The sequence below is a fragment of the Spinacia oleracea genome, chromosome 1 (genome assembly GCF_020520425.1).
Source record: "Spinacia oleracea cultivar Varoflay chromosome 1, BTI_SOV_V1, whole genome shotgun sequence".
NCBI classification, from domain to species: Eukaryota; Viridiplantae; Streptophyta; class Magnoliopsida; order Caryophyllales; family Amaranthaceae; genus Spinacia; species Spinacia oleracea.
In genome coordinates this window covers 93,398,277-93,459,369 of record NC_079487.1, presented here as the reverse complement: position 1 = coordinate 93,459,369, position 61,093 = coordinate 93,398,277, and the positions used below count along the sequence as shown (strand labels likewise).

The following is a 61,093-nucleotide window of genomic DNA, read 5'->3' as shown; positions in this document are numbered from 1 at the left end:
TAGTATCGGACAAGACCTATGAAACTTTACTGTAAGAGATGAAAATCTGTCATAAGTAAATTTCATTAAAATTATTAGACACTAAATCCTCAATACCTGAGTGATTTGAGATTACTTGTTTGAGAACTGGTTGCTTTGACGTTGACCAACCGTCGCACCGTAAAAGGAGGCTATAAAGGCAACGCTCAGGTAATCACCTATCAAACGAAGTCTAATCTCAAGATCGCAAGATTGGGATTGTCCTCCCATAAATCGGGATGAGATGCTTAAAAGTTGTACAAGGCCACTCGGAGAGCTAGAAACTGTGAAATGCATGGCCGTGCTCGGATGAATCATAGGCTATTATTATCTGTTTATTTGATCAGTTGAACTCTGAAACCGAGGAACACCTCTGGACATAATAAGGATGACAACTCTTACCTTATGTTCAAGAGCAAGCATCGAACGACAAAGGAATTAGGAAATGCACACTTGTCCCTAAGGACAAGTGGGAGACTGAAGGAAATAATGCCCTTGGTCCAAGTATGCATTCAATGTTAAGTCTAATAAATGCGGTTCAGTATTAATTAACAAGTTAATAATTCAGTGAGATCAAGTGAGCTGAATGCCTAGCTAGAGGCCGCTTCAGTTCAAGTGGAATTAATGATATTAATCCACAGCTTACTCTTGACTAAACCCGTAGGGTCACACAAATAGTACGTAAACGGATCAAGTATTTAATGGCATTAAATACTCCATCTATGGATATTCGGAATCGACGGATCTTGGTTTCAGTGGGAGCTGAGATCGTCACAGGCAAGAAATGAATACTCCGGAAACAATGATATTGCCGGAAACGGAAATATGGATCGTATCGGAAATATAAATATTATCCAAGTCGTAGATATTGCCAGAAACGGAAACATGGTACGTATCGGAAAATATTATCGGAAATGGAAATATTGCCGGAATCGGAAATATTGCCGGAAACGGAAATATTGTCAGAATCGGAAATATTATCGGAATCGGAAAATAATTCCGGAAACGGAAATATTAAATATTTGTTCGAAACGAAAATTGATTCCGGAATCGAAAATGTTGAATATTGTTCGTATCGGAAATGAATTCCGGAATCGGGAAATTAATCGGAAGCGTATCGTACGAATTAGCATCGGACGAGGCCTGCCAGACGAAGGCCCAGCACGAAGCCAGGCCATCGCCCAGCAAGCCAGCGCGCCACAAACGCACCAGCCAAGGCTGCGCAAGGCCCACCGCAAGGCAGGCCCAGCGCGCGCCAAGGCTACGACAGCGTGTGGGCTTGCGGCAGTGGGCTGCGAGCTCGCGGGCTGCGCGCGCGCGCATGGCGCCCCTCGTGGGCTGCTGTGCGTGCGTGTGTGTTTGTGTGCTACTCGAATCCTAAAGCTACCGGGATTTGTCATATGATTAAATCTAATCCTAAAAGATTTAGTTTATTTAATTAGAGTCCTAGTAGGATTATAATTAAATAAATTAGTATCCTAATAGGATTCCAAATCCTTTTCCATAACTCTATAAATAGGTGCCTGGGGTCACATATTTACATCGAGCATTCAAGTATTCAAAGTGAGTTTTTGAGAGCAAAATTCAGTCATACAATTGCCTATAAAGTGCCGAAAATTCAGAGTACCTTGAGGGCGATTCTAGTTGGTCAATCTTAAGGCGGATCCGGACGTGCTGTGGACTATCTACGGAGGGACGACACTTGGAGTCCTAAAGACTTGTTCTTGTTCGGTTCGGGCGCAGCTAGGGAAGGCACGCAACAAAGAGTATGCATCTAAACTATGCTAAATGATTATGTGTAAATAATATGTTTTCCTGGCTTAATGGTTTTTTCCGCATGATTTATGAATTGTCATATGTATCATAACCTAACACGAACCGAATGAACCCGAAAACCGTTAATGACCCGATTTATTTCAACCCGAACCGTTTCAACCCAGGGAAAACCCGTTCACAACCCGAACTGTTTCTACCCGAACCGTTAACAACCCGAACCGTTTCAACCCGGACCGTTTACAACCCGAACTGTTTCAACCCGAACCGTTTACAACCCAAACTGTTTACAACCCGTAACCCGTTTATAACCCGTTTAATTCAAATCGTTTATAACCCGCAATATCAAATATGATACAAACATAAGTGTTTCAAGGTTTGACTTTCATATACGTATTTATTTATAGTTGAATAACAAAACTGTCAAAAAACCATATGTAAATATGCCATTTCAAATTATAAGTTGTCATTTGTTTACTTTTAATTGGACACTCGATTAATCTATACTCGATGTGATTCGTCATAAATTATATGAACTATTTTAAATTCGAATATTAAAGATTTCAATTCCTACACGTTCTTTTAATTCTAATAATACGGAGTATTGTATTTATGTTAGAAAATAAATACTTTACAATATTATTTTACGACGAGTCTATTATCTCATCGTGAATAGTTATATTTGCGACCAAAATACTCGTCGTAATTATCATTTTGTTAATTATCTAAATTTATATTTGCAACCAGATTTATTATGCGTAGACTATTCGAGGCGTATGCGTTATTTAAATTAAAGGAGTATGCGTTATTTAAATTAAAGGCGTATGCGTTATTTTTTAATTTTGTATTATGTATTTCTCTTCAAGGATTATAGACATGGATAATAATCTATTACGAAATGAAACAATTCTAAAAAGACGAACGGAAATTATACCATAATACAACTTTTGAAACTTAATTTGTAAATTTCCTTCTTCTTTATTGAAATATGTGTTCATTACAAATATCAAAAATCATCCTAGTAAAATAAAAGGTAACAATACAGAACTTTCTCAACCAAAAAAAAAAATAACTCAATGAGGTTCCAATGAGGTTCGAAAACATAAGAGTGATTACTGTCGAAAATCTGTTGGTATGCATAACACTTCAAATTACACTTGATTAAAAGGCCGTGCAGCCTAAAGGAAGTCTAAACCCAAAATGGTTTGTCTGAACCCATGTGAGCTATCAACTAAACAGAAAGCCAATGAACGTCCTATTACAAATTGGCATTACAAGGAGCAAACAACAAAAAAAAAGCTCCCACATTACAGCGCAGGTCAGCATATGGCTCTTCTCCAGTAAGAAGCTTCTACATTACAATACCAAAAGAGAACACATCAACCTAGGAAAAAGACAAAGAAAGAATTTCAGCACTAAAATTAGAAAAATCGAAATTAGACCTTAAAAGACATTATTATAAAGAAAAATGACAAACCTTCTCAGAGACCACAGATCCAACTTACTTAATTCGTGGTTGTTCTGTGCTATAGGCCGGATTGGTATAATTCCCTTCTTCTTTACCTATTCTATTTCAATTTCGTATTTTAAATTATATTATTATTATTGTTTTGAATAATTAAAATGTTGGGAATCGGTTGTGAACACCGTATTTTGAGGATTTATATGTTTTAATTCACGAGGCGTATTTTAATTATTAAAGTATGAATTTTCAGATTTGTTTATGTAATAAAGAATTGATTTTTATGATGTTAAATTGGTTTTATTGAGATTTTCAAGTTAGGGTTTTAACCTAGACCTAATGGGTCAATTGATTAGCATAAATAGGTGATTAATTTAATTATGATAATCAATTATATTTTCAGATTTATAAAATAGTTTAAAGTGTTGATTTTTATTGATTTTAAGGATGGAAAAAGTATGTTTTCATACTAGGGACTAGTTTTACAAATTGAGACGACTATTTTATTAAAGAACGATTGAATTCTAATTATTAACAAGGTTTTATATTTTATAAAGTTGCTGAAAATTTAATGAACATGGAAATAATTAAGGTTTCAATATTTTGATGATAGGAGGTGATTTCTAAGTGAGTGATCGTATTTGCAAAGTGGCCCCTACGCTTAGATATTCAAGGTACGTACGAGTTTAGGGCGACCACATTATTTGTCAAGGGACATTACATGATTGTTATTGATGTGAATTATATTATGTGAACTTGGTGGATTCATATTTGTTTTGGTGAACGATCATGTGAATTATTATATTGGAATTATTGATTTATTGGTTGAACAAGCATGTTGGGACTATTGTGAGTATGGATTTCATTGTCAATCATGTTGTTCAATATTTATGCATGTATGGTTTGTTTCACATGCAAGGGATGAATTATTTGTTGATGCTATTGTACGGGATGTCTAGCATACTTTTGAGCCAATTATTCGTACCTCGTTGTACTATTTATTTTACCACATGTGAAGGGTTAGCTCACGTACGCCACCGCACATGTAGGGTTCAATTGGGAATATTTTTATATGCAATGAATTAGGATTTGTCGTGCAAGGGCACACCCCTCATGTTAATAGGCATGATGTGGAATCTCACCTTTTGCGAGAAGGAACTTGGTAGTAATTTCACTACGTCTTGATTTATTGATCACAAGTCCTAAAGGATTAAAATGAGATTGTTTTGGTTGTCGTTTATTAAATGTATGTATGTATGTATGTTTGTTGAGTCTCGAGTTCGCCATTAATAAAATATTAATAAACGTAAAGTGTAGGGGAATACAGTTAAACATAATAACATGTGCGGAACAATCCCCAAAGCCAGGAAACATGTATAAAGCACAGATTAAGCAAACTTACATTCGAAGCGTGTTTTCCACAATAATCTGTCAACGAACACGAACAAAGAACTCCACTTGTCGTTCCTCTACTTGGTTCACCGACACGATCAGATCCGTCTTGATTATCGTAGCTTAGACAATTGATCAAGATACTTTGCCTTTTGGGATGAACACACTATGGAGACACAAAGAGAATTAGGGTTCTCTGTTTTCTCCTAGGGTTGTGTGTATTGTGTTATGATTGTACTAAGTTGGAAAATAGGTTGTAAGGTTATTTACATAACCTTACTAACCGACCAAGCCAAGAGGCAAGGCCGACTAGCAAGCCCGCAAGCCAAACACACGGACACGCACAGCCAGTGGGTCGTGGGTCGCGCTGCTGCTGTGTCGTGGTCTCGGCCCTCATGCACGCGCATAGCTCCGCGCCACAAGGGCCTCGCTGCTGCTGCGTTGCTTTGCTTGCTCGCCTAGTCGTGTGCGCGCCCATGGGCCTCGAGTGCTTCGTGCACTCGGCTCGTGGGCCGCTCCTCGTATTCGCGATTGAATATATTTCCGATATATTATTTATCGTTTCGTATACGACGAATCACCGTCGTACGATACGATTTATTCGTCTCGCCTAGCTTACGAATATTCGCGATACGATATACGATTCCGATGCAAGGTCGTATCGTATAATACGTTTCCAACTTAAATCCCGAAAAGCTATTAAATGAATTTCCGATTCATTTAATCCGGTGATCTGTTACGTGTCATTGGTGTGACCTTGTAGGTTCAGTCAAGAGTAAGTTGTGAGTTCAATATCCATTAAAACTCACTGATCGGAAGCATTGCTCCAGCTAGCTGTTCCGATCACTTGATCTCACTGAATTAATTGTTCGCAATTAATCTGAACCTTGGTATTAGACTTAATGCACCTTGGGTGAAGGACATATTTCCTTCAATCTCCCACTTGTCATTCAGACAAGTGTGCATCCACATTCCTTTGTCACTTAGTGTTACTTACTGAACATAAAGTAAGATCCAAGCCATCCTTATTAGGTCCAGAAGTGTTTCTCGGATTACAGAGTTCAACTGTCAAACTTTTGCAGAAGGTTAAGCCTAACCATTCTGAGCACGGCCATGCATTTTACAGTATCTAACTCTCCGAGAGGCCTTGTTACACAACAACACCATATCCTATCAAAGATAGGAGGACAATCCATTCTTGCAATCTATGAACACTCACTTTGATTCATAGTACGCCCAATAACTGCTTTTATAGCCTCCTTTTACGGTGCGACGTTTAGCTAGTATCAAAGCGAACTAATTCTCAAACGAGCATACATAATCGCTCATGTTCTGAGGAACGGTTTCTAATCACCATTAATGAGAACTAACTATGACATGACTTTAATCTCTTAAAGTGTTCTCATGGTCAATCCGATACAAGATCCAATAAGTATCTATGCAAAAGATTCTGACATCCAGTCACTCTAGTTCAAGAAACAGAACTAAGTAATCTACTTGCAATCTAATATTCATTAGTCATTGGTCGTCCACCTTTCAATGACCTAGATTAGGGATCCTTTGTGACTTCAATATTCAAGTTCACTTATGGGTGTTTCTTTGTCAAAGAATCCATCTTGACATCCCATTTGAATGATTTGAATCACATGGACTTATCATTTAATTCTAAACCATAATTAAATGAATATGAAATAAATAAATTTCATAAATATGAAATGGTTAAACCAATTGTTTTAAACATAGATCTAACAGATTTTCTAAAATAATACTTAGAAAATCAAAGCCATTCTCCAACATGCTTGATTCCCATAGTTGCTACATGTGCGTTGTGTTTCACTTGTGGCAACGGTTTAGTCAATGGATCCGCGACGTTGTCGTCAGTTCCAACCTTGCAAATCTCGATTTCCTTTCTTTCAATGATCTCTCGAAGTATATGAAATTGCCGCAGTACGTGCTTGGACTTCTGGTGGCTCCTAGGCTCCTTTGCCTGGGCAATGGCTCCGCTATTGTTGCAATACAAAGCCACTGGTCCTTTAATGGAGGGGACAACACCAAGTTCTTCGATGAACTTCCGAATCCAAACAGCTTCCTTTGCTGCTTCTGAGGCAGCAATGTACTCGGCTTCAGTTGTAGAATCCGCAATAGTGCTTTGCTTAGCACTTTTCCAGCTTACTGCTCCGCCGTTGAGGCAGAACACAAACCCAGACTGTGATCTGAAATCATCTCTGTCGGTTTGAAAGCTTGCGTCCGTATAGCCCTTAACAATCAACTCATCTGTACCACCATAAACCAGAAACTGATCCTCAGTCCTTTTCAGGTACTTTAGGATGTTCTTGGCAGCAGTCCAATGGGCCTCACCTGGTTCTGACTGGTACCTGCTCGTTGCACTGAGTGCGAACGAAACATCCGACCTTGTACAAATCATAGCATACATGATGGATCCAATAGCCGAAGCGTATGGAATTCCACTCATCTTTCTACGCTCATCAGATGTTTTGGGACACTGATTCTTGCTTAGATATATGCCATGTGACATGGGTAGATGGCCTCTCTTGGCTTACATCATATTGAACCTAGCTAGCACTTTGTCAATGTAAGTGCTTTGGCTTAGTCCAATCATCCTCTTAGATCTATCCCTATAGATCTTGATGCCCAATATGTACTGTGCCACTCCTAAGTCCTTCATTGAGAAACACTTCCCGAGCCAAGTCTTTACAGACTCCAACATAGGAATGTCGTTTCCAATAAGTAGTATGTCATCAACATACAAGACTAGGAATGCAATTTTACTCCCACTGACCTTCTTGTATACACAAGATTCGTCCTGATTCTTGATGAAGCCAAACTTATTGACTGCTTCATCAAATCGTTTATTCCAACTCCTTGATGCCCGCTTTAGCCCGTAGATGGACTTCTTAAGCTTGCATACCTTTCCTTGGTTCTTTTGATCGACAAAACCCTCCGGCTGCGTCATGAACACAGTCTCTTCAAGAACACCATTCAAGAACGCAGTTTTGACATCCATTTGCCATATTTCATAGTCATGAAAAGCGGCAATCGCAAGGATTATCCGAATAGACTTAAGCATCGCGACTGGAGAAAAGGTTTCATCGTAGTCAACGCCGTGAACTTGCCTGTAACCTTTTGCTACCAATCTAGCCTTGTATATGTATACAATTCCATCTTTGTCTTTCTTCAATTTGAACACCCATTTGCATCCGATAGGTGTGAACCCATCCGACAAATCAACCAAATCCCAGACTTGATTTTCAGACATGGAGTCTATTTCAGATTGCATGGCCTCTAACCATTTAGTGGAGCTTGGGCTCGTCATAGCTTGCTTGTAAGTCATAGGTTCATCACTATCCAATATGAGAACGTCTAAGTTTTCAGTCAAGAGGACGCCTGTCCATCTGTCCGGCTGAAAAATAGTTCTATTTGACCTACGAGGGGCAACAACGTTTTGAGGAACTACTCCCACTGGCTCTTCTAAAGACCTTGGAGGTTCATCAACCTGAACTGCTTCTAAAGAGTTCTGAGTTCGTTGTTCGTCTCGAATCTCTTCGAGGTCTATTATTCTCCCACTTGTCAATTTGGAAATATGATTTCTTTCCAAAAAGACACCGTCACGAGCAACGAATACCTTGTTGTCTGACTTGTTGTAGAAATAATACCCCATAGTTTCTTTTGGATACCCAACGAAGAAACATTTGTCAGATTTAGGTTGTAGCTTGTCCGAAATTAATCGCTTGACATATGCTTCGCAACCCCAAATCTTCATAAAAGACAACTTTGGAAGTTTCCCAGTCCATAATTCGTATGGAGTCTTTTCAACAGCTTTTGACAGAGCACGATTCAGTGTGAGTGCTGCAGTTTGCAACGCATGTCCCCAGAACTGTAAAGGAAGTTCGGCCTGACCCATCATTGACCTGACCATATCGAGTAAGGTCCTGTTTCTCCGTTCCGACACTCCATTCCATTGAGGTGTCCCCGGAGCAGTCAATTCAGAAAGAATACCGCATTCTTTTAGATGGTCATCAAACTTGTGGCTAAGATATTCACCTCCTCGATCCGATCTTAGAGCTTTGATTTTCTTGCCATGTTGATTCTCTACTTCATTTTGAAACTCTCTGAATTTCTCAAACGATTCAGACTTGTGCTTCATTAAGTAAATATAGCCATATCTACTGAAGTCGTCCGTAAACGTTATGAAATAGCTGAACTCTGAAGGAAATAATGCCCTTGGTCCAAGTATGCATTCTATGTTAAGTCTAATAAATGCGGTTCAGTATTAATTAACAAGTTAATAATTCAGTGAGATCAAGTGAGCTGAATGCCTAGCTAGAGGCCGCTTCAGTTCAAGTGGAATTAATGATATTAATCCACAGCTTACTCTTGACTGAACCCGTAGGGTCACACAAATAGTACGTAAACGGATCAAGTATTTAATGGCATTAAATACTCCATCTATGAATATTCGGAACCAACGGATCTTGGTTTCAGTGGGAGCTAAGATCGTCACAGGCAAGAAATGAATACTCCGGAAACGATGATATTGCCGGAAACGGAAATATGGATCGTATCGGAAATATAAATATTATCCAAGTCGTAGATGTTGCCGGAAACGGAAACATGGTACGTATCGGAAAATATTATCGGAAATGGAAATATTGCCAGAATCGGAAATATTGCCGGAAACGGAAATATTGTCAGAATCGGAAATATTACCGGAATCGGAAAATAATTTCGGAAACGGAAATATTAAATATTTGTTCGAAACGGAAATTAATTCCGGAATCGGAAATATTAAATATTGTTCGTATCGGAAATGAATTCCGGAATCGGAAAATTTAATCGGAAGCGCATCGTACGAATAAGCATCGGACGAGGCCTGCCGGACGAGGCCCAGCACGAAGCCAGGCCATCGCCCAGCAAGCCAAGCGCGCCGCACAAACAGCCTCGCCAGGCCCAGCGCAAGGCCAGGCCCAGCAGGCTGCGCAGCGCGCACAGCGCGCACAACACGCGCAGCGCGCAGCGCGCGCGGGCGCTACGTGGGCTGCTGCTCGCGCGCACGCATGGGGGCCCATCGTGGCTACCGTGCGTGTGTGTGCAAGTGTTTGTGTTCGTGCACGTTTCCTAAAACATGCAGAGTTCGGTTAATGATTAAATTCCTAATTCTATTTGATAAATTAATTAAATTAGAGTTCTTGTAGGATTCTAGGTTTAATTAATTTGTATCTGAGTAGGATTTCGATTCCCTTTCCATACCCCTATAAATATGAGGCTAGGGCTCACAATTTATAACAAGTTTCAAAGTATTCAAAGTGAGTTTTTGAGAGAAAAATTCAGTCACACATTTGCCTATAAAGTGCCGAAAATAATAGTACCTTAAGGGCGATTCTAGTTGGTCAATCTTAAGGCGGATCCGGACGTGCTGTGGACTATCTACGGAGGGACGACACTTGGAGTCCTAAAGACTTGTTCTTGTTCGGTTCGGGCGCAGCTAGGGAAGGCACGCAACAAAGAGTATGCATCTAAACTATGCTAAATGATTATTTGTAAATAATATGTTTTCATGGCTTTATGGTTTTTCCGCATGATTTATGAATTGTCATATGTATCATAACCTAACAGTGGTATCACGAGCCCCTTATTATTTTCATAATCTAAATTGCATGAACATGGTTAAATATTACAAATTTGCAAGAATTAAAAGGGGTGATTAATTTTCGTAATTGTTAATTAATTGCAAATTGCGTTTATTTAATTATACGTACGCAGTTTTTCGGCAGTTTCTTCGTTACTCATCCGAATTGAGTGATTTTTGTGTCAATTCCGCATGTAAAAGGCATTCTCAAATTCGAAGCCTAACTATGACTTTTCGAAGGTTTTAGTTCTTCGAATGCGAAATTTCGTAAATTTAAGATGTTAAATTAAATATTTGCGATTCTTGTTGATAAATCTTGAATTTTTGATTGACCTACTGCATATGTTTAACAAGTTTGAATGCCTAGTCTTGTTAATTATGCAATCTAATTTGTAATTATGATTAATTTGTTGAAAATTAGAATAATTTAGAATTAATTTGATTTTCATAATTAATTGTAATTTAATTAGAAACCTATGATTAAAAACCACCATAAAAATTGTAAATTTATGATAAATTTTAAATTTTTATGACCTAAACTTGAATCCATAACAATCGGAAATCAATTGGATAATAAATTTTCGATTTTTTCGCCCTAAAATTATGAAATTAATAATATTTATTAATTTGTCATTAATTTTATAAATTTTAAATTTTTTATGCGATTCGTTCATATAACTTGCACGCACAAAGCAATGGACGCTTCGTGTTACCCTTAAGGGGTGTTGTATAATGCGGGCATGCGACGACGAGCAAGGGAGCTCGTCGCCCGTGCGGCACGAATGCAATGAGCAAGGGCGTAGTGCACGAGCACAAGGCAGCAGCCCTGCCTTGTGTCGTGTGCCACGAGCAATGGACGAATGGGCATGGGCGAAGGGCGAGCCAAGGCAGTCGCGTGTGGGCAGCAAGCGAGCTGCGCCACAACGCGCGCTGCCTCGCACAAGAGCGCGCAGCCTCGCGCGCAGCGAGCGCAAGCTCGCGTGCCACGAGCGCTGCGCCCAGCATTGCTCGCGCGCACAGCGAGCGATGTCGCCCGCCCAGCGAGCGATGTCGCGCGCCCAGCGAGCGATGGCTCGCGCGCCCAGCGAGCGATGTCGCGCGCCCAGCGAGCGATGGCTCGCGCGCCCAGCGAGCGATGTCGCGCGCCCAGCGAGCGATGGCTCGCGCGCCCAGCGAGCGATGTCGCGCGCCCAGCGAGCGATGTCGCGCGCCCAGCGAGCGATGTCGCGCGCGCACTGCGAGCGATAGCTCGCGTGCGATGAGCGCTGGCGCGCGCAGCGAGCACCAATGCGTGCGGAGGCTTGCGATGGGGATGCAGCAGCTATGCGACGAGCGCATGGGCTGCGCGCACATGGCCAGCAATGGCTGTGTGCGTGCGGCCCATGGGCGTGCAACGCGTAGGGTGTTTGCGTTACGATTAAAGATCGTTTTGAATGTTTAATTTGAAAATTCCAGTTCACGTAATTTTAATTAATTTTAAAATTAATAATTTAAATTATTTTCTTGGATTTTAATTTTGAATATTGTAATTATAATAAATTTTATTTATTCTAATTATTTTACTAAAATTAAAATCATGAATTAATTTAAATACGACTGAAATTAAATTAAACTTTTTGGATTCAATTATAAGTTTATATGAGCTTCAAATTTTAATTAAATTTGTATGTTTCCGGTTAGACTAGAAATACATTTTTATGTTTAAAATTAGTAAAGCATATGAATTTATTGGTTTAAGTGGGAGCGTATTTTAGTCATAAACTCTTGATTAGGTCTACAAATCCTTAAGGTTAAAACAACTTGATTAGAATTAATAAGGACTGGATAATTGGTAGATTATTGGTGCCCTTGATTAATTGCTGCAAATGTTTACGTGATGCATAATGTGTTTTACTAACCAGCTATGTGGGCCATTCATGATAATGAATGGGTGAATGGTATATATTGTATATGTACTGTTTTGCAGGTTATGAAGTGACTAGTATGGCCCAAATAGGATAGAAAATATGGTCTGCGTACCATTAATTTGAATGTAATTGGTCTAAAGTACCAAAGTTATTTTTCAATTCAAATATGGTCTGCGAACCATCAAATAGTTGTAATTAGTTATAGCTTATCCTATTTGAAGAAAATGGTGCCTCCCACGGAGATTTTCAAGACGGACTTTGAAGTCAAAGCTTCAAGATGAAGTCGGGCCATACTAGATCACAAATATCTGATGCATGTTTTAAGTTATTTATTGTTTTAAATATGTCTTAAAATGCATGAGATCAAAAGCTTGATTATGTTGCATGATTAAGGATTTTAGTTCACTTAAAATCTAACCAACATAGTAAGAGCCTTAAGTTCCAAACTTAAAAATTGAGTTAAAAGGTGCCATGCCAAAATATACACTTGCTTGGATATCCTTTACATCAATCTAGTAATAGTTTTCGCTCAGCGAGGTGTTACTTATTGGTCCTAAAGGGGCAAGGTACACAAATAATTGTGAGTACATGTTAGTTTTGGTGAAACTCAACGATATAAGTAAGGAGTCCTTTTATGTCGTGGCAAATTCGATAGGTTTACCTAATAAGTTCTTAGACGTACCTATCAACCAAGAATAGTTTCTAGACTATTAGCAAAAGGCTTTTGCTTACCTAAGATGTTCTAGGATTAAGTCGACAAACTGTGCTTAGTTCTTCAATGATTTTAGGATCTTGGAATCATTTTATTCACACCTGCCGGAACACATAATTTGAATAAAATGCTTAATAAACATTGAATTATGCATGTATGCTAGAATTTAAGTTTATTAAGAGAAACTGTGAATGGTTATTTATTTGTTTATTCTTTTCAATTGTAGTTTTAATATGGCAAACAACAATCAAAACATCATCATGGGTTCTGAGCTTATGGTCAAGCTGAACCTGGCAAATTTTCTTGAATGGGAAGCTAAGCTAGTTGAAATAGTCAAACTCAATCGACTTGAGTATGTACTGTCTCATCCCATGCCAAGCTACTATGCCAGAGACATGACCCCTGAGAGATTTTACGCCTGGGATGCGGATCTCAAAAAGGTTATGAGTCTCATGCTGAACAATATCCCTGATGATTGGGCTAAAAGGTTTGTAGCCTATGAACCTTTTACGCTCATCAAGAATCTGAGGGATATCTGTCGTGGAAGTACGGAGGACAGGGACCTGAACGTCCAGAGTTGATTGAATCAATGTCTGGTCTAAAGGTTAGTTCTCCCAACAGGTGTTATAGGATGGAGGTCCAAGAAACACATGTTCAGCTCCTTCGCACTAAACAGAGGGTAGGCGTCCCACTGAGGTTCCATGTGGATCTTATGTGTTCATATTTTGATCGCCTAAGTCTACTAGGAACACCAATAAGCGAAAGGATGGCAGTCTCTGTCTTGCTCAATTCACTACACAGTGGGTTTGGTCGCTTCAAGCAACTATACCTAAGTGAACCAAGAGAAGAAACAGTTGCAGAATTTATTCACCTTGTCAGAAAGGCTGAAATAGTACTGGACTGTGAAGCCAAAGATTTACTCAAGGCTAGAAAGAGACCATTCAAGAAAGGTGGAAAGTCCAAGGGCAATGCTAAATCAAAGCAGGACAAGTCCACATCAAGCTGTCTTTATTGTGATGGAATAGGCCATTACAAAAGAGAATGTCCAAAGCTAAAGGAAGATCAGAAGAACGGAACAGTCGTTCCATCTTCAGGTATTTTCGTTATAGACTGTATACTTGCTAATTCAACTTCTTGGGTATTAGATACAGGTTGTGGCTCACACTTATGTTCCAATCCACAGGGACTAAGAAGAAGTAGAAAGTTAAGCAAGGGTGAAGTCGACCTACGAGTGGGAAATGGAGCACGGATTGCTGCATTAGCCGTAGGAACTTACTATTTGTCGTTGCCCTCCGGGCTAGTTTTGGAACTGGAAGAATGTTTCCATGTTCCAAGTCTTACTAAAAACATCATTTCAGTTTCTTGCTTAGATGCTAAGGGATTTTCCTTTTTAATAAAAGACAATAGTTGTTCGTTTTATTTTAAAGAGATGTTTTATGGATCTGCTAGATTAGTCAATGGACTTTATTTATTAGATCACGACAAGCAAGTATATAACATATATACCAAAAAGGCCAAAAAGGATGATTCAGATCTCACCTATCTGTGGCATTGTCGATTAGGCCATATAAACTTTAAACGCTTAGAAAGACTTCAAAGAGAAGGAATTCTAGAACCATTTGACTTAGAGGATTATGGTAAATGCGAATCATGTTTACTTGGCAAAATGACAAAGCAACCTTTCTCTAAAGTTGGAGAAAGAGCAAATGAACTATTGGGTTTAATCCATACAGATGTATGTGGACCAATGAGTACAAATGCTAGAGGTGGTTTCAGCTACTTTATCACTTTCACTGATGACTTCAGTAGGTATGGTTATGTCTACCTAATGAAGCATAAGTCTGAATCCTTTGACAAATTCAAGGAATTTCAGAGTGAAGTAGAGAATCAATTAGGCAAGAAGATTAAGGCACTGCGGTCTGATAGAGGCGGTGAATATCTGAGCTATGAATTTGATGACCATCTGAAAGAATGTGGAATTCTATCAGAATTGACTCCTCCTGGAACACCACAATGGAACGGTGTGTCGGAACGGAGGAACAGAACCTTGCTAGACATGGTCAGGTCAATGATGGGTCAGGCCGAACTTCCATTAGAATTTTGGGGACATGCACTAAATACAGCTGCACTCACTATAAATAGAGCTCCGTCTAAAGCTGTGGAAAAGACTCCATACGAATTATGGTTTGGAAAGCCTCCAAATGTGTCTTTTCTTAAGATTTGGGGATGTGAAGTATACGTCAAACGATTAATTTCAGACAAACTTCATCCAAAATCTGACAAATGTATCCTTGTGGGCTATCCAAAGGAAACAAAGGGGTATTACTTCTACAATACATCTGAGAACAAAGTGTTTGTTGCTCGAGATGGTGTCTTTTTGGAGAAGGATCACATTTCCAAAATGACAAGTGGGAGAAAAGTAGACCTCGAAGAAATTCGAGTCGAACAACAAACTCTAGAGAATGCTCAAGATGACATTCAGGATGAAACTCAGAGATCTTTAGAAGAATCTGGTGAGAATCATGGTCAATCTAGAAATGTTACCCCGCGTAGATCGCAAAGATATAGATCTCAACCGGAAAGATACTTAGGTATTTTGACGAACGAGAGCTATGACGTTCTATTACTTGAAAGTGATGAACCTGCAACTTACAAGCAAGCTATGACGAGCCCTAGCTCCAAGCAGTGGCAAGAAGCCATGCAATCTGAATTAGACTCCATGTCTGAAAACCAAGTATGGGATTTGGTCGATTTGCCAGATGGCTACCAAGCCATTGGAAGCAAATGGGTTTTCAAACTGAAAAAGGACAAGGATGGGAAACTTGAAGTTTTCAAAGCTAGATTGGTCGCAAAAGGTTACAGGCAAGTCCACGGTGTGGATTACGATGAAACCTTTTCACCAGTTGCAATGCTAAAGTCTATTCGGATAATGTTAGCAATCGCTGCATATTACGATTACGAAATATGGTAGATGGATGTCAAAACTGCTTTCTTAAACGGCGTTTTAACAGAAACTGTGTTTATGACACAGCCTGAAGGTTTTGAGGATCCAAAGAATGCTAAAAAGGTATGCAAGCTAAAGAAGTCAATCTACGGATTGAAGCAGGCATCCAGGAGCTGGAATATACGTTTTGATGAAGCAGTCAGTGACTTTGGTTTCATCAAGAACGCGGACGAATCTTGTGTATACAAGAAGGTCAGTGGGAGTAAAATTGCTTTCCTAGTATTATATGTCGACGACATATTGCTTATCGGAAATGACATTCCTATGTTGAACTCTGTCAAGATTTGGCTTGGGAAATGTTTTTCGATGAAGGATCTAGGAGAAGCACAGTACATATTGGGCATCAATATTTACAGAGATAGATCTAAAAAGATGATTGGACTTAGTCAAAGCACTTATATCAATAAGGTGCTTGATAGGTTCAAGATGGCGGACTCCAAGCGAGGCTACCTACCCATGTCTCATGGAATGACTCTAAGCAAGACTCAGTGCCCAAAAACACTTGATGAGTGTAAACGAATGAATGGGATTCCATATGCATCATTGATTGGTTCAATAATGTATGCTATGATATGTACACGCCCGGATGTTGCGTACGCACTCAGTGCTACGAGCAGATACCAGTCAGACCCAGGAGAGGCGCATTTGACTGCTGCCAAGAATATTCTGAAGTACCTGAAAAGGCACAAAGATGACTTCCTGGTCTATGGTGGAGATGATGAATTAATTGTTAAAGGCTATACGGACGCAAGTTTCCAAACCGACAAAGATGATTTTAGATCACAGTCTGGGTTTGTCTTCTGCCTCAACGTAGGAGCAGTAAGCTGGAAAAGTGCTAAGCAAAGCACCATTGCGGATTCTACAACTGAAGCGGAGTACATTGCTGCACATGAAGCAGCAAAGGAAGCTATATGGCTAAGGAAGTTCATAGGAGAACTTGGTGTAGTCCCCTCCATTAAAGGACCAATAGCCCTGTATTGTGATAATAACGGAGCTATTGCACAGGCAAAAGAGCCTAGACACCACCAGAGAGTCAAGCATGTACTTCGTAGATTTCACCTTCTACGAGAGTTCGTTGAAAGAAAAGAAGTCGAGATAAGCAAAATTGGAACTGATGACAACATATCAGATCCATTAACTAAAACTCTGCCGCAGGCGAAGCACAACTCGCACACTGCAGCTATGGGAATCAAGCATATTGGAGAATGGCTTTGATGTCTCTGTTTAATGTTTTAAATTTTTAGAGTTTAAATCTTTGTAAAACATTATTGGTTAATCATTCACAATAAATGAAATGAATTCATTTTTCCATTTAATTTATGGTTTATTAAATGATGAGTCCCTTCAATTTGACGATATATTCAAGATAGACTGTCATGACCAGTCCTGTGACTAAGAAATGTCTATCAAGTGAACTTGAATGTCAAAGGTTGAAAATGGTCCCTAATCGGAGTTTTCTATAAAATTGGACGCATAGAAAACGTTAGACGATTAGAATGCAAGATGACTAGTAGTTCTGTTTCTTGAACTATGTGGACATGGCAATGTCATAATCATTTGCATAGATACTTACTTTGGGAAGACTAGTATCGGACAAGACCTATGAAACTTTACTGTAAGAGATGAAAATCTGTCATAAGTAAATTTCATTAAATTATTAGACACTAAATCCTCAATACCTGAGTGATTTGAGATTACTTGTTTGAGAACTGGTTGCTTTGACGTTGACCAACCGTCGCACCGTAAAGGGAGGCTATAAAGGCAACGCTCAGGTAATCACCTATCAAACGAAGTCTAATCTCAAGATCGCAAGATTGGGATTGTCCTCCCATAAATCGGGATGAGATGCTTAAAAGTTGTACAAGGCCACTCGGAGAGCTAGAAACTGTGAAATGCATGGCCGTGCTCGGATGAATCATAGGCTATGATTATCTGTTTATTTGATCAGTTGAACTCTGAAACCGAGGAACACCTCTGGACATAATAAGGATGACAACTCTTACCTTATGTTCAAGAGCAAGCATCGAGCGACAAAGGAATTAGGAAATGCACACTTGTCCCTAAGGACAAGTGGGAGACTGAAGGAAATAATGCCCTTGGTCCAAGTATGCATTCTATGTTAAGTCTAATAAATGCGGTTCAGTATTAATTAACAAGTTAATAATTCAGTGAGATCAAGTGAGCTGAATGCCTAGCTAGAGGCCGCTTCAGTTCAAGTGGAATTAATGATATTAATCCACAGCTTACTCTTGACTGAACCCGTAGGGTCACACAAATAGTACGTAAACGGATCAAGTATTTAATGGCATTAAATACTCCATCTATGAATATTCGGAACCAACGGATCTTGGTTTCAGTGGGAGCTAAGATCGTCACAGGCAAGAAATGAATACTCCGGAAACGATGATATTGCCGGAAACGGAAATATGGATCGTATCGGAAATATAAATATTATCCAAGTCGTAGATGTTGCCGGAAACGGAAACATGGTACGTATCGGAAAATATTATCGTAAATGGAAATATTGCCAGAATCGGAAATATTGCCGGAAACGGAAATATTGTCAGAATCGGAAATATTACCGGAATCGGAAAATAATTCCGGAAACGGAAATATTAAATATTTGTTCGAAACGGAAATTAATTCCGGAATCGGAAATATTAAATATTGTTCGTATCGGAAATGAATTCCGGAATCGGAAAATTTAATCGGAAGCGCATCATACGAATAAGCATCGGACGAGGCCTGCCGGACGAGGCCCAGCACGAAGCCAGGCCATCGCCCAGCAAGCCAAGCGCGCCGCACAAACAGCCTCGCCAGGCCCAGCGCAAGGCCAGGCCCAGCAGGCTGCGCAGCGCGCACAGCGCGCACAACACGCGCAGCGCGCAGCGCGCGCGGGCGCTGCGTGGGCTGCTGCTCGCGCGCACGCATGGGGGCCCATCGTGGCTATCGTGCGTGTGTGTGCAAGTGTTTGTGTTCGTGCACGTTTCCTAAAACATGCAGAGTTCGGTTAATGATTAAATTCCTAATTCTATTTGATAAATTAATTAAATTAGAGTTCTTGTAGGATTCTAGGTTTAATTAATTTGTATCTGAGTAGGATTTCGATTCCCTTTCCATACCCCTATAAATATGAGGCTAGGGCTCACAATTTATAACAAGTTTCAAAGTATTCAAAGTGAGTTTTTGAGAGAAAAATTCAGTCACACATTTGCCTATAAAGTGCCGAAAATAATAGTACCTTAAGGGCGATTCTAGTTGGTCAATCTTAAGGCGGATCCGGACGTGCTGTGGACTATCTACGGAGGGACGACACTTGGAGTCCTAAAGACTTGTTCTTGTTCGGTTCGGGCGCAGCTAGGGAAGGCACGCAACAAAGAGTATGCATCTAAACTATGCTAAATGATTATGTGTAAATAATATGTTTTCATGGCTTTATGGTTTTTCCGCATGATTTATGAATTGTCATATGTATCATAACCTAACAAACTCACCTCTAGCTTTCGTACTCATAGGCCCACATACGTCCGTATGTATTAGCCCTAGTAGTTCGCTTGCTCTTTCTCCCACCTTTGAGAAATGTTGCTTTGTCATTTTGCCAAGTAAACAAGATTCGCATTGATCAATCTTCTCTAAGTCGAATGATTCTAGAATTCCTTTCCGTTGAAGTAATTCCATACGCTTTATGTTTATATGGCCTAATCGACAATGCCACAGAAATGTGAGATCCGAATCACCAGTTTTAGCCTTTTGGTATTTATGTTATAAATGTGTTTGCTCGTATCTAGCACATAAAGACCGTTTTCTTGTTGTGCTGAACCATAAAACATTCCATTCAAAGAAAAATAACAACTATTGTCTTTAAATTGAAAACTAAAACCTTTAGAATCCAAACTTGAAACGGAAATAATGTTTCTGGTGATACTAGGAACATAGTAACAATTTTCTAGTTCCAAAACAAACCCACTAGGCAAAGAAATAAAATAAGATCCTACGGCTAATGCAGCAATCCGTGCTCCATTTCCCACGCGTAGATCCATCTCGCCTTTATCAAGCTTTCTAATTTTCCTTAGTCCCTGTGAATTGGAACATAAGTGTGAGCCACAACCAGTATCTAATACCCAAGAAGTAGAATTAGCAAGATTACAATGTATAACATACATACCTGAAGGAGAAGCAACGTTTCCGTCCTTCTTCTCTTCCTTTAGTTTGGGGCAATCTCGCTTGTAATGACCAATTTCATTACAATTGAAGCATTGCGATGTAGATAGAGAACGATCCTTCTTCATCTTCTTCTTGGATGGCGCCACTTGCCTTCCTGAAGTAGATGGAGATGCACCCTTGCTTTGGATCTTCCCCGGAACCTTTTTCTTGATTTTCTTACTCTTTACTTTTAGCGATGCTTGCTTATCACTTACAAAGTCCAATTCGTACTGATGAAGCAAGTAAATTAGTTCACTAAGAGTACTCTCCCTTTTCTTGGAGAAATAGAGTAGTTTGAATTTCCTATAACCAGGGTGAAGAGAATTCAAAAGTATTCCCGTAGCTGCAGAATCTGGGAATGGATCACCAAGTAACTCAAGCCGGTTGAGAAGCCCAACCATTTTCTTTGTATGAGTTCTGATTGGCGTCCGTTCTGTCATTTCAAGATCAATGACCCTTTCCCTTGCTTTTTGTCTTTCGACGTCAAAGCAACAACCCAGTGGAGCGTTAAGCTTTAGATCCTCAAATGAATTTACCAATTCAAAAACATTTTGGTCGACATGTTGACCACCATGTTGGAATCTACCACGACATATATCCCTAAGATGCCTTAGGAGTGCCCATGGCTCGTATGCCACGAACCTTGCGCACGATCAGCCAATGTATACAAATTTATTTTGCAGAAATGTTACGTAAAATACTGACATTTACAAATTTACGTTAAATGCAAGAAAAGCAATGTTAAAGTTCGATTTGCATGTAAATAATAATATGAAATCTTACATATATTTACAATATTTGTGTCATTGATATTGTAACATTCCACAAGCAACATTGATAGGAGAGACAAGAAGAGGGCAGAGGAAAGCTAGGTTGGAAAGAGTGACAGAAGAAATTCAGTGGAATGAGTTATTGGGTTCTCAGCAAAAGGAAGAAAGAAAAGAAAGGCACAACAGAAGAAGAAAAAAAAAGAGGGAGACACATGGTTGCAAGATGAACGAGGGTATAATTTTCCATACACTATTGATAAGAATAAGACCAAAAAAAAACAAGGCACAAAAAGGGGGCAGAAAAGTAAGTGCACTATTTGGTGAATTGTAATAAAAGTTCCAGCCTTTATAAGTATTAGGATTTGACATTTACCCTACTTCTTTTTAAAGGAAAAAGAAAGTTAAAAAATTCAGAATAATCAATATGGCAGTAATTACAACTAGTAATCATTTGCGCTAAAAATAATTACAACTAGCAATTATTTGTGCTAAAAATAATTAGCAATGAGATGTGGCTCAGTGGTTTCATAGAAATAATATTCGTAGGATCATTTATTCTACATAAAATTTTGATTATGCTAGAAACATACACTCGTCGTTTGAATTTGATATTATTTTGTTTGGTCTTCAAAACACTAGCTTATACTTTCGAGATCAAGTGTGGAGGCAGGATATTGAGGCATATCAAACGTCGTTTCTGAATCATGCTGGTTTGGTAATCTCCTCCTTTAATTACATTGCCCTCTTCGACATGTCACAATTGATTTATTGTGATAATGTCAGTGCTAATTATCTCTTCGACAATCCGGTACAAACACCAGTGCACCAAACACGTTGAAATAGATATTCATTTTGTTCGGGAAAATATTGCATATTGGGTTAACCTTGAGTGTTGCATGTTCCACCATGAGATCAGTTTGCTGACATTTTACAAAATTAATATTTGCAAGATATTTTAATGCACATAGAATTCTGATTATGTCAAATTTCTAACACAGTTAATATTGTCAAATTTGTCATTGATAAACCGTAAATATTTTTCATGATAAACACTCCGGTCAAGGAGTTTCATAAATCTAACAAATACGGAGCAGAAATGGCTTATTAATGCAAATAATGAATGTTTCTAATTTGGTAATAATCGAAAAGAAGCTTTACCAATGACAATTCCATAAAAAGGTTGTCATAATATCAACATAAAAAGGCAAATGCAAATAAAGGTCATTAATAATCCTTTGTTGTTGTCAATTTGTCATAGTTACTCAACTCCATTTGCCCATTTGTCTACTTTGTTTTGCCCAATTGATGTTGAAGGTGACATCTAAATGTTGAAATCAATTACTCTATTTTTCTTTTATATCAATTATTATAACTTGGTGAGGTAAGGTTACGTACGTCCAACCCCTCCTCACCCCGCTTCTTTCGGGAGCCTGTTTGAGATAATGGGGTAATCATAATGATAATGATGATATCAATTATTATGAAATTGTATGTCAATTTTATTTGTCAAAGACCAATGGGGAGACTGGAAGAGTAGTTAGTGTTGGGCCTTTATGGGCTAGGCATGTAATGGGTAAGTGGGCAACCCATAAGCCATAATTAAGGTGTAAACATTGGATAATATTTCGTACTTAATAAGTGCTCCGTATAATACAATGATACACTAATCCGTTCTCTTTACTTTATTTTTATTTGAAATGAAATTATTATTGAACTATTTTTAAGTTGCAGTGAAAAATATCTAATAACTAGAGTGGTTAGTCTTTTTGACGGGTTTTAACTTTTAACCTTAATTAAAACTAAAAAGTGACTTTAATCCTCCTCTTTAATAATGCCTCATTCAGTTAAAATTAAATTCAAAACATGGCCAATTCACAATTTTTACTTGGAGTCTAGGGGCAGACTAATTTATCTAAAAATCAACATCCTATTTTTGCAGTTTGTGACTTTTCTTACAAGAAAACTAATCCATGTTATTTTGCTGTTCAAAATGAAGATCAATCAATATGAGCTCATCACATATTCACATCCTGGAAAATTGTACCTTGTTCCTAAGGAGATACTTTGATTTTTATCATTCTTACACGGGACATTCTTGTATGAGTCCAATTTTATCACATGTCTCAAAAGAGATTGAAATACGAACACAAAAAACTTCAAATTACTCATAGTCATTATACATACAGACAATAATACATAGTACTCCCTCCATTCTATAATGTTCCTCCCTTTTACATTATGCGCGGTCTCCAATGCACTACTTTGACCGTTAATAGTTTTAATTTCGCATTAGTAAAAATTATAAAAAATGATATTTAGAAAATTTATATTGAAACGAATTCAATGATATCCCACAAGTTAATATTTTTACTCTTAATTATATTATTAAAACTTTGACCATATGAATAGTAAACATGAGGAACATTATGGAACAGAGGGAGTACAAAGGAAAAATGACGGAGATTTTGAACCGTTGATTACCCGTTTTGTGTATAGTAGCTAGTAATTAGCTCCTCTAGTAATAAAGCTTGGTCTATAGACCAAAACGTAGTTTATGGGTCGAGGAGAAGTGGTTAGCAGCAGCCACCAATTGGAGTCGACCTGGACCGGTGGTGCTAGTTGTCGTGGTGGTGATCGTGTTTACCGGTCTAGCTTCTCCAAGAGAACACACACCTAAACACGAACATAGTGATTCGAATATAAGCATCAAGTACCAACTACTTCTTATAACCTTCAACATTGCCAAGCTAAAGGACTTTTTTTTCCTTAAAAGAGAGAACACCAAATTTGATTTTGAGGTTTTGTTTTTGGTTTTGGTTTTGGTTTGAGCAATATGTAGCTAGCTATCTGCTAACTCACTCGTTTATATAGAAAAGCTAGCTTGGGGATTACGTTTAAGTTGGACTCGTGCCTTTGAATTTTGACTATTATTAGTATGTGTTCATTTGATTCACATGATATACTCCCTCTCCGATCCGACTCTCTTTGTTTGCTTCCTTTACCAAAAGTACGTATGTACTCCCAACGTTTCTTTTTGTTTGTTACGTTTGAATTTTTGCACGTTTATTAACATATAATAAAGATTCTTTTGCTTTTTTATTAAAAAAATAAACCCAAGTAAAACCTCAATCCACTAATCATTACAACAACCAATAAGATTGTTTTATTTATCAAAATGAACCAATAATGAAAAAGCACAAAGATTGCTAACTTAACATACTTGGAAAATTGTAAAGAAATTTAATGAGTTGAAAAAATTGGACCAATTAAATTAAATGTTGGCACAAAAAATGATAGCATAATAAGTTTATAAAAGGAAAGATTTTTCCACGTAACAAACATTGTGAAACACCCTAAAAAGAATACGTAACAAACAAAAAGAAACAGAAGGAGTAGTATTTGTTAAAAATTGAAAGGAGTGGAATTGAGAAAAATAAAAGTGGTAGACCAAATGTGTATAATGTGACATTAAAATTGTAATCCTCATGACAATCTCAATATGGAACAAAAAATTTGAGTACGGACCAAAATGACGAATAAGACAAAACAAAAAGGGACTAGCTTTTCCCTTTGTTTTGTCCATATTTTCTTTCTAATTAAGTGGATTCTTGCTATTCATGATCTTGACAAAAGGTTAATGTTAAAATAATTACCAATCAAGGACCTAAAGTATTTTTTTAGGAACAATTCTGTGGCTATATGACATGGAACGTGGAACAAATCCATTTGTTGGAATTAATTCTTATTTATATGTGGTGTGCAATAAATATTGTACATCGGAGTAGAGGTTAAGGAGTACTCAAAATGTGTAAAAGTTATTTTTTTTTTGATAAATTTTTCTATTTTAATAAAAAAAAAACTACTCTGTAGTATTTAGGCATGGGCGATTCCCCGGATTATTATGTAAATAACAACTAATTATTAAATTCTTTAATGAAATTGTGTTTGTATTTTATTCACAACATAATATTCTATTATTGTATTAATATTAATTTTGCAAAATTATCATGTAAAGGTTATAACTCAATTGGATAATACTTTAGTGATGAAACTGGAGGTATTACGGAGTACTATACATCTTGTGCGTGCAAGACCTTTTGATTCATTGGAAATCTATTCGACTATTTGCACTTTGAAATGTCAAAAATAAGCTTGTGTTCAACAAAGCCTACCATGAACTTTTGCCAACTACTCTCACTCATGACTCATGACTCATGACAAGAATCTTCAGCTTATTTGGAAGGCTAGAGCCTCCCTCCCCCATGCTAGATTATTTTTTCTTTGGTTATGTTGGAAAGATAGGTTGGCCTCGAACCAAACTCTTGCGGGCCGTTAGAGGTTTGCTCCCATCCGCGGCACGTCCTTTCTGCCCCACTTCCCCTGAGCCTGCTGACCATATCCTTCATCATTGTGTAGCTATGACATTTCTTTAACATTCATACGATAACAAGCAGACTGTTGTCTCCCATGCTTTACATCCATAGATGCCGCAATTTTGATTATACACCTGGGTGCACAGTTATCATTGTGCACCGCATTGAACATTTATTGAAAATCTAATGAACATTGAGAACGATTTTAATGTACATGTACTAGTGAAATATTTAAACTATATGTTCTATGGATTTGAACTATATGTTCTATCAGAAATCACCACTTTGGGTTGATTTCTTCACAAGCTGAATATCAGCTTGCTGATTTGAGAGAGATTTAGGAAATAGAACAACTAATGATTTTTTTTATTGAATTAGATTGAATCATTTACAGCAATCATCATATATATATACAAGTGTGATGATGTGGCTCAACCAATAGAATGGCCCTATATGTACACATCAGCTACTAAAAGCTAGGAGAGAAACAGTTACAAGAGTGATGTCATTACATGGTGCATAACAGAATGCATAACTGAATGAGAAAGTTGTTAGAGCTGTGATGTCATCATAGAGCTTCTAGAATGTTGTATTGCTGCCTCGAGTTGTTTGGCTGTAGTGTAGTACTGCAGAGAGAAGGAGAGAAGCAGTGGTAGTAGGTGAGTAAACACCAACACCCCCCCCCCCCCCCCAAACTTGGGGTGGGAAGAACATTGACCATACCAAGTTTGGAGGATAAAACCCTATGCTGGAGACCAAGAAGGATTTTAGTGAAAATATCAGCTAATTGGTTAGAAGTACGAAGATAACTTAGATGAATTAAGCCCTCAAGAACCTTGTCCCTAGTGAAGTGACAGTCAATTTCAATGTGTTTAGTTCCTTCATGGAAAATAGGATTTTTGGCAATATGCAAGGCAGATTGATTATCACAATGAAAGTGGACTGGTTGCAGATCATGGATGCCTAACTCTTCAAGTAATCTAACAATCCAAGTCACTTCACTAGCAGCTTGAGACATGGCCCTGTATTCTGCTTCAGAAGAACTCCTGGAAATTGTAGATTGCTTCTTGGATTTCCAACTGATTGGTGAGTTTCCAAGAAGAAGAATGTAACCAGTGACAGATCTTCTGGTGGTAGGGCAAGCAACCCAATCAGAGTCACAAAAGGCTTGCAAAGTTAGTTGTTCAATAGCCTTTAGGAGAATACCTTGCCCAGCTGTGTGATTGACATATCTTAGAGTATGAGTGAGAGCATCAAGATGAGAAGTAGTTGGAGCATGCATAAATTGGCCGAGAGACTGAACAACAAGGCTTAATCAGGTCTGGTGTGAGTGAGAAAATTGAGTTTGCCAACAAAACACCTGTAAAGATCAGGATTGGAGCATGCTTGACCTTCAGTAGACAACTTGAGATTTAGGGGAAAGGGAGTGACAGCAGGTTTAGAGATATCAAGTTCACAATCATGAAGCATTTCCTTTGTATACTTCCTTTGTGTAAGTATGTAACCTTCAACAGTGTGAGTAACTTCAATCCCCGGGAAAAAATTTAGAAGACCTAGATCCTTAATGCTGAAAGTATGATGCAAGTGAGCTTTGAGAGCAGCAATGGTGGTTTCATTTGATCCTGTGATGATGATATCATCAACATAGACAGTAACTATGGTGACATCAGAAGAATCATGTTTGATAAATAGGCTGTAGTCATTTTTGCTTTGAGTGTACCCTTGGGATTTCAACTCATCAAGTAGTCTAGCAAACCACTGTCTTGAGGCTTGTTTTAGACCATACAGAGATTTTTTAAGCTTTCAAACATGACCAGTAGGAGCTGAAACACCCTCAGGAATCTTCATATAAACCTCCTCATCTAGGTTGCCATGTAGAAAAGCATTGTTAATATCAAGTTGAAACAATTTCCAGTTTCTGCTGGCAGCAAGTAAGATGATGCATCTAATAGTGAGATGAGGTAAAGAACACTTCTAGCAATCTTTGGTTCAAGAGAAGCTAGCATCCAAAAGATTACTAGGTCATTACACCTAGTCCATATTCTGTGATTTGCAGAATTTGGTGTTGGCTGATTCAAACTGCCATCAACAAAACACAATTTGTTTCTGGCTGATAGTGCAATCATCATTGATCTCCTCCAATCACTGAAACATTTTCCCTCGAATTCAATGCTCACTAACTTTGTGGCATTCAAATCACTATTGCTAAGATAATAGGCAGAGTTAGGATTCTGAGAAGGTTCTTGCTGATCTGCAGGCATTTTGCTGTCAGAAATGCACAATTTCTTTGAAGAATTTCAATCAGGAAAAATTTGTGATCAATTGATCAAACTGTGAACAAAGCTAAGAAGAATTACAACAGGATCATACGATCATCTGCTCTGATACCATATCAGAAATCACCACTTTGCGTTGATTTCTTCACAAGCTGAATATCAGCTTGCTGATTTGAGAGAGAGATTTAGGAAATAGAACAGCTAATGATTTTTTTTATTGAATTAGATTGAATCATTTACAGCAATCATCATATATATATTTATACAAGTGTGATGATGTGGCTCAACCAATAGAATGGCCCTATATGTACACATCAGCTACTACAAGCTAGGAGAGAAACAGTTACAAGAGTGATGTCATTAATTACATGGTGCATAACAGAATGCATAACTGAATGAGAAGGTTGTTAGAGCTGTGATGTCATCATAGAGCTTCTAGAATGTTGTATTGCTGCCTCGAGTTGTTTTTGTAGTGTAGTACTGCAGAGAGGAGAGAAGCAGTGGTAGTAGGTGAGTAAACACCAACATGTTCATTGGCTATATGTTCTTTGGGTATGAACAATATGTTCTTTGTATGTGAACAATATTGTTCTTTGTAAAACAAGGTGCATAGTGAGCATTGTGCACCCGGGTGTATAAACCGTATTTTGCATAGATGCAAGTTGATGCAGGCTGTGTATACTATGAGCATACAAATTCCGATCATATTGAATGAGAAAGTGAATGGATTCTAGCACGCACATAAGCTTGAGAGTTTCCCATTTATGTTTTCCTTTAATGTTTCTAAAATCTGTGAGCTTTTTTTGTATACAACTAAATGTCTGCAGTAGCATTCAGAGGGTGTCTTACGGGGCGAATCATGCCTCAACAGGTTTCCTTCTAATCACACGCAATTAAGAACTACTGTATCAATCTACAAGGTTGAAATTCGTCAGTGAATGGATTTACACTAATATTAATTTCACCCATTTATCTATATCTATCTATCTATATATTATACTAAAAGAGAGGAAATCAATGTGGTGATGACAAATGTCACTCATTGATTGGCCTCTCTTTTAATATATTAAAAAAATAATTAAAAATATTAGTCAAAATTTATTTGTTTTATTTAAGGAAAAATATGCCCAAAGAAAATATTATTGATTGCCATTATAAATCTTTAGATTCTGTTGATAAAATAAACATCCTAAAAATATACCGTAAAAATATAACTTATCAAGATTTACATTTTTAAACATTCTTATATGTTATTTTTTCCTCAAACTATGTACAAATCTGATTACATAGTGATGACAAGTGTCGTTATTTTATTTGATTATCTTATAATCTATATATTATACAAAAAGATAAGAAATCAATGTGGTGATGACAAATGTCATTCATTGATTGTCATCTTCTTTAATATAAATAATTTAACTTAAAAAAATAAAAACATCAAATACTTTACGTGTTCAATTCTCTATCCCACTCTTTTATCCCACTGTGTACAACTTAATACCATTAGTCCATATCATAAAATTACTCAATTTATTTATTCACTTTTTTGTTTAACTGGGTAAATCTTTACCGTCTCTTTTCTCTCCTCCCTCATCCCTTATTGAGTTATTGCAATTCTGCAAACTCCCACTGCTCACTACCATGAAATCTATGTAATTTCCATACAAAAATGAAAATATTGTTAATCGGTTATAATCATTATCAAGCACAATAATAAATTGTATCTCTACTCTCTCCCAAGCTCCTATGCCTTAACGGTTGAAGATCCTAACACTACGTTTAACGATAATTATTATTCGTGCTTTGTACTGTATAGTATAGTATCCGTGCAATTCACGGCTTATAATCTAAATATAAATTTATATGAAAATCTGGTAGATAATTATCATTAAAATAGTGCTTATAGATATTCTCCTAATTAAAATAATGACGGATAAATTATCATTGCCCCTATCAGTGTCTTATTTATTAAAAAATATTAAAACAAATAATGGTACATGGACAAATTATTTTCACCCCTGTCAAGCATTAAGTTATCTCATTCACCATTCCTTCGATAGTCATACCACTTAGTACTTATTTACCTCATTATTTGATCACTTAACGCCTACCCACCCCTCCCAATCCGCGTCTCGAGAGGTCGGGTACAAAATAAAAATTCATCCATACTTCATCACCCACCTTTGCGATGCAAGATTTACAATAGCGTCCACGGCCACCGGCATTCTAAAAATTACTTTTTTATGACGAATAATAATTACTCACTCATATTATTGAAGTCTTAAGGGCATTTTGATTGAAATTTTGACTAATATATTGTAATCTATCTATATATTCTACGTACTAACATAGAGGAAATCAATATTGTGATGAAAAATATCACTCATTGATTCGTCAATGAGTGACATTTGTTATCATATCAACACATTGATTTACTCTCTTTTAGTATAATACGAGTATAGTACCCGTGCGATGCACGGTTTTATATAATTAAACTTAAAAAAGAAATTACAACAATACAGTCCTATAATCGACCTGACGCAAATAGTATGCAAATTCCTAAATATAGGGTTGAGAAACGTAATATCAAATGGTTTATTACTTTCTACCAAATATAATATATATAACTGACACTTACTAAAAGTGCTACCACGTTGATTATGAATATAAAAAAAATGTTACTAATAACTAAAATATTATAATGTTTTGTCCATTTACTTAATTATTCTAAGCATACAAACGAATTGCCAAACACTCTAGAATTAATAGAGTTTTAAATTTCAAAATTGTCTTACCATCAAAAGAATTGAGTCTAGATGTGGGTTTGAGGCGGGTGTGGAAACATGGGGAGGGGCTACGAAGAGGGGATACATTTTTTTTTTTGTACCTCTCGAAACGGGGATTGGGAGGAGTGAGTATCATTACTGTCGTGGATGGAGGGGATAGGGATGAGAATTGTAAGGGGGGTATAGATGTGCAGTCCAAAAGTGGATTATTTATCAAATATAGGGGTGTCAGATTGCCTGTGGATCAAGTTTTTTTGTGGATCCCCATGTGCATCCTTCCTAAGGGACGGGGATAGAGGAAAGTTTGGTGGGTGTGGGGTTTAAAAATGTATATGTTATGGGGTGACAGGGCGATGATGGATTTTAGATTGGACTCGCCTGCGCCGCTAATCATACATATAATTGATTATGAATAATTAGAAAAAAATACTACTCCGTACTAACTTAAGAGTGCATATTATAATGTTTTGTTTACTTAATTATTCTAATCAAACAAACGAATTGTCAAAAGACTCTAGATTAAAGTTTTAAAATTCAAAGCTCCTTTGCCAAAAAAAAAAAATGTTGAGTCTAGGGTTGAGTTTGAGGGGGATGTGGATACATGGAGGGTGATGAAGTGAATGCATTTTATTTTGTATCTATCAAAATGAGGATTGAGAGGGGTGGGTATCATACCTATCATGAACGGCGTGGATGAGGATGAGAATTGAAGGCGGGTACGGGTGTGCAGGTCTCACCCTGCCTTAAAGTCATCTCTAAATGAATAAAGTAAATGGTGTAGGTACGTGTTAAATGATCTGGTAATGAGGTTGATGGGGAAACGTGTGTGTATTAAGTGGGTTTTACTATCGAAGTGAAGGGTGGAAGCGATACCTTTATTCTTGACACAAGTCGTGAATGAGAATGGAAATAATTTTATCTATGTACCCAGCTTATTTGTTTCAATTATTCCAATAAATAAGACGACGTCGCATGAGCAATAACAAATTATCCATCATATTTTTAACTTGGAGAACATCTATAATCTACTAGGTTTCATATAAATTTATTTTTAGATTTTAAACCGTGCATCGCACGGGTACTATACTAGTATAATATACTAAAAGAGAGGAAATCAATGTGGTAATGACAAATGTCACTCATTGATTGGCCTCTCTTTTAATTTTAAAAAATAAATTATTATTCTAAATTTGTTTTGTATTATTAAGAAAGAATCAGAAAAGATATTATTGATTGCCATTATAAAGCTTAAAGATTATGTTGATAATAGATATCCTAAAATATTACGTACGTAGTAAAATTGCAAACTTCCAAAAATTCCATTCTTAAAGATTCATATATTAGTCTAATATGTTTCTTGATTATTTAAGGCATGAAATTGGAAATTACATAATTTATATACTCCGTGTATATATATTATCATGAATGTCACAAACAAAGAGTTTTTATATTGGTGGACAATTTTTTTATTAATGTCGTTTATCATATATTATAAGATAAAGGAATTGTCTCCATTATAATTAATAAAAGTGATACGGGTGCAATATTCAAAGTATGTCATAGTCATATATACATAGTAGCTTTTCGGTGTAGTATTCGTATATGGCGAATTATGATTAAAGTTAATCATCTACTATTGACCATCTAAGTATGCATATTCAGAAAGGCATTTATACGCGTAAATTTGCAATCACGACATATATTGCTAATAATTAATATATTTTTTTACATAATCTAAGTGTGTAATTAATATCAAACTATATAAAAAGTAATATATGTTCTAAAATGATAATTCATATTGCCGTCAATAATTATGATCATCTTAAAGTATTTGAACGACTATTTTCTTAAATCTGCTTAGCTTGTCCATATAACTATCTAAAGATATTTGAATTACCAAATACTCCCTCTGTTCCATAATGTTCCTCACTTTTCCATTATGCGCGGTCTCCAATGCACTAATTTGACCATTAATAGTTTTATTTTTGCATTAGTTAAACGTTATAAAAAAATAATATTTAAAAAATTTATATTGAAACGAATCCAATGATATCCCACAAGTTAATATTTTTACTATTAATTACGGTCAAAGTTTTTAAACTTTGACCATGTGAACAGTAAACATGAGGAACATTATGAAACAGAGGGAGTATTACTTATCTTTATATGACTATCTACAACATTTAACAAAATCACCAAATATGACCTCTATTATATAAGGGAAGATGGGATGATTTGATGTCCATGTAAAAAGATTAAAAATGTACTCATTAAGTAATACATATCACATTCAATAAAGTATTCATTTCAAACAAAATGATATTGTTAAGAAAGTAATTATTTATTTAAGAAATAGACTTAAATTAAGCAAAGTAAATAAGCTGAGTTAAAAATTTAGAAAAATAGGAAAGTAAGGAAATTATCAATAAATATAACTTATGTTAATTTTTTTAAAAAAAACTTAAATTAAAATTAATGTTGAGATTCCTCTGAAACTAAAAGAAAAATTAGTCAAAATTGTGCAACTACTAAAAAACGTTGGTAGTATTATTATACAATTATTATATTATTAATATGTTTCCAGCAACATAAATATTTTAAATATGTTAATGCAAAGGATTGTCATATAACTTGTATATAAACTTTCGTGCAAATTTAATATTTTGATATGTAAACCGTGCATCACACTTTATGATTGGACGAGTTTGGTTTTAGGTTGGGATGACGAAGAAGATAGACATAGATGCATGATTAACTAATATTCACTAATCTAACAAATTATGAATATTTTAATTTTTTTACTACTAATCTACATACGATAATGTTAGGTATATTTACTTGATTACTTTAATCTAACCAATTGACAAGTACTCTAGAATAGAGTTTTAAAATTAAAAATTCTCTTACCATAAAAATCGGGTCTAGGCAACGATGGGTCCAAACAAATATTGTAGTGTATAAAAATTTAAAAAAAAACCTTGGTTTTAGTGGGTGAAAATAGCCAAAATTGATTTTATTATTGAAAACCTACAAATTTTTGGATTTTATAAAAAATTTATCATACATCTACATTCAAGTGGGGTCAAATGACCTCACATCCTAAACACTAGCTCCGCCCCTAGGTCTAAAGGGGTACACGGATGGTAATGAAACATGGATAATATTATTTTTCACCCGCGGGGCGGGGATTAGAATGGATGAGTATTGTACCTATTGTGGTAGCGACAGGGGATGCGAATTTTAGGCAGATACAGGTGTTAGGGACCAGCCCCACCCCGTTTCGAAGTTATCTCTGGCTGACTAAAGTGCATGGTGGAGTTAGGTGTTAAATGATCGTGTAATGACGTAGATGGCGGGGGACTATTAAGTAGGTATTACCAACGAAATAAAGAGCGGGTGAGAATAACTTTACGTTTGAAACATGTGATGAAAGGGGAAGAAAGTAAATTTATTTACGTACCCTTATTTTTTCTCAAACTTTTAAATAAATAACGCGTAGAATGGGGCAGTAACATATCTATTCATTATTAATTTTAATAAGAAGATTATCTATAAGCTATATATTAATGATAAGTTCTATAACTGAAATTTAAATATGCAGGTTAAATATTCATATCATAAACTGTGCATCGCACGGGTACTATACTAGTTCCTAACCTATTCCAACCGCAGCCAAATGCTTAAATGCTTAAATGAAATCAGGCTCACATTTTTTTAACCCATCCGATATTTCCTATGTACATGATCTCAAATATATCTAGTGAAGTAGTAGTATGTTATTTGTCATCTTTCCCCACCTTCCAGTTCTTCTTGGTCGTCCAAATGTGTTTCCTCTTTACCAGCATTATTACCCGCCCCCTGATTTTCCATACCTCGACCAAAGAAAAACGATGATATGAACCCGTCATCTACGTCCAAGTCATCGCTTTCCTTCTCTTTTAGCTTGGAATTCACATTTACACCCATCCAAGAAGGGCAACTCTGCCACACCTTCAAAGCAGCTTGATGGTTGAAACCGGCTGAAACACTATCTTTGCCCCTCCAGCAAGAACACTCAGGGACGGGATGCGACAGAAAGGAGAGTGGTTTTGAAGTGTTGAATGCTTCCATTGGACCATCCACCAGCGTTCTTCTTAAATGCTTGCGTATTGATGAAAGCCATGTTCGGTTTGCTGGCTGCATTCCCTCACGGAGATCATCTACGAATTTCGCTACTTCTTTTCTGCACCGGATAAAAAAGAACCATAAAAGTTACTACTGTCAGCTTATTCTAGGATTCAAGGATACGAACAAAGAAGGGTAACATTTATCTTGCAGAAAACATATCTAGAGAAGGGATACAATTAGGTATGTCATAGTTCTTGCTGGTTGCTGGTGTTTCATCAGAAACTGATACTTTCATGCAATCAGTTAGTGAAAATTACTGACAGATACACAACACTGAATAGAGACAAGGTTACCTGTCTGGCCTATATGTCACAGAAGCAGCAGACTGATACAGCCGGTGCCCCATAACCAAGCTGGCAAAATTCGGACGTCCCTTACCATCACGATCAAATCCCGGAATAAAAACATCAGCTTCAACACAAACTATGTAATCAATGGCTTCCCAAAGCAATTTATGTGCATTAGTTCTGAGCTCCATAACAGTACTATCAGGCTCATTATCACTCTCTGCAACCCAACCCCACCACCCTTCAATATTGTGTGGATACTTTGACCGTGCTGGAGGGGGTGGTAGTGGACGGGGTCGTGGGACCGTCTTTTTCCATGCTTCAAGCTTCCTTTCTTCCACCACAGAAGGAGGCGGTCTTGGTGGTGGGTCCACAAAGTTTGACTCACGGCCATATAGCCTAGTCAGCTCATAACTTGTGCTAAGGGAAGTCCTATCAACAACATTATCAAAAATGGCGTGCAGAGGAATTAGCAATCTCTGACCGCCAAAGACTTCTCCACCCGAGATGTATATTACTGAGTCTGACCGATATCCATATGCACGGAGAATGATACCAATCTGTACAAACACAAAGTTCAAACAATTAGAAAAAGAGTTGATGACAGCTCATTTTACAACGTAACAAGGGAAAACAGGAGAACAATATTGTTTTGAACTACAAAATTAAAATTTCTAAGTAGTTATATATTTCAACTTAATAAAGTGTTATACGCAAGATTCCCTCTTTTTCACACATGATGTCCTACTGGACTTTTACTACAAGTATTTTCAGAATAAAAAATGGAGAAATTTCATTGAGATACCATGAATGCATGAAATATGGTGTAATATAAATAGGTACCCCTGCGTTTTCAATAATTGTAAGGAGATACCATGAACTCTCACATCTTTACAACAGCAGTCGCACAATCATAATGAAAGAGTGGCAAATATAACTAAGGTGTACTTTTGCATTTAGTTCGTATTTGGACAAATCTCTAACCTCTTCAGGCATGAGGGGGCAAGAACCATTGAGCCTTTGTTGAGCTGAGTCCACGGAAAGCTTTCCTTTCACAATACCCCGTTTCAACATCCACGACCTTTTGTGTTGAATAAGCTCAGTATGAACATCCTTCAGAAGTTTAAAGCAGGCTTCACATCAATCGACTTTTTTTTTTTGCATGGAGTTATTATTAAGCATTAACCAAGTTTTTGAGAATCATTACCTGGAAAAGTTCTGCACAGCCATAGTATGCCAAAGCCTCTCGGGTCATACCTGGTTCATATGCAATAAAAGGCCTCCCAGGTGATCGTAATCTGGAAGGAGGGTTAAATAATATTAGCTAGGTTCTTAGTTATTAAAATAAAGAGGGGTAGAAAGTAAAGAACTCAGACCTTCTCAAAATCTTGGTGGCAAGCTCTTGTACCTCCTGCCGAAATTGAAGGGCATGAAAAGCAACCCGGCATCTCAACCTCTGATACTCTTCCAGATCGGGATGAAGGTTTGACTGTGCCAAATAAGACAATGATAAATGATTTGGAAAACAATGAAACCCGAAGTTCAAATGCAATAAGTTCGCGAACTGCGATGTGAGAAGAAGATGAGAGGGGGAATACCTGCAAACATCCACCGTCAGAGACAACAAGTTCAACAACTGAGTGCTTCCTCAACATTGGCAAAACTTGATGTCTATAGAAATAAGGAGAAGCGGAGCTAGGCACCCTATATAAAGGGATTTTCTTTTTCCTTCTTGCCTCCTTAAGATTCTTAGGAAGAGTTTTAATAATATTGACATCTTTAGCTAATGCTGCCATGAACTGATCTTCATTGTATAAATAAGCAAAACTTTTAAACTCCGAGCTGCAAATATCAAATAACTCAATCAAGTAAGTGATGGAAGTTTTTTCATTATCCACTTTAGGCAAGAAACAAAAATACATGTGTGTGATTAGAAAGAAAACTATTCACCTAATACCCTTGCTGCTTGTGGTTGAGAGGATCTCAGGGATCACGAGAGTAGCATTGATCAACCGTGCAACTGCAACAGCATCGGATATCTGCACCCAGACACAAGCCATTAGAAAATAAAGGGAAAGGGTATACATAAATTAGATCAAATGCAACATTAGATATGTGAGATTGAAGGGGTGTTCTTACTGCATTCCGGATCTCATGAAAACCTCCTCGAATCCTGACAAAAAGGAAGCCCGTTGATTGCAAGCTGGGAGCTGTAACAAGTTAGGAAGAGAGTACAAACTCAAGACAGCATACCAAGTCAAGCCCTATGCAACTTGCAAAGAGTAAGCAACCAAGCATATGGGATAAGCAGGTGAAATTCAAAGTTCAAACCTAAAACAGAACCATTGGCATAACTGAAACTTAGTTTAATACAATTCATGTCTAGGTCGAGTCAAAATCAAGTTATCTAGTTTTCAATACAATTCATGTCTAGTTCAGATTAATTTGTTAAGTCCATTCTTAGGCCCTGTTTTGTTCGCCTTATTTTGACTTATTTCAGACAAAATAAGTTCAGATAAATTCAGATAATATAAATTCTTTTTCAGACATTTTTACATACAAATAAGTTCATTTCAGACAAAATGTTTTTTTTTTTCCAGAGACAAAATATGTCGAATACAACGAAGTCCATAGTATAATATTTAATTGTTAGAGATCCATGCAATTCCTTGACCCTAAAGTCCACGGTATAATACTCCGTAGTTGATTGTTAGGGATCCACAGTATAATACGCCGTAGTTGATTGTTAGAAATCCACATTGTAATACTCCGTAGTTCACTTATCCAACTACACTATCTGAAGCCAGTCCATTACACTATTTCTGAAGTTTCGGATCGATGACTGTTGTAAAGGGCCTTTGTACAAAGGGCCGGAGGGGGTACTTTTTACGGAAACTGGGGTAACTTGGACGCTTCAAACAAGAATTTACAGTTCATCATTTACTCTATCTTTAAAGAAAATTACTTCAATTCATCATTTACTCCATCATTCATCATTATCATCATTTAATCCATCTTTAAAGAAAATTACTTCAATTCACATTTTCAAACAGACCTAATTATCACCAAACATTGTGACCCTATATAAAGCTATTCATACACGATTTTCAACAGAGGAAACAGAAGATACTAGTAACAGCTAACCCTTTGTAATAAAAGAAGGCACCTAACTCCTCAGATTTTCAAGGACCAATACTAAATGAAGAAGATAAATCATAAAATAAAGTAGTAAGCAATGAAAAAGCAGAGAGAGAGAGAGAAGAAACTACTGACCGGCATAGGGTCCTCGAGGATTTGCATGTGGATACAGAGAACCCAACTCCCTCACCGGGCCCCATAGCCTTTTATGCAGGGGACTCTGCTTTTAGCACCCAAAAAAAGGGGACAATTAACATGAAATTCATTTATGATAATAACAGTGGAGTAATAGTTTCAATATTGGTGATTCAGAATGATCAAAATGGAGCAAAAACAATCGTCGGTTAAAGAGCTCGGATCAAATCCCGCCTATCACATTACCCCTTTGTGGCTAAAAGATTGAAACTTTAAAGGCCAAACTTAAACTACCCATAAAACCTAGCACATTGGAGAATTAGTTTAGTTTACTAAAGATAATTTAAAGCACCAATTGCATGGTGGTTTAATGGTGATTGAGGCTGAATTTGGTGATTGAGGCTGAATTTGGTAGGGAGGACCACGTGTTCGATCCCCGCAACAACAATTGGGAGGAGACCGAAACCTATCCACCTGAAACTCGCCCGAATCCGGAATAACCCAAATTGTGAACCAGGTGTTAACACCAAAAAAAAAAAAATTAAGGCATATGGACCAACCATCTAAAGGTACAAAACATGAAAACGAAACTACTTGCAAAGTTGCAAGTTGCAAAACCAAAAGAACTACACGAAAAGTGGTCACTTTAAGGTTCAAATGATTCATGATTAAATCGAAAAAGGACGACCATTTACATAATTAACCTTCAATCAAAATCTATACCTAATCAAAATAATTGGCCAACTTACACACATCAAAATCAAACAACACATTATCAAAAACAACAATGCCAGAGCCTTAATCCCATTTTGGGATCAAGTTGGCTACATGAACCAAGATTTTATCTAATGTGGTGATCCTCAAACACCAAATTATCAAATAATACAACAATGCCAAAGCCTTAATCCCATTCGGGATCGAGTCGGCTACATTAATTAAGATTTTGTCTACTGTAGTGATCCTTAAACGCCAAATTATCAAATACAACAACAATGTCAAAGCCTTAATCCCATATGGGATCGAGTCGGCTACATGAACCAAAGCCTTTATGAATTGAAATACTAAATCAGATTCAATTCAAGCAATAAAATAGTGAAAAAATCAAAATTAAAAGAAAGGGGGAATTAGAGAAAAGAGGACATTACATTTCTTGGAAGATCTGAACTTCTGAAAATGGGTTTCCAAGCAAAAATGGTGAATGAAGAAAAAGAAGAAATCCCACCAAATCCATTATCAAAACCAATGTGTTGCTGTTTGACAGTGTATCTAGCAAGCAATAGAAGAGTGAAGAGAGAGAAAATAGTTAGAGAGAGAATCATCACAAAACCACCCCATTTCATCCTTCCTTTCTTCCCTTCATTTACCCCTTTCCAATTTGCCATCCATCTCATACTCTTCAACACCATTTCCCCCCACTTTCTCTCTCTACTTTCTCCCTCTAGATTCCTTGAATTTGCATCAATATCTAACCATTATATCAACACTCTAGGCTGTGTCTTTGTCTGCTGTCTGAAATTTGGTTTCTGTAATTCAAAATAATAATAATAGTATGATACTGTAATATAAAATGGGAAAGTAGTATTAAAAATTAATGCTATAAAATACTCTGTTCCCAATGATAATAAATCTTGGGGGTTATTTTTTTGACTAATTTGAAAACCCAGAATTTGATTGTTGTTCTTGCTATTTACAGATTAAGCAAGATCTTTGATTGTTGTATCTCTTATTCTTTCTACAGAATCTATGAAGTAGAATTGGAGTACAATAGAAAAACAGTGTACTAGATTTCTGGGTTCTTTTTTTATTTGAAAAGAAAAGTAAAAGGAGTTGGTGGGTTTTGGGAAAGAGAGTGGAGAGTCGAGTCAAAGGGGTGATCAACTGAAAGATTTGCCACGTGAGATGATACGTCTTACTTACCATTTACTCTGTATTGATTTCGACTTTGGAGAAAATGAGGTTGATTAATCCACGCGATTTTCATAGTACTCACTCGATCCCTTTGTGTTTGTCCATTTATTATTTTGGTCCGTCCTCAAACTATGCTCTATTTTTTTTAAAAAAAAAAAAATTATATATGGGATCATTAGAGCATCTACAATGATAAGCTAATTTTTAAATTAGCTTGTCATGCCACATAATATTTCAAGCTACTTCCCTTTCTAATTATTAATATATAGATAGGTATGCACCTATCTATATATGCATATGAAGCAAAACGCCATCGTTCCATCAATTGGAAATCAGCGCTGCAATTGGAATCGCATGTGCAGCTCACGTGATCTTCTTACAAGCATCGGTATATATTACCAACCCGACGTCATTTAATGCTATTGCCATTTTCTCTCTCCTCCGAGCTCTCGCCATTTTCTCTCTCCTCCGAGCTCTCGCCATTTTCTCTCACTAAAACCGCCCACTCTCTCTCTCCTCAAACCGCCCACTCTCACAGTCTCACCTTAACCGTCCATTCTATAAAACCTTCAATTGCAGTTAATTAAACCACAATTCAGTGACATTGTACTAATTCCAAAGGATTTCGAAAATTTCGAAACCCTAAAAATGGACGGTGCGCGAGGAATTAATCTTGAGTAAATCAAAAGTTACTTTCAAAAGAGGAAGGAGACGAAAGTAAGTATAATATAAGCATTTTTGTGTATAATTTACATAATTTTTTTGCATTAACTAGAAATAATTTGATAAATAGATTTTTCGCAGAAATCAAGATGAATCGAGTGAGACTTCTGCTATATTGTAAGTGAATTTACATTTGAAATCGTTTTTTGTTGAATTTCGAATTGTTTATGAATTTAGAAGTAATTTTGATCATGTTCATATTTTATTTCTACATGTTCATAATAAGATACGAGTAGATCTGAAAGTGTCGCTTTCACTGAATTTGAATTTGCATGTGAAATTTTTTGAAAATTACTAATGTTCAACTTTTAATGAATGATATTCAATATTGATTGTTAGCAATATTGTAGATCTTTTGTACACATTTGATCATGTTCAAATTTTAAAACTAGATGTTCAAAATTAAACTGGTGATGAGATATTTGCAGTTCTTCTTTATATAATTGATCATTTCAAATTATGAAACTAGATATTCAAATTATGAAATGTTGTGTTCTGTTCAAATTGATCATGTTCAATTTTATATAACAGATGTTCAAATAATTATGAAATATGTTCAACATTATATTGCTTCTATAAAAACATGTTCAGAGTTATTGCTAATGTAATATTGTTGTGATTCTGTTCAAATTGATCATGTTCAAATATTTATAGAATATGTTCAAATGTTTATGAAATATGTTCAAATGCTTATGATGATGTTCAATATATGTTACTTCAATTTTGTATTGTTTCTTACTTAATTGGTCATGTTCAAAATGTAAAACTGTATGTTCAATTTTTGAATGCTGATATTTCAAATATTTCCTCTTCCAGAAAACCGAAACCATTGAATTCAAAGAAACCAGTGGCAGAATCTGAATCAGCTTCTCAACCGTATGGTAGTTGTTGACTTCAGAAGGCTGAATGTTATTATTGATTGTTGCAGGATTGATGAAGAAGATATTTCATTAGCAATCCTAATGGAAAAAAAGAGAAAGGAACAAGAAGCTACAACAATCCCTGTGGTGGTTGATCCAAATCACCTTAAAGACATTAACACATCATATAATGAAGAGTAAGTTAATGTTTTTGTTTATTAATATATACAATTTTTAATGTTATGAATATATTCAAAATCTGAACTAATTACTAATCAAAATCTAGGAACCCTCCACGAAAGAAGATGAATATTAAAATCAAATGTATTGGGAAAAGTAATAATGAGGCCGGACAAGTTATGGCTCCAGTTGAAAAACAAGCCGACAAAGTAATTCACGTACGAGAGAGTGTTGTTGATAAGCCTCCACTCGGCAGTACTCAAAAACCGTCGGCAAATGCAAGTGCTGAGGTTACAATTGAAAGGTAACAATATAATTTTTAAACTAAAAAATACAAAAGTTATTGTTGAAGGACATCAATTCTAATAATATAATTCTATGTACAGTGCTAGGACACCAATTCTGAGAAAGGTTATAAAAATCCAAAAGGACGTCACGTCTTAATCGTCACAAGATAGTGTTGTCTCCTGGAGGAAGGTAATTGTCATTTAAATGTTGAATAACTTCAATGTTCACTTGGGTGTTAGAGTGTTTCTCACATCTGATATTCAATATCTGTGCTATGTTCATTTTCTTAGGTTCCATGTTCAACATTGTAGGTTCTATGTTCAACTTTTTTTTTCTGTTCAGTTTCTTCAATTTCATGTTCAACTTGGGAGTTAGAGTGTTTCTCATGTCTGATATTCAATCTCTGTGCCATGTTCATTTTCTTAAGTTCCATGTTCAACTTTTTAGGTTATATGTTAAACTTCTGTTTTCTGTTCAGTTTCTTTAGTTTCATGTTCAACTTGGATGTTATTATGTTTCTCATGTCTCATATTCAATTATTGAGCCATGTTCATTTTCTTAGGTTCAATGTTCAACGTTTTAGGTTTTATGTTCAACTTCTGTTTTCTGTTCAATTTCTTTAGTTTCATGTTCAACTTGAATGTTATTGTGTTTCTCAAGTCTCATATTCAATTCAAGGGCCATGTTCATTTTCTTAGGTTCCATGTTCAACTATATATATAAGTTCAATGTTCAAATTATTAGGTTAAGTGTTCAACTTCTACTGTATGTTCAAAAAGTAAAACTGTAAACTGTATGTTCATGTTCAAAATATAAAACCATATGTTCAAATTGTTAAAACTGCATGTTCAATTTCTCATGTTTGATGTTCAAATATATCAATTCCTTATGTCTCATATTCATTTTCAGTTTTCCATGTTCAATTTATTATGTTTGATATTCAAATTTATAATGACCATGTTCAACAGGAAGGAATTGCCCAGTTCATAGCATCTATAATTAAAAAGCGGCAATTAAAAAAACAAGCTGATATGGAAAGGGAAACGCTGATATTGGAGGAGGAAGAAGAGATGGAGGAGGAAGAAGCTGTGAATGAAGATGACAGTGAGGCGGATTCTGAAGATGACAATGAGGCGGATTCCGACAGTGAGAAGAAGAAAAAGGACACAAAGAAAACAGGAGTAAGGGAAAATCATACAACATTCATGACATGGGTTAAAAAACTAACCGAGAACCAAGGAAATGCTATTCAAGAAATTGGGCAAATCATGCTGTTCAGAATGTGTGAAAACAATAACCCAACTTCAGAAAAATGTTTGCATGTGCAATTAGCCTCAAATGTAACTTTATTAAACGTAACCTCATGCCTTATCAAATCAGCTGTAGCCAATAATGCTCAAACTCAGCTACTGTATCACAATATTTCAAAAGGTAACTAAATAGCTCATCTCGGTAATCTCTCTTTGAGACCTAAGCAAATATCTCTTGTCTGCTAGAATCATAGGATGATTGTGTGTCATGTTATGCTTGCAGTCCAAACACCATCCTTGGTAATAGAAAACTGAACAAACGCAGTACAACCTGTACGCAATTCAGACCTCTCATACTTCCTCGATGATTCCTTCTTAACATCTTTAAAACCAGCATTGGAGCAAACAAATCTACGCATACTCCATAAACCAGTTCTACGACTAGTCCTAATTAAATTAATCCCTTCCGGATGCAGAAACCTTTCTCAAATGCATAGTTATTATACATTTCATAACTTCATCATCATTCCTAACTTCTTTTAACATTAATGCTGATTCAGGAGCTTCTTGAACCACAACAACTTCTTTGGACACTGTTAAAACACAAGTAAAAGATACATGTTCAATTATAAATAAACAATGTTCAGATATTTAAACCACATGTTCATAAAGTGAAATACAAAACAGTAAAAAAAGAGGGATGTTCAAATAAAAAAATGTATGATGTGCAGTTATTAAAATTACATGTTCATAATACGAAATACAATACATATGACATAATCATGTGCAACTTCTAAAACTACATGTTCACATTTAATACAATAATATCTACGAACGTATTAAATAACGAAAAACATGTTCAACATATAAGTAATATATGTTCAAAATCATAAAACATAAAACTGAAAAATTAAAACAAAATCCGATCAACAATTGTTCACAATGTAAACCTAAATAAAAAATTAAGATAAAAAGAATCAAAACTAACAATGGTTTTTATAATAATTGAATAAAAATCGCAAATAACAGAATCAAAATGATCGAATCAAAATCGCAAATAACAAAAAGAATAGAATTGAAACTCATAAATAAAAATTAAAACTCACATTCCTTCATCAATGCAGAGAGAATTGAACAATTGTCGGCATTAATTTCAGCAAGAACATCATCAATGGATGATTTGCTGGAAAAATCAATGGCAGAGCATAATGTAGAAACAGAAAGAGCCATGGATGAGATTGGAGCTCTGCGTTAATGGCGAAAACGAAGAGGAGAGAGAATAATTTTTTATTATTAACAAAAATAAATCCTAAAATTAATGTCGTGATCAAGAAGGAAAGGAAATCAAAGGGGAAAAACGAAATCAACGCTGTCAGAAGCTTTAGAAGGAAACTAAAGAAAGAAGGTGAGTTTAGGACAAAACGACGACGCATAGGAGTAAAACGCTGCGTTTAGGCTCGTATGCACGCTGAGATGCGTGCATACCTATGCAGCCAAAAATTTGGGCTTCCCTTTCTAGCTAGTTAGTACCCTAGTGGTTAGCTACTAGCTTGATATTTAATGTAGTCATATTTGTCAATTAATATTTTAATTTAATTTAATTTGGTCTTATTTCATTGGCCAAGTTTTTTCAAGCAAATTAGCTTAAATAGGCTAATTTTCTTGGCCAAGCTAATTTATTATTTCAACTCCAATGGTTAAGCTAGTAGCTTGAAATTTCTAAAAATTGCAAGCAAGTCCCTAGCTACAACCATTGGAGATGCTCTTATTTTACTCTCACATAAAAATAATTGGTTAAAAAAAATTTATATTTTCAAGTCTACTTACCTAACTTTTAATAAAGTATATATAGAGCATGGGGCAAACAATTAAGGATTAAGGGAGTATAATCAATTGTATGGATTAATAAGTGTTGGAGTTTGTTCCTCCAAAAAGGAATGCTTCAAAAGAATGAAAAACCAATTGTCCCACATTGATAAAAAACCCACATACTACCTTCTTTATATATTGCACTACCCTTTAATCATTTGTTTAAGAGTGCTTGAGAGTGGCATGGGTGGTCACAACACACACACACGCGCACGCGCGCGCCGGGCTCGGCCTTGGGCCTTGGTACTTGGTGGGCGTGGGGTGGGTTTTGTGGACCGGGTTATAATTTTTATGCCAAGAATAACATCCGCCGCCTCTCCCAAATCCTTCATTTCAAAACAAGAATTTAAGAAGGCCTTAGTTGCATTAACAACAAGTACCGCCCGAGCCCGAGCCCGAGCCCGGCGCGCGCGCGTGTGTGTTGTGACCACCCATGCCACTCTCAAGCACTCTTAAACAAATGATTAAAGGGTAGTGCAATATATAAAGAAGGTAGTATGTGGGTTTTTTATCAATGTGGGACAATTGGTTTTTCATTCTTTTGAAGCATTCCTTTTTGGAGGAACAAACTCCAACAATAAGTACTGAGGATTATGCAAATTTTTTGTACTATATTTGCTTTCTTTCCATATATAGATTGAATTGGATTGGCGTCACTTAGGTCATGTTTGGTTGACCACTTGGAATGGGGTTGGATTTCATTCCACCCATATTATTGTTTGGTTGGTGTCTTTTGGTATGGAATCTCATATCCAATGGGTTCTAATTCCAACCCAACCCCCTGAATCTCATACCCATCTCACCACATAAGATTCAATATATATTTCACCCATGATACAAACTCTAACTCACAAAAAGAAAAAAAAAAGGAGAGATGGGCAACAATGGTGTCTCACCACTTTGGATCCGACCACCCCTGACCTTTCTTCTTCTCCGACACAGACCAACGGCCAACACGTCCATCTCAACTGCAATGGGGGAGTATAATCAATTGTATGGATTAATAAGTACTCAGCATTATGTAAATTTTGTACTATATTTACTTGTTTTTCCCTGTATATAGTTTTAATTGGATTGGCATCACTTAGTTTAGGTTTAAGTTCATTCTGTAAACCTCGACTTATTTATAAAATCGACAAGAAAAAAATGATATTCAATTGACTTCGAGTGTAAAGGTGATTACATAGTTGTTTTACGAGAGTATCGACATGTTAACGCTTCTAAACTCGTTATGCATCGTCTAGGTTTGGATTCAAACCATTAGTCACTTGCAAAGTACAGAGCATATCGTAGTTTTAAGGAAATGTTTGATTGCATAAAGATGTTTTATATTATATGCATAGGTATCAAAATATTTTTAGATCTATATTTGAATTAATGTAGTGTAGATTTTATTTTGATGGATTGGTTGTAACCTAATCTGAAATAGGTCATATTATTTAAGTAATCCAAAAATCAATTGCAAAGTTTCAAATCAACTCGTAGGGTAATGTTATCGTACAAAATTTAAGGGATGATGCGTGAAATTTTTATGAATTAGGGTAAGTCTATTGCTTTCTTTTTTTTTTTTTTTAAATGGTGACCCCCTAAAGCGGAATACAACAACTGAATACTGCCCGTCAAAAAAAAAAACAACTGAATACTGAATACTTAAACTATAGCAAGAGCTTTGATACATAAAAAGACCGACGAGGTCGGGGGTGCATACTACATCCTACATATTAAACTTGCAAGACAAACGGCGTTAACTTATACAAATATTAGTCTGATTGGGGCTGAATTTGGTAGAGAGAACCCGTGTTCGATCCCCCACAACAATAATTGGAAGGGGAATGAAACCTATCCACCTAGAATTCTCCCCGAATCTGGATTAGCTCTAAGGCTGAACCGGGTGCCAACACCACAAAAAAAAATCTAGTCTGATGTAAACAGAAAACAAAATTGCGATACTACATGCATATTATAACATCAAACAATATGTAAGGGGAAAAAATATTTCTCAAAGTTCTTCTTGAGAAAAAGTAGACATTATCTATGTAGCAAACGTCGAAATAGTTCAACAATGTAATAATAAAATAAAATAAAATTAGTGTTTCGCTTATTTTTATTATATTGCCCGCAACATTATCTATGTAGCAAACGTCGAAATAGTGTAACAATATAATAAATAAAATAAAATTAGTATTTCGCTTGTTTTTATTATATTGCCTGTAACATGTTCGGCTAACTGCATGCACTTCTAAGTCGACTCGATTTGCAACAAATAAGTATAACCAACAATATAATACTCCCTCCGTCCCGGAATATTCGCACCGTTTTGACTTTTTGCACTATTTACATAATTCATGCACTTTGACCCTATTTTATTTATAGTATATGAAAATAAATGTTTGTATATAATATATTGTTGGCTTCATCCTAATATATATTTTCAAAATATTAATATTTTATAAGTTTTTGTAATATGTAGTTAAAAATATTGGTGGTCAAAGTTATGCATTGGTAAGCGTGTCCAGACAAAACGGTGCGAGTATTCATGGACGGATAGAGTAATGTTATAGATAAAAAGGTAACACGCACAAAAAGGGTTTGTATAAATTGAGAATATTTTTTCCATTACCCATTTGCGTCACTCGTGCTGCAAAAATGTAAACACTTATCTGTTATTTGAAATACAATTTGAGCTAATTAAAAATAAAATATTATTTTTAGTAAATGGTAAGCCTTCTATGCTTTAATACTTTTTTTTATATAATATTGCTTGTTTCTTGATTTTGTGGGTTTATTATTTTACATAATTCGTTAATATTGTAAGTTGGTACTTACTATGACATTAATTTTACTTTGAAAATTTTTGGGTGTAATTGTGAGTAAGATTATTTAAATTGACTTCGAGAAATTTTCCATATATGATTTGGATGTTCTCATGCGTACCATTGAAGTTCATGGAAAATTATTTGAATTATTAATTGATTGAGCGTTATGGTGACATTTATGATTTGCATAATTGTAATTTCCTTAGGTTGAAGCATTATTCTTTGATATGATTTGCAGATTCTTTGTTTTTTCTTCTCATAATTTCACCTTTCCTTACTTAAGTTTTCGTGTTTTGCTGTTTTGTTGATGTCATAATTTAATCGTGATTGAGATATATGATTAGGATGATATGGAAAATTTGAGGAATTATTGGGATATTGTTTACTTTTTTGTTTTTTTTCATAATCACTTATTATTTGATTGGAATATTTGGAGTATTTTGCTACTTATAGGGAATCGTAGGTTAATTTTGGGCATGATTAATTTAGGATAATTAATCAACACAACTGAGTGATTGAAATATTAAATATTTGATGGGGAAAATGGCAATATAACGTTTATAGCACATTACGTGCGTTTTAGCATGATTGAAATAAATAAAATAAATAAATTTTATGTTTCATTTTAATTTGAATTATCATTAAAGGTATTATAGTCTATTCTATAGGAGGACACCAAATGTGCAATTACTAAATTGACATCAGAGATTTCCTTATAGAATAAAAAAGAGATACTCGGATATAATTAAGAATTTATGGGAAGCGATACCGTTGCGGCACAACTCCACTGTCTAAGGCTCCATTCTATTCGACTTATTTTGACTGAACTTACATATCTGAACTTATTTGAACTTAACTGAACTTATCTAAACTTATTTTATCTGGAAAAAAGCTTATTTTGTCTGGAAAAAAGCTTATTTTGTCTGAAATAAACTTATTTTTGTGTGAAATGTCTGGGAAAAAAAACTTATTTTTTCTGACCTTAGATTATCTACACTTATATGATCTGAACTTAACTAAACTTAACTAAACTTAACTAAACTTATCTGAAGTCTAAAATAAGTCAAAATAAGTCGAACAGAACATAGTCTAAATCACTATCCGTAATTAAGAATTTGTGGGAAGTAATCTATAGTCCATACTCCGTAGATTGGTGGTAAGGAACTTGTACAGAAATACGCTGCCGGCAGGCTGTCAGTAATTGTAATGGTGCCTTGCTGGAATATGATTATTGTTGGGGCTTACTAAACCCCGCCCTAGCTAATATTACTCACCCATTTATATTACCGCCCTATTAAATGACCCAACTACCCTTTTTATATTTCTTCTATCTTTTACACTTTGTACCCCATTTTAATTAACATATAATCAATAATTAACAAACTAATAAAATAAATAATCATTACATTTTTCCGAATTCAACATTAAATTACAAAACACTAATTAAAATAACAAATAAAAACTGAAATAATTTTTTTTAAACATGGAGACTTCCACAGTATGAGCTTCTATCGTGGTAGAGACTTCTTTTGTTTGAGCTCCTACCATGGTATGAGTTCAAACAGCGGAAGTCTCAACCATGGTAGAAGCTCAAATCATGGAAGTCTTTGTAAGTTTTATTATATAAAAGAACAAACTTTTTAACATGGAGACTTCAACAATTTGAGCTTCCACATGGGAGAGACTTCTTCTGTTTGAGTTTCAACCATGCATGGTGGAGACTTCTTCTGTTTGAGTTTCTACCATGGTGGAGACTTCTTCTGTTTGAGCTTCAACCATGGTGGAGACTTCTTCTGCTTAAGCTCTCACCATGGTGCAAACTCAAACTGAAAAAGCCTATGTGAAGTACCATTTTTTTACAAAAAAATATTAATTAGATTTTTATTATTGAGGGAACCAAACTAATTTCTATTATTATTATTATTATTATTATTATTATTATTATTATTATTATTATTTATTATTATTATTATTATTATTATTATTATTATTATTATTATTATAAATCAAATGCTAACAGAGTCAAATATTTTACAAAATAGTTAGTGGGAAGCCGAGATACAATCTGGGTCCCCACTCCTCTGGCAATAGCAAAACCTATCCTGGTGAAAATATGAGCAGCAGCACGAGCTCCAATGTCCTGTCACTCCTGTGTCCTAGAAAACTTCTGAATCCGCTTCAACAACGCAACAACATCCTTATCCAGCTCCCCCAAAGAAGAGAAAGAGAACCGGAAGAAAGCCATAACCAATGACCCTGCAACGTGCTTCGTACTTGACCCGCTTCCGAACAGCCGCATCAGTCACAACCCGGCCAGGAGCAAAGCCAGACAACCTAGATTGTGTCAAAGGAGATGATCCAGTCAAGTCAACACACACATCACAACCCCGATCCCAAGAGCATAGCAACACGTCTGCTGGTCGCAGAGCTCTATCGTTCCCTCCAGATAGACCAATATCAACCTCTTTCCGCGCCGAAATCCTAGACCGATAACAAACATCAACAAGGGTATCCCGAACCACATTATATCGATGTTTAATATCCACCATGCCAGCATATGACACCGCATGATCACCAAAGATGTCTCCCGCAAAGACCCTGGAACAAGCAGAACATGACGCCGTAACAGAGAACAAAGAAACCCCAACCGGTAACACAACACACTATTCAGAGACATCTTTACTCCAAGATGATGTATACAAATATCAAAACTCATACTCCATATCTAGCTAATTACAAGGACAAGCTCATATTTCTTAATGCATGCCCTAATTTGATTTGTCCGGAGCTTAATACATTTCATTTATTAGATACTTGGAGGTTTAGTTGATCTATACTCACCTCCGGTCATATGTTCCTAAAGCTTATACTTCCCCCGTCTCGGAATACTCAACCCGGTTTGACCGGCACAGAGTTTAAGGGACTTGAATTGACTTATTTAATTTAATAGGTAGTAGTTGATAATGGGGTATTATTTTAATGTAGTTAGTGGGAAATGTGTAAAGGGGTGGGGTTGGGGAGAGTAGGGGTTGAATTTTTAATTATTTTTTGTATGGAGTAGGGGGTAGGTGGGTTAATAGGGGTGGAGTGAGAAATAATATAATATTCTTAGAATATTTCCATTTTTAGAAACAGGTCAAGTATTAAGGGACGGCCCGATAAGGAAAACAGGTCAAGTATTCCGGGACGGAGGGAGTACCTTATGAATTTATAAATTTTCTTAAACAAACCAATGTTATGTACTGTCCATTTTGTAACGGAAGTTTGATTTGGGGGATTTTGCTATGACGAATGAGTTTATTACTCAAAACCGCCCCATTCATTTACCAATATACTCTTCTTTATTTACCCCCCCTCATTCAACATTTATCCATATACCCGCCCAAATCTAACCACCACCACCGGCCACCACCTCCGGCCACCATCGCCGGCCACTACCATCACGTCGTAGGCGATAAAATGGCCGAGTCTTCACAAGATTTTTTTTTTGTCCGGATTTTTTTTTAGAAACTTATGCATTTTTAGCTTGTACCATGGTACAGGCTTATGAATTTTAAGCTTGTACCATGGTACAGATTTATGAGTTTTTAGCTTCGACTATGGTATTGACTTATGCAGTATAAGCTTGTATCATGGAAGGAGCTAAAAATTCATAAGCATATACTATGGTACAAACTAAATATTCATAAGTCTATATTATTTAAGATTTTGATTTGTTGTTGCATTTGATTTATTGCTTAAAAAAAATAGACTTGTGAATTTTTAGCTTCTTCCATGGTACGGGCTTATGAATTTTAAGCTCCTTCCATTGTACAAGCTTAAATTGCATAAGTCAATACCATGTTCGAAGCTAAATACTCATAAGTTTGTACCTTGGTACAAACTTAAAATTCATAAGCTTGTACCATGGTACAAGCTAAAAATGCATAAGTTTCTAAAAAAAAATTGGACAAAAAAAAAAAAACTCTTGTGAAGACTCGACCATTTTGTCGCCTACGACGTGATGGTGGTGGCCGGAGGTAGTGGCCGGCAATGGTGGCCGGAGGTGGTGGGGTGGTGTGAGAGAATTGGAAAGTAAGATTAAGTAAGGGTACTAATAGAAATTAAAATAAGGAAAAATAATAGGACGATTTTAAGTAATATATATGGGGCGGCTTTTAACACTCCACTTTTAAATACCATCTCTAGAAATTGAATATTTGTATCAAATAAAGTTAGCTATCCGCCTATCCCCCTCTCCAAATAGAAAGAGCTAAAAAGTGATCCATCTAGTAGAATAAAAAAAGGAATGGCGCAATAAAATAAGCCTAGTGGAGTAAATTGTACTCCATAAATGTTGGCTAATGTCATAAATCTGGTGCAGTATCGTTACTTGAGTTTGAAAATTCTTCACCCACTTTTTCCAAATATTTTCCCCAATTGCATGCAGCTAATTGCAGACTACAGATTATAGGTGAAGAGTTATATGAACGTACGTACCACCATTTTTCTTGGGAACACTAGTTTTAGTCTCCTTTCAACAAACGTATTCAATATCTTGCATATAGGTGTTGTTTGGTTGCAAGTGAAGATGATACTGGATCGGATCGGTCCGAGGTACAACACGATTCAGCAGAGGCGGATTCAGGAATTTATTTATGAGGTCCAAAAAAAATATGATTTGTTTTCCTTTTAGTGGGTTAAAGTTGAAATGTAAATAGTTAATATTATAAACATTGTAATAAAATACATAGAGTCTTTAATTTTGGATTTTCATAACAATAGTCCAAATTATAACAATAACTTGACTTGATATCAATTTAAACTGAAAAACGAATTTTTCATACTTTGAAGGAGATTTACTTTATTACCCAGTACAATATATAATTATCTCTGAACAAATAACACACACAAACACTAATAAAAAGAAAAATGAACATAATTCTCAATGCTTGTGGGCCAACACTTTGCGAAGTAATTAAATAGACCTCTAAAACGTTCAAGGTAACATGCAACTTTAAGTCTATAAAAATGGAGTATAAATATACATTACTAGAAACATATCTTATGGAAATTATAAAATATTTTAGAAGAAAAAATAAACTACACTTTTTTGTGTTTTTGTAAATCAAATTAAATCACGTTCATTATAGAAACAACCAATAAAAAATAAAAAGTGATAAGAAAAAATGACTTATAAAGGGAAAAGGGGGGGGGGGAATATCTTATAATGTGCTTTAGGAGGATTCGAAGCCAGGTAGCTTAGGTAGAAAATTAGTCAAGCAACCATCATACCAAAGGTATTTCATTAAGATAGTTGTAATTTAATTATATATATTTAAATACTTAAGTGTAATTAATTACCTCAAAATCAACTTAGCAACTTTTTTTGAAAATAATGGGGGTCCCTTTGAATCCCTCCAGGGCTTCATTGGTCCGCCCCTGCGACCCAGTATGAGGAAAAAAAACATGATAAGGCACGTGCACGTAAAAGGCACAAGCTCGAACTCGGGGCCACGAGCTAGGTTCGGCCCATATTTTTCCGAAAAAGCATTGCATGACACGACTCAGCCTGAGAAGACCAAACACGTTAAATTGAGTGAAATTAGGCTTAGGCACCAAATGTACATGAGGGCATGAGAGCTTGGGTCGTGCTGGTCCGCCCTTTCAAAATTTCCTACACGACACCACCTGAAACGAAACATGTGGATTTGGCATGGTACAGATCCATTCAGATCTAATGCACATGTGCTCGACTTGAAGCACGATCCACAACCATCTTTAATTTTAAGTAATTAGAGAGGGTAGTATGATTTTCTAGGAATTGGATATTAATTTGTCATTCCCATGTTGTTCTTTTGGCATGAAATAGGTGGAGTGGAGGAACTTAGACTTCCTGGAATTCTCGTGTCATTTCATAGGAAGTGTGAGCTACTTTGGAAGTTATATTTCAGTAGTATTTGCGATTCTAATGATGCACCCTAATTAAGGTAGTCGTTAAACCCAAGGGCGCACACAAGTGATAAAATATTCCACGTACTTGACTCAATTCTTTGACACTACAATGAATATAGTAGATAAGGGGTAAGTAAGGGGTCGAGTTATAAGGAGTAATGTATATTATTAAGCAGATGATTAGTGCTGATGGATTGTAAGAGAATAACAATGGGGTTTTGATTTGTTAAAGAGATGAATTAACATGACAACCCGCAAATCTCTTAAATAATTAAGAACCGACATAAACGTGATTCCCCCAACTTTCATTGGTAAAATCACTTCCCATAAGTGAACGTTAAGACATTAAGCGTAGCAATTTGGCCATTTCAATTCACTCTAAGTGAGTGAACATCAACATGGTGAAAACATAATCCTATCTAGCCCTGACTTTCATCGGTGACTAAACCATGAATCCACCTACCAATGCACATCGCATTGGAACGAGTAGCGAAAATACGGTTGCTAAACGCAACCTGATTTTACTTGACGCTACCCTTTTTACTTTCATTATTTACTTTCTAGAAAAATCATAACCCTCACTTTTACTATTTTCTCTCAACCTTTTTTGATATTATTTTGGTTCAAATACATTTAATTTTTTTATTAGTGTCACGTGTATCTATTCAAATTAGAATACATATTTTGATTGCAATGGACGATGTTTTTTACTTGAAAGACCTTGGAAATGAGGTAATTTTAGTTTTTTTCCTATTTTTTGCTCATTTCATGCAATTGGTATGAAATAAATACGTCTTTTTTGTACAGATTGAACAAAATATAATTAACTATTTCTTACAGATTGAACAAAATATAATTAACTATTTCATACAGATTGAACATAACAGAGCTAAGTGTTCCGTGCAAATTGAACAAAATGATGATACTAGTTCTTTCTATTGTCTATAATGAAAGAGTTGTCGACTGGTCATATAGTGTTTGTTTGTTATACATTAGTAGTGATGATAAAACTTATTTCTGTTATGTTCAATTTTGAACGGAATTATATTTTGTTCAACTTATACAAAATGCTTAATTCTCTTATTATGTTCAATCTGTACGAAATGATTAATTATATTCTGTTCAATCTGTACGAAATAGTTAACTATATTTTGTTCAATCTGTACAAAATAGAAGTTTTAATTTCATACAAGTTGTATGAAAAGACTCAAAAAAACGAAAAAGAACGAAAATTACTTCAACTCCAAGTCATAAATATTGTCCTTTGCAATCTAAATATTTATTCTAATTTGATTAGATATACATGAAACTAAATAAAATAAAATTTATTAGAACTAAAATAATATCAAAAAGTTTGAGAGAAAATAATAAAAGTGAGGGTAGAGTTTTTTTTTAGAATGAAAAAAATGAAAATAAAAAGGGTTGCGCCAAGTAAAATCAGGCTGCGTATAGTACTCCCCAATGAAAACCCTCAAACCCTCCTCAATGCCACTTTAAGGCCTCACGAAGGGTGTTGGAATAAAAGAATTGAGTTGACTCATTAGAGAGAGGGGAAGTCAAAGTAACTCAATTCTTCCAAACCCTACCACTAGGGTCACCCTACCCCTAGTTGGATGATTACTCACACATAATGAAAATAATTAATGACAAACAATGCAATATATGAAAGCATTAAATAACAAATGTGAACTCAAGTAAAAAAAAAAATTAGTAGATCTAAAAGCAATAAATGAAGAGAAAATAACCTCAATCAACGAAGGGCTTGGAGAGAGAAAACCCCAAGAACTTTGCAATTGAGTAACTAACAAAACTAATGTGCGAATTGGGAGGACCCCAAATTAAGTAAAATAAAACTAGAGAGAGTGAAGTTTTGTTTAGTGTTATCTTGGCTTAGGGCTTCTGTTTTAAGTTGGGGTATTTATACAAAATGGGAAAAATGGCCCATCCGTGCAATAAAAACAAAACATAGCAACTGCTCGCACGAACCGTGCAGGCCCGACACAGTGCATGCGAGAGAAAATATAACATCGCCGCACGGCTTGCGCAAAACTCACTGATCATATTCAGGAATATAACTCACTAATCAGAAGCATTGCTCTAGGTAGCTCTTATGATCACTTGATCTCACTGAATTAATTATTCCTGTAATTAATCTGAACCTTGGTATTAGACCAATGCACCTTATGCGAAGGACACATTTCCTTCAGAGACGTTGTGTATTTTTTCTAAACTTTGTGAACAATTTTCTTGCTTATTATTTATGGTGATTAGATGCAACAACACAAGTTTTAACTTTTATACTATCGCATGCATCGCGTGCATATAAGACTAGACACATAAATGTCATGTCTTTTACTTATCTTATTTATTGTTTTTTCCTCTTTATATCTTATTGTTGAATATTGTTCCACTCTAACCAAATATGATATATACACCGCCCAATATTTCATAATCTCTATTCTATAAGGGAACTCATGGGGTTAATTTAGTAATTGCACTTTTGGTGTCTCCCAATATAATAGTCTATTATACCTTCGCTCACAATTGAATTTAAAAAATAAAATCCTTAAATTAAATCAAGAATAATTATATCATAATTTCCAATTATAAATTAAGTTAAATAAATTCAATCATCTTTGTGATTATTCCAATTATAATTATGATTATGATAAATTTGGGGATAACAACAATTAACCCATAATTCGCATCAATCACCTATCAAGAAGCCAAAAATAAGCAGCATTTGTTTACTATATATATAAACTGAACCCCCTCCCCATCCTAATCACCCAAAACACAATACATGTTTCTCTCTCTCTTTATGTGATCTCTAATGTATGACCATGTTAGAGCTTATACTAGTTGAATAGCTACTAATTATACGAATACAATATGATCACTTTCTTTTATAATTACAATCTTACAATTATCACACACTTGGTGGGTCTCAATCTATCATTTCATTCTGAAGTTTGATTTTCACTTATTTGAATTTTATCTATGATCTGATTTGAACTGAACTTAACTTAACTGAACTTAACCGATCTAATCTGATTTTTCATAATTAAGATTTAAATAACAAAGGCTACAATTATTAATATTAAATGATAAAATTTTGTTAATTACAAATCGTTTTTTTTTTTTTTTGCTTTAATCATTATTTAACTATTTCATATATTATATTAGATAGATTTGAACATGGTTTGGATAGAACAGTTCTAATTTGAATATATATATCTAGACAGAATCGATTCTGAGTTGGACATGATCAGGAAATACCGATTTTGATATGGACATAATGGTTATGACTTGGACATTATTTGGATACTCCGATTCTGATATGAACATATGAGTTCAGATCTGGACCGATGGTTCAGATCTAGACATGATTTGTACACATCGATTCTGATCTGGATATGACATGTATAGATCAATTCTGATCTAGACATAAGCTATATAGATCCGTTTTGATATGGAAATGATCTACACATACCCGTTTTGATATGGACATAATGGATCTGATCTGGACATAAAGGCTCTGATCTGGACATGATCTGCACAAAGCGATCATACCCGATTCTTATCTAGACATATCATTTTAGATCTAGACATGTTCTGTACAAATTGGTTCTAATATGCACATGATCTGCACAGATCGGTTCAGATCTGGACATGATCTGTATAAATCGGTTCTGCTCTGCACATATTGGTTCTGATCTAGACATGATCTGCAAAGATTAGTTCTGATCTGGACATGATTTGTATAGATCGATTCTGATCTGGACATGATCTGCACATATTGGTTCTGATCTAGACATGATCGACAAAGATCAATTCTGATCTGGACATGATTTGTATAGACCGGTTCTGATCTGGACGTGATCTATACAAATCAGTTATGATCTGAATATATTAGTTTGATATGGACATGATCTGTGCAAATCAATTCTGATCTGGACATGATTTGTGCAAATCAATTCTGATCTGGACATGATATGTACAAATCGGTTCTAATCTGGACATGATCTGTACAAATCAGTTATGATTTGGACATGATATGATCATATTGGTTCTGATCTGGACATATTGGTTCTTTGGACATGATATATATAGAATTATATATCGTTTCTGATCTGGACATGATATGTCTTAATCTAGACTTATCGGTTCTAATCTGGACATAACGGTTCTGATATGTACATGATTTTGTACAGATCGGTTATGATCTAGACATGATTTATAAAGATCATTTATGATTTGGACATGATCTGTTCATACTGGTTTTGATATGGACACACATGTTCAGATCTAGACAACAACATTTTTATTATTAAAGCAATAATAGTATAAAATAGTAGTAATAATAACAATGACATAATAATAATAATAATAATAATAATAATAATAATAATAATAATAATAATAATAATAATAATAATCATCATCATCATCATCATCTGATTTGATCTGGCCTAAACTTATTTTTTCTGATATGATCTGATCCGAACTTATTTTTTCTGATCTGATCTTGTCTAAACTTATTTTTTCTGATCTAATCTGATCTGATTAGATCAGAAATAAGTAATAAGGTTCTGAAATAAGGTAAACTAAACTGAAAATTATTAGGTGCACCCAGGGTATTTTTATGTCCATGGATAATCCCTCTCACATTTTCTCATCACCATGTAAGAGAAAAGGTGAGAGGATGCACCGTACACCCAGATATGCCTAAAAAAAATATATGCTACATGCCTATAACTAAATAGGGCCTAATTATTTTTTACTAGCAAACACCCTCGGAAAATTTCAAGACAATTATGTAAAATTTATGAAATACTCGGTACTTATGATTTTAATTCTCTAGAACCTTCTCACTCAACCCAAACAAAGGGAAGTTGCTACATGTACCCCCAGGATACCAAATAGTAACATACTCTGAGCTCCCAATTGTTTGTTTTCACATAAGCAATCCCACGTGAAATTAAAATTTAAATCTAAAATATCAAATGGTATTTAAATTTACAATTTTAGACCAATTACAGCTCAGAGTTTAATACCGTGAGGACAACGCTCAGATTGTGCAGGGGTGTGCATGGTGCTCTTGGTGCACCTGTCCCAAAACGCACATAAATAACAATAAAACGCAACAAAAATAAAAACCGCAAAAAAAAAGAACATTAACAAAAGAACATTAACAAAAAGAACATTAACAAAAAGAACACTAACAAAAAGAACACTAATATTGACAAATCAGACAAAAGGTACAAATATAAAAAGCAGTTATATTTTTTCTTGTTCTTTTAAGTTCTGGAAATGTTCTTTTCCAACCAATTTACAGTATTTTCTAACTAAAAAATAAAACGACGAACCTTTGATGAACTTTAAAACCAGATTTATAATTTTTCTTGTTCTTTTAATTTCTGGAAATGTTCTTTTCCAACCAATTTATGTTCTAATTAAAAAATAAAACGACGAACCTTTGATGAACTTTAAAACCATATCTATATTTTTTCTTGTTCTTTTAAGTTCTGGAAATGTTCTTTTTCAACCAATTTATGTTCTAATTCCGTTATTTTATTTATCAAAAGATATCTGAAAACAACACTATAAATATGTAAAAAGAACAATTGCTGATTCTAAAAAAGAACACACTGTTTTGATGCCACAGAAATAGAAAGTTATAAGAAAAGAACATTAAAATTTAAAAAGAACATAGGATTAAGAACGAGAAAATTTACCTTAATCACCCGATGCACCTTCATCAACAGCATAAACCTCTTTGAATGAATAAAAAAATTCAAAAAATAGCGAAATTGAAATAGTATTTCGCTTAATAAACTAGTTTTTTGTAAACGTAATTCAATTAAAATCACATTTCAGAGAAAGAAGGAGGAGAAAATTTGTTTTGAACTTTCTCTCTCATAAAATCTCTCTTTTGTTGGGAGAAACTAAAAGCTCTCCTCTTTCTCTCTCAAGAATGTGTTTCTAAAATGAGAAGTTATGAATCCAATAGGAGAAATATTATATATATAGAAAATGAAAAAAAAAAAGGGGGGGGAAGGAGAAGAAATACAAGGCATGTTCATGATAAGAACGGTGCACTTGTTTTTTTTTTTTTTTTTTTGGGGTTTTGTTGTTCTGTTCTTTTATGTTTATTAGATATAAATCTTAATGTTCTTTTATGTTTGTTCTTTTTTCAAAAAGTACAGTATTGAAGAGCAAAGGAAGCTTTTACTTGACCAGTAACAAATGATGTTAAATCTTCAAAAACAGCTGAAAGAACAAGAAGAGAGGCTGAATAAACAGAACAATTCCTCAAAAGAACAAAAAGAGGATGAACCTAAAAGAACATTATAAATAAAGAAAAAGAACATTATAAATACAGAAAAGAACATATCATGTAGAACACTTATTTTAACCATGTAAAACAACATTACCAATAAAAAACGAACAACAATAGAGCATAAAAGAACATAATAAAGTAAAGAAAAAGAACATTAAAAATAGCAGAAAAGAACATATCATGTAGAACACTTATTTTAACCATGTGAAAAAAGAACAACAAAAAAGATAAAAGAACAACAAAAATGGTAAAGAAAAAAACGAACAACAATACCAACATTACCAATAAAAAAACGAACAACAATAGAGCATAAAAGAACATAATAAAGTAAAGAAAAAGAACATTAAAAATAGCAGAAAATAACATATCATGTAGAACACTTATTTTAACCATGTGAAAAAAGAACAACAAAAAAGATAAAAGAACAACAAAAATGGTAAAAGAACAATTTGATCTGAAGTGTGTAATATCAAAAGAACAACAAGCTAAAGAAAAAAAGAACAAAGAACAACAAGCTAAAGCAAAAAAGAACAACATGTTCAATAATTATTTTCTGTATTATTACAATCTCTTAATACATATATGAGAACCAATATATAAAAGAACAAGAGATAAGACTAAAAGAACATATATAAAAAAAAAAAAAAAGAAATCAAAATCATCAGAAATATATAATCAAGATACATTAATCATCAAAATTATCAAAATATAGAATCAAAATACATTAATCAAGGTTATTGAGAAATGCAGAAATCGAAATGATCAAATAAATTGAAATGATGAAAATAATGAACATGGAAATCAAAATCATCATAAATAAGTAATTCATTTTAAAAAATTGAAAAATTACCTTCACAAATCGGATTATCAGC

At 35.4% G+C, this 61,093-nt stretch overlaps 1 protein-coding gene across 2 annotated transcripts; it reads right to left on the bottom strand.

Annotated features, from left to right (window-relative positions):
- Positions 1 to 33,875: 33,875 nt before the first annotated feature.
- Positions 33,876 to 39,949, bottom strand: LOC110776413 (O-fucosyltransferase 27). Of its 2 annotated transcripts, none has more exons than XM_021980976.2 (10): positions 39,196 to 39,949; positions 38,051 to 38,135; positions 36,917 to 36,987; positions 36,728 to 36,816; positions 36,376 to 36,619; positions 36,154 to 36,266; positions 35,985 to 36,075; positions 35,762 to 35,890; positions 34,784 to 35,337; positions 33,876 to 34,545 (listed from the first exon to the last, which is right to left on the bottom strand). In XM_021980976.2, exons 1-10 carry the CDS (start codon positions 39,454 to 39,456, stop codon positions 34,107 to 34,109), a joined length of 2,076 nt encoding a protein of 691 aa, XP_021836668.2. In that variant the 5' UTR covers positions 39,457 to 39,949; the 3' UTR covers positions 33,876 to 34,106. The 2 variants fall into 2 exon arrangements, with proteins under 2 accessions (XP_021836668.2, XP_056692439.1); XM_056836461.1 differs by having other exon boundaries at positions 36,917 to 36,980; positions 39,196 to 39,336.
- Between the last annotated feature and the right edge of the window lie 21,144 nt (positions 39,950 to 61,093).

What these genes read in the sequence shown, in the direction of transcription:
- LOC110776413 (XM_021980976.2), bottom strand. Translation starts at nt 39,456, where the DNA reads ATGGTGTTGAAGAGTATGAGATGGATGGCAAATTGGAAAGGGGTAAAT. An exon ending in ACAAGCAGCAAGGGTATTAG is followed by an intron (nt 36,620 to 36,727) that starts GTGAATAGTTTT and finishes TGATATTTGCAG; the next exon opens with CTCGGAGTTTAAAAGTTTTG. An exon ending in GCTGTGCAGAACTTTTCCAG is followed by an intron (nt 35,891 to 35,984) that starts GTAATGATTCTC and finishes AAACTTCTGAAG; the next exon opens with GATGTTCATACTGAGCTTAT.